We start from the raw sequence: 72,089 nt of genomic DNA, 5'->3' as shown, positions 1-72,089 counted from the left end.
TATGTTCACTCAGAGATTACGAGACACGGGGGTGATGATAGAGACGTCCCTACATACTGTCGTGGCAACAGGTAAAAAGTATTTCTGGATAAGGGTGTCGTTAGCAGACTTGAGTGAACTCAGTCTGGAACCTCTCTGGATGATAAACGGAAGAGTCAGGCTCTACTCGAAACATCGGCGGGTCATGATTACAATCACTGACCAGTCACTCGAGCCATGCTTTCTAAACCCACAGTCTCAGCTGCTCCACTCTGAACCCAATAAGAAGTGGTATGACGAATTTATTACCCTGGCCAAGGAATGTATCACTTGTCATGCCGAGGAGGGGATGCACAGTGATAATACCAGTGATGATGTACATTCAAAGGACAGTCGACAGTGGCGAGCCTGCAAAGACTGCACTGCCGACAGCGTCCGAGTTGCACACAAGCGTAAGATGTGTAAAGTTAATCAATGCAACTCAATCATCACGGCATCAGAGAAAAAATGCAAACATGTGGAGGCAGAAACCGATGAGCAAGAAAAGGACCAAAGTGAAAGAAACGATACACCAAATGTTATATGCACAGACTTTAATAGTGGAATGCAAACCAGGCTGAAATTGAGACAGGGGCAACATGTCAAAAGGGGGGAACACAATATTCAAGAAAACAATGAGATATTGTCGTCGCTACAACACCAGCAAACGTATCAGCGTTCACAATAAAGACCAAGCTCAACCCCTGTCACATCGGTCGTCTGTCACCCGAGCACAGCCTCAGCAAATACCATATGCCTCGGGTATAGCGTCCCACGACGACACGTATGATATTGACGCTTATCCTGTTACACACACGGCCCTTGGTCATCAGACTGTATGTTGCAAATTTGAGTCGACCAACCCTTGTGTCTCTGAAGCAGTGTCGAAGGATGGTGACGAATCCGACTCAATGTGTGTTGGACTCCCATCTGTCGACACGTTGCCAATTGTGACACATACATCCTCGTCTGCGTCTCAACCCCTGGAGGCTCACCGTAATCTACATCCTCAGAGGTCAACGATTGAAGGTTTGCAGAGTCTAGGGTGTTTGCTGATGTAGTCAGGAGTCACCCCGTCTACACTACTTTCCGATGTCCCCTCACCCTTTCCGTCTTCACATTTCACATCGGAAGGCCTGAGACCGAGCTTGTTGGCCAACAGTAACCCATATGCGGTCGGGTGGAGAGAGTCACGAGTGAGCATGATGTCGTTGACTGTGAGTGAAGTGTCCAGTCTTCTCCCAGATAAGTTGTCTGCGAATGTCACCCCTGACGTGTTCAAGAGTGTCACAAACATAGAGTGAAGAACATGTACAGGTGACCCGGATTCTAACTCTCTCACCGTATCCCTGTTGTTGTACTGGATGGTATTATGTCTCCTGTTAAACTGGCTGAATCCGGATAACGTGCTCCTCCAGAAATTGGTCCATATACTCAAGGTCTCCTCTAGATGGGCTATGCTGACAGAAGAGGGGTAGTTGCAGACAAGTTTAACATCGGAACCAAGTTCTGTGATGGGCTCATCGTCTCTACTGTCGCCTTTGCTAATGATGTCTTCCAGTTGCCTTGTAGCCCTCTCTGCCATCTGCAGTAGCCTCCGATCCTTACAATCGCTCTTGAGTCGCTCTAAGGCCACGCTACGGTGTCTGGTCACCTCACCAAAAAACTGTTTTATCAGCAGAACCTCCTTACCTTCGGATATCATGGAAGACATCATTTTACTCAGGCTATGCGAGACGCTGGCCGACTTGTGCTCAGACACCGTAGTTCCGACCCCTGATCTCAGAAATATATCTGGTAGCTCGGTCATGTTCAGTCCAAACATATTGGGCTGATGGTCGCTAGCCAGAAAGCGGGACAAGTTGTCCACTAAAGGTTTACAAAATGCGTTCCCCGCGACTGACCCTCCCCCACGTTGCTGCTCTGCGCGGCATGAAAGCATTACATCAGCCAGATGTGTCAAAGAGGAGCGATCCACGCCTGTACTGGTGTATAGATGTCTACTCGTTGCCATGGTCAACCCCTGTGTGATCTTGTGAAAGAGAGTAGTCCAGCTCTTGACTGTCGGGTGAGCTCTTTTCGCCAATGATGACAGATTTGACCCCCCTGACCAGCAACCATCCCACATTGAGATTTGTCTGTAAAGGACCCCATCAACGGTGGCCGTGACAAGGTCTGTCTCCGTATCATAGAAGGCTAGACACGTCGCCGCTCTGCACTCGGGTATCAGTGGACACCGACCGTGTTCAAATGTCTTCATTATACCCCACAAAGCAATGGTTGCCATCTTTAGCTCTGTTTCCTTGATAGGGTCTTGTTTGAGCGTGATGTCGCGTTTGATCCAGTCACGTATGAGTCTGCAGACAACAGACAATTGTGTTGCAGGGACCGAATTTTTCATCAGCAGTTTCAACATGTCCGCAAGTTGTTCGAGTGGCACGTCCAACACTGAAGGTAGAGCCTGTTGGTGAGCCTCTCTTTCCTGCACGGCTTCAAACGCTGCATCGGGGGGGGTTAGACCATCCCTTACTATCCTGAAGCTAGAGTTTGACTGCTTGTGTCTAGCCCAGCTGACATTTTCACCTACAGTTGCGTGACCACGCTTCCACAGCTTATTGGACGTCTCAATTTTCTCAAGCGCAATGCTATTGACGTGACTACGGATGTGATTGTTGCGGAAAATCTACTGAGAAGACACGGTGAAGATTCAAGTTTATTAATGCACCACTACAATTGTTCCAAAGAGATGCATCAAGCGCTCGCTAAACTTGCTGGTACATCACACTGGATGCATGGCGATATACCATACAAGTTGGGTCGTAACTCTGTGCGGTACTCCCATGACATTGTCTAACTTGAAATTACACTAAGTTGACATTCACTATCTCAGCTACGGCGGTTGGTTTGCGATTTCATACATTTGTATCTATTAGAACTCCACAAGACTCGTCGAATTGTAATAAATATGGACCCGATTGGATTTCAGACCGTCAAGAATGGATACAGGTTGGATCCACTGGAGACTGTCACACGTTTGGTGAAATCCCCCAATTTCCTAAACTTTCCCAACAACACATTCGCTGAGTATATGACTACGAATATAATCAGAGCCTCGGCTGTCAACAGTTCAATTTCAGCCGATGTCACTGTCGAGATATCACAGGCTCAGATGGGGGTGGCCCTATTCAGGCAACAGAAAGAGACAAGTCGCCTACTCGCTGGCTTTGTCTACAAGATGCTGGTCCCGGACATAAAGGTCCCCAAGGACATGAAATTTCGCAGGAGGTACAAGATAACAGATCAACGGGAGGCTCAACAGGGCACCTATGATACGATCAGCAACGGAGTACAGACCAGAGAATACTGCCAAGTGTTTAAGCATGACTCTAGGGTCATCACCATGCAATTCGGGAGTCTCTTGGATGTTACTGTACCATCATTAGCCACGGAGTTGATAAGAAGAGAGTTTGACAGGGTCAGTACTTGTTGGGAGATAACTAGAAGCATTGCTGTGCTGAAATATTGCGCCGCTCAACCCACCCTGACAGACAGAGTCATGCAAAGGACCAGAACTTCCAGTCGTGCAGAGAAATTGGACTGTGTATTGGTGATGGCCGAACTCATGTGTGGTATGGTCAACATACAGCCTGACTCCTTCCTCTGTGCGCTGGAAAATTCTAGGAGGATACTAGGAAGTGATCAACCTGAGGTGGTGGGTGACACTTTGTTCCGCATTATCTCCCAGAGAAGTTCCCATGGTAATATATGGTCTCACATCGTAAGCGAAGACACCAGCATCACCCCTGAGTTCTCTGTGTATACTATTGACAATGAGAACGGTGGAAGCGGGCCAAATTACGATTTCAGCATGCGACAGGTCACCCAGCACGCTCTGGGTGACAAATCCTTATGTTTCATCAACGAATCATGTTTCAGGGATAAGTCAATCGACATGAAGGTGAACCACATTTGCGTTGGAGGAGGTCCCATCAATAAGATACCAATTGTGCAGGTGGACGGGGTGCAGATGGAACACGGTAGTGACAGGGACACTTCAACTGAACACAAGGCCTTTTGTAATTCTGAAGGATTCAAATGGGAGTACTTCACAGTGGGCTGTATGGCACCTGCCTTAAATCAGATCAACCCCTCCCATGTCCTATCCACCACAGATTCCGATGATATCAACTACAAACAGCTTGCCCAAAGATCCCCATCCGTCTCTTACCTTCACCAGTATGATGGAGCAGTCGTCCCTGTCAGTCTTCGCAGTCTACATCCAGTCGGTAACCCTAAAGAGCTGTTTAGTCGGGACCATAGGCTGCGACTACAAAACGACGTGAACGCGCTGATGAGAAATGAGTCGAACGCCGTTCCGGTGGAAGCACTGACGCGTCTTGGGCTCAGTGCAGACTGGTACAGTAAAATAAAGAACCCTGCATCCGTACTCGAGTTTGATACCCGTTACATGGTGGTACCTCGTCCTGTGAACGATGCTGGGCAAGAGGATGCAACGTCCTATCGTTGGGTTGTCAGGCCCAGGGTGGCCCTTTTCAACTCATCATCGATGAACAGCATCTCCGACGAAATTGCTCAGATCGGCAGCGAGTTGCTCACTCACTTTGGCGACACGGAGCATGCCAAACGAGTGGGAGAAAACTTGTTATTCCTCGACACAGCTCTCCATTATGAACATGGCATACATTCAATGCTTACAATGAGGAGTGAAATTCTCCAATCTGGCGAAATAGACACCTTGCCGGTGGAGTGGACTAAGGGGAGAGCGTATTGGTCATGGTTAGCCGATCCTATATGTGCAGGAAAACCGTGATATCACCCCTGAAGAACGTACTATATTGGTACAATTGGAGGGTCTGATGAACGGAATGATCGGACTGTATAAAAGTATAGTTGGTAACAGAAACAATTCTGTGATAGCCTCCATGCCTGCGTTTATCAATGTCACCAGTGATAACATCACGTCCTACGGCTACCCAACAGTATTCACCTTGGATGATGTGGACTACTGCAATATAATGTACTGGATAATCCTCCCAGTCCTAGGAGCTAGAGTCTACTGTTTTGACCATGCAATACAGAGACCTGTCTGCACTCCTATCTCATACAGAAACGGTGATGTCAATCTAACCAACGAGTTAAACTTAGACAATGTAAACAATCTGACGGTGACGCGTCTGATCGGAAAATGTGCTTTCTCCAAGGTGACCCCTCAGTCCGGGGTCGACGTCAGTGAAATGTTTGAGCCTACTGCATCGACACACAAGTTCTGCACTGACCCCGGTTTTAGTGATACATCTCTAATGACCTATATGTGGGCGATTAGACTGCGGGAGCTGGCGGGGATCAGTAACAACTTAGCCAAGGTTTTAATGGGGATGCATTACAGCACCCTATTGACGCACAGCGTCATACAGGATCATTATGACACAAAATACTACTCTGGTATGGCGTACCTACTTTTCAGAGGTGTACGTTTCACGGGATGTGGCATATCCCTCATGTCACAAAAGTCTGCTCTTTACACACTTGGTAACAATATTACCTGTGCTCCAACGGCCCACAATACTCATAACGTGAAAACCTTAAACCAATACTGTCAGTATACAGTGATGCCAGAGACCCTGGAATCTCCCGGGGTTTACATCCCCAACCTCTACATGAAAGACGTAAGAGGAGGGGATGTGCATATAAACAGAGACTCTCCTTTTGATATGGTGGTAGCAGATGCGTTCAACGGCTTCTGTCCAGAGTCTGACAGTGCGAGTGGATACCGCCGACCTTACATCTTCACGACTGGTCGTTCAGAAAGGCTCAACGGATCTGTTACGCAGGATCCTATGATGAGGGTCGAAGCGTACACCTGTATGCCAACTCTACTACACCCTTTCAGCTCTGTCCTCAGGATTAAAAACAAGCACGCCAACAGACACCGTCGAAACGAGGACAGTAATCATAAGCTCTTCTGTAACGCCCTACATATGGTAGAGTTTGAGAAGGGTGTACTTGATCCCATAGGAGATCCCTTCAAGGATACCGTGGAGAGAGTAAACGGGGATAAGCTTACCACAGACATAATGCAGCCGATTCTGGGAGTGTCATTCTGTGGTACTTACAGTATAGGACTGACATCTGACAAGAAGCTCATGTGCATTAGCGACAAAACCAGGGAATCCTTGGCTGATAGACTAGCACCCAGAATCAGCGGAACTGGAATATTTGCGTGCAACCCCATCCAGACTACCTCTCGATTAATCAACCCCATTTTTAACAGGATATTTGAGAGTACCCGTTACTCTCGTTTTCTCTAATAGCAAATGTTCATTCAATCTATGAGTAAACACCCGAAACGCATTTGATATTATTAAATCTTAGTCTATTCTGACAAGACAACCAGATGATGTTCATTATCAACTTTGCTGACAACGTATTACGAGGAGTCTGCATCCTGACAGATTTCATAGTCTCCTGTGGGGTGAACTTTTTCACTTCTCTTTACATGCATCCCTTGGAACGAGAGAATAACCTGACCCTATCCAGGAAGAAAGAAGAGGCTGAAGTGGACATATCGATTAATACCATTTCGCGATCGATAGCAAGTCTAGACGTTAACATAGCTATACTTAAAGAATCTATGAATAGAACAATCGGGGAAGAAAAGCAGTGTAATAAGTTTAAGAATGAACTGCTTTCCAGTCAGACACAGAGAGACGACCTTCGTTACCTATTGGGAGCGCTCAGGGGAAGGCTAGATGTGCAGATGTTGATTTGCACTGTAAAGACTCTTTCTGATAACGTGGGACTTCAGCTTGACGCCTCTGCCTACATCAACAAACAGGTGTTAAATCTGTCTCTTCAAAGAGACTTAGACGATTCTAGACAGCCTATTATTAAAGCGAGTGTAGCAGATGCTTACAGTCATTACAGTAGACCAAAACTTAGAACCGTGACAGATGTTGTATAAAATCGTTATACACAACACTCTGCTCTGTGGTTAGTTTACTGGAGCCTTGACTGTTCATGTGGCCCATTTCAATCACTGCCTTTTGTTAACTGTGTGCCTTTTGCTAGCTGTGTTTTGTATAACAGTGGAAATGTAGCCGTTTGTACAAACCTGTGTCTCTGTACTTTGTAGTTCGCTAAGTACAATCACTTATATTTGTGTACATATCATATAAACTACATACTGTTTCATTGAATCAACTTTACACTCGCTTTTGGTAGCTGTGTTACATATGTATAACAGGGGAAATGTACTTAGTGCCTTGTACAACCTGTGTCTCTGTAGTCCTTAGTGTATATGTGTGTGCTGATTATAAAAACAACATGATGTTCAATTGGGTCACTGTATTATAATAAACGACACAATTCACATGTACCAGGGTCTGTGTACTTGATGGCCTTTATTTTTTTTTGTATTTTGCAATCCGTGTTGACAAACGTAAAACAAGGCTGAATATCGTTTGTCACTTTAGTAACTCAGACCCACATTTAAGTATAACGGCTTGTTTTTAGTTGTTTCGGGTTTTGGAATAACCATATAACACAAATGGTATAATGAGCCATTTACGCGTTTGTTTGATTGGCCGTATTATACATAAGCCTACTGACACGAGTAAAAATAGAGAGGAGAGATGTGTAATGATTTTGAGGTGTTATTAGTTCCGAACACTAGATGGCTGTAAAGTGTTTTAAATAAGACCAGGTTTGTTTTTAATACACAAATCATTTCATTAGATTTTCTTCAACTGTTAAATAAAACCGAGAGTCCGAGATGTAAAATCATGAAATGTTATTATTAAAATGCAATACAGTGTTACAATACTGTAAGTTTTAACTTTTCTTTTTCTTAACAACTCATTAAACATTCAATGGAATTCAAATTAAGAGTTGCAACGAGGTCCAGCAATATTAAAATTCACCATATACATTGCTTAAAGACCCAATTTAAAATCAGGACCTGGATTACAATAACTGTTCAAAACATCATCTCGACAACAGGTAATAATAATATATTAAATATAATAATAAATATAGCTACAAGCAGCGATGCTGGTTCCTCCGCAAAATGGCAAAATATTATAAATGTACATTGCAGAAGATCAAGAGTTGGACAACAAGAGAGCAACACTACTTCATGTTTGGCAAACAACAATAGGTTGAATGGCGATTTGAACTGATGAGCATAAGGTTCCTAAACAGATAATCAAAAGGTTGACAGGCCAAAAGCTTTTGGGTACATTTGAACCTGTGACCGTACGCTTTGCAGAACAACATCCCATCCGATGGGGCCATCCAGTTACTGTAGAAAAAAAGGCGTTTCTCCTGTGCCACGCATTGTTAGATTCGGCCAAAGTTTAAACAGCTGTAAGTCAGTGATTTTTTTTTTTTACTTATCAAGGTAACGTTTTGCATGGTACTTCAGAACGATGTCATCGTGTTTAAATGGAATGTTCAGTCATACTTTTTATTCACTCCATTGGTATGATACATACTGTGGAACTTACAGTGATGGGATGATCTCTGACACTACTGTTGTTATGTTAGCCTGAATGAGCCATATTACAAAGTGACAATGTATTCATCCCTGTAAGTGACAGCTGATCATAACGATTGGACTCCCTATGTCGCTACACATCGCACATGTCTCACCGGATAGTCATGTAGACTTTTCACTCCTGAAGCGATGTGAGTTGCAACCATGGCTAATATCGCGTCAAGATGATAGTAGTGTGTCAACTCTACATACATGGGTCTGATAAAGCTACAGTCTGTAAGTCCTATCATGGTATCAACATCATCGAGGGTAGAGAATGTTACGTTGACGCTCTGTAAGGTTTCTTTCTCGTATTTTGTCAGGATCCTGTTCTTCATGAGGAGACAATCGTAAAACTTCTCCATTGTGCCAGTAGATAATATTTCACGGCGAGTTGACGAAAACTGTTCGGAGGACGGAGAGGTCGAGATGTACACTTCACTTATGTACGTGACTTGGGTGTGAAACCAGTCCAATGTACGTTTACATGTTAATAGACATAACATTTGATGTTGGTTGTAAGTGAATAAAATTAAATGTGATATGGTACAGTGTTCCATTGTACATTATTCACACTAACACAATCCTCTACGTCGAGAGACATAAGGACAATAAAAAAACGTCTAATACATAACTGTCCTAGACAACGTCTCTCCTAGAGGGTCTGACTGCCTTCTGTTGGTTATACTGACAGATGAGCTGTAACAACAAGACACTGAAGGTTATTTTGAAATGTATAACAACAGTAATATTATAAACCATGTTCTCCAGAGGTCAGCAAATTGTCAACTTGTAGAGCGTTCCAGTTCTAAGGTTGTTTCCTAACGTAGACTGTGAAGACTTTGGAGGTGGTGAGTTTGTTACATGAAGCTGGATTGTGAATTGTAAGAGTTGGCACCCCTGCTCATGTAGTCTCGTGTTGAGAGTGGCATGTTCACAACATCGGACGGTTCTCTCTGAACATCGATTGGGACTCTTTCATACTTTCCCTTTAGGACAGTGGAAGTCAACACCATGGTCACCACGTACATCATGTAGATTATGATATTGAACACGGCTATAGCACACTCCATATTATGCAATCTCTGAGCATCAGTGATCAAAGGTCGGTACAGTAGCTACAACCTTACGTTCTAGCAAAAGGATATGTTCATTGTAGCAACATAACAATCCTGAACATTTAATACAATGAAGCTCCAAAGACCAGCGATTGACTTCCGAAGCACGGAAAGTGGTGCACTTTATGCAAAGTCAACAACCGATCAGCGTTGGTATAAGGTCAAGGGTATCACCGAACCTCTGAATAGACTCAAGTGTTACAAAAAGTATTCGGTTGGTCACAACATGATAATCATGGATCTTTACACAAGACTTGTCAAGGACATTAATGCCAACCCAGATAGCCCAATTGAGTGGATTTCTGATTATCTAAGAAATCTGAACGTTCCAGAGTCGAAGGTTTTGAAATTCAAAGAAGCGCTGTTGCAACTCGTTAAGTCCAAATCCCTGACTCTGTACCACTCCGGACTCCTATTGGACAATAGTCGTATGTCGATCGGAATAGGTGGTGCGGTAGACAAGGACTGTAAGGACGTGTTCAATGGAAAAAAGACCATGTGTGATGTAGGCCCTGTGTCACGTCTCATACTCTCACAGCTGAAGGCTCTGCATCTTACTCCAATGTGTGCAGGCCTTAAGGTCGCCGGTGTACCTAGACCGGATATGTTCAGCAAACCTGGATCGTACACGTATCATAACAGCTGTACTAGGGGCTGTAAGTCGATTTGCGACACGGGGGGGTTGTACACAGAAGTGGACCTGGTGGCACATGATACTGTTAAGGATAATGTAGCGCTGTAGGAGGTCAAGACTAGGAACCGTGACATTCTAGACACTGTCACCTTGAGACGATACAACACTCAGCTGTGGCTGACATGGGTGATGTTTTCTCTCACTTACCCCAGCATGGCAGAGCGGTCAGCTGCCTACCTGGTGATAATCAGACCGGGGACCAACCAGGTTACTATAAGAAGTTGTTCAAGGCCAACGATTTCTGAGAATATCCGCAAGACGTTCCTGGTTAGACCCTACCGATTTGTGTTACAGAAACACACTTTTCAACCAGGAGAAAAGGATGAAAGTTGTTGAGAATTCGGATGACGTCGTATTGAAAATGCAGACTGTTACAAATCAAGATGAATAGTAATAATATACTCACATGTACTGTCCTAATGTTCCATGTGAAGAGGGGTAGTTGTGAGCATCCAACCCTGTATCAGTCATCCAACTGCGCTTACAATAAAGCACACTCACGGTTGGACGTTAGATACTCACATGTACTGTCCTAATGTCCCCCGTTGGGGCAGTTGTGAGCATCCAACCCTGCAATAGTCATCAAACTGTGCTTATTATAAAGCACACTCACGGGAGGACGTTAGATACTGACTAGACTCTTGTCTAAACAGACCGCATACCCAGTTTTTGCTAATTTCATTTTATCGGATAACATACATTTTCTAAAAGACGAAATGGGGTTGGGACACACTGCTATCCACGCAATGCTAGCTAACCCTCACCTACCACGATTTGAATTGGTCAACAAACCTTGTGAACAACAGACTTGGACTCTGATAGACCATCTCATGGTAATCCACAAAGTCAAAGCTGATGACTACATTGAGGGTGATTCACAGGCGTCGATTGGGAATATGGCCAGGAGGCTGGCATCTCATTACAAATGGGAAGATTCAGGCAGTCGGTGTGTAGTGCTTGTAAAGGACGGAGCAGCAGCTCAGAAGCCTGCTGTGAGAGAGACCAGACTGAACCGACCCTCTATGCCTCATATAGACTTCTGCCGGCGTAATCTGTGTGCCATTGAATACACCATGATGAAGCTGTTGGCTGACATGGGTATTCATACCCATGTCAGCTTGTTTTTCAAAACAAGCTGTTTCTAGTAACCGGGTCAAACGGAGACCCAGTCGAGGATGATATAATCGAGGGAAACTTGATAAATAACCTGGTGTCGTTTCACCAAAAGTACTTGGACTGCCAGGAGTGTAAGGACGAAAGCGTAGTTGTGACGACACCTGAAGATATGAAACATCTTGAGTGTGACACACCCGACGGTTGCCATACCGGCTCCATAGACAGACCTGCCGGATTAAAGGGTGTATTTGTGGCAACTTTTGCGAACCCTGAGAATGTAGAAGGTTCTACATTGAAGGACGCTTGTCTTCAATGTAAGAGTGTAGAAGCTGACATTGTTGTTGAGTTGGCGAACCTTCTGGAAGGTAGTGTGACAGTTTGTTCTGGAGACTCAGATGTTGTTGCAGTGCTGACGGCTTGTGGACGCGAGGGTATTACTATGAGACTAGAAAACAAGAGCTACCGCGAAGATCAAGACATGCACACTTCGACATTCGGGAATCTTGTGTTCGATATTCCTGACAACCGATCGTCCGATTTTCATTTAAGGAGATGGCTTCAACTGAAAATTGATTGATGTGCGACATCACAGCTGAGGATGAACATCTGCTGCAGACGGCTAGAAAGCAACATGACTCATTCAAGGTCTTTTTGGATAAACAGGTCAATGTAGACTTCAAAGAGATGGCAATTAGGTTGTTATACCTAAGCGGGATCAGAGGCTCTGTGTATTCTGCCTTCCTAGCTCAGTCAAATGTCTGGAATGTATTGGAGGATTTTGTAGTCACCGAAGGCTGTATCGGTAACAATACGCTTTGTCAAATATTGAAAAAACTAGACCTTACATCTGACGAGAGTGTGCTTTCAGGATATGATTCGAATAAACCTTCATCCCCTGGTAAGAAGAGGAAGATGTCATGTCTAGAGGAGAACGCTGCCACTGAGCTTAACCTAAGCAACAGCACAGAAACTGGGGTTGTCATCAACCAAAAAGACAATAATGTCATAAATAACTTCAAACGGTTAAGTACTGCCTACATGAAGGGGATGGTACCAAGGGGTAGTTATGGACGTTTTTTGAAGTTGAAACAAGCCGGACGGCATTTTTACATGCAAATAAAAGGAAATATAATACGAAATGAGACAGAACGAATGGAAAAAGTGTTTTTCATGGCACTATGTGGGACGGATTATAATATATTATATATAAATAACTATTCCGAGTTATAATATATATAACTATTCCGAGGGGGCTAGGGATTAAGAAATTGATGACCGGAGTGGTAACCAACTACAAGTGTTTTTCGTCATGGTGTAAAGAGATGAAGAGTCTTCTCTGGAATGTAAACGGTTGCTTTGGTCAGAACAGCAACGATTATCACAAAATTGGCCTGAAGCTGGCCGGTTTTACAACTGTCCCAGTGAAGACCCGATCTAGCCACTGGACTGCGGCGAAGTGTGAATTGATGGCCAAGACAACGAAGTACGTCTGTGAACTGTGGAACCTGAAGAGGCCGAGACCTGGATTTGGATATGGGTTCTCTGTGCGCGACGGCGTTGTAAAATTCTACAGCGAGGAGTCCTCACTTAGCGACTCCTGAAATTTAATGCGGGATGAGGAAGTGGCGGCATGACATAATAATGTTCACATTTCTATATGCAAGACTATGAAACACCGATTCTACAGAACTGTGATTTCTATAAAGTGTGTTGTGTATAATAAAGTTTATAACCACAACTGTCTGAGAAATTGTCATATACCACGTTTCCACACATCACTTTCAACTTGACATCCATCCTGTCTTGCCAACTCCCAAGGATACTCATTTAAAAATATACAATTATCGTCATTTTGAGGATGTTATTTATTACATCTTTCTAGATCATTGAATCACCTAGGACATCTGAGATGTAAATTCCATAAATTTTCATAAGCATCATGAGTGAAGAGTCTGGGTTTTTATAAATATAACTTTACCCCTGAAATGAATCTCAACCCCTGTAGTAATAAGGCAAGAGCAGCATAGTAGTTGTCACCCGCCGTGTTTATTACATTTACAATACACAGCTGTGAACAGTGAGGTTGTGAGGGATTCAAATGTATTACACAAAAAAAAGACATCTTGCATTAACATGCGGGGGAACACATGCATGTTAAAGGAAGACACTACCAAAGAGATGAAGCGTCTGGAGGGTGCTGAAATTGTAATGTCACTACACAGTTTCTCCAATAGTCTAATCATAGTACTGTTATCATCTTTGTATGTCATGAAATCGTCATATTCTTCGGGAAGTAGTTGTTCACGCTCCATCAGTATGTCCAACGCATCCATTATACATGTGATTCTACGGTTGTAAGCGAGTATCAGGGGCATTAAGAATATATCTTCGACATTTTCACCAAGTGCAACACGTACCCTTGTCTGACAATTTTACTGCGAGAGGGTCCTTCCTGACTGAAACAAACACACAACTAGAGAGGGTACAATTTCTGGGGAAATTGTAGGGTGTGCTTGCTTGCGTCGGTTGTACAAGGATTTTAATGCCATTTTTACAACTGATATTCCTGTATATTTTATATAAAAATGCATAGGGCCTACTTATTATGTATAACTATTACATAGATTTAAAAGCATCTTTTTTTTTGCTGCTCATTTACAACTCAAAATACGAGTGAAGTGTAGAATGAAATAGATGTCTTCTCATTTCCCCTGCAAGAGGCAGCCTCATCGTTGAATCAAAACGAATACATTTGGCAGACCGGTGTAAAAATTGACCTAACCGTCATTTTAAAATTTTCCCTTCTCATGATATTTTCAGGCATTTAGCCTACTCATTGCATTCATTCATTAATAAAGAACCCCCTTTGAAGATTATTCTACGACGTTACCCGGCAGTAGAAGATGGAATCGCGATTCAAACAGTACCATCTGCTAACTGAAAATATGCCCCCCAAAACGTAAATAAGCTTGACATTTATTTATTGGAAAATCGCTCATTCATAAAAAGCTCACTGGTAGCGATCATTGTCAGTAACAACGCAAAATGCGATATAGCCCTGTGTGGAGAAGCTGCCCCGGTAAATTGTACTACTACGGTACAGTACTAGACCACTGCTGTGTTCGTCTTGGTAGCGATTGCGTTGGTTGAATTGGATTTAACGTTCCGTTGTACGGTTTAAGATGAAATTAATTATTTTCATGAACAGATTGACAACGTTTAGGCTGTGGCAATGAAGTTCAGGTTAGTAGTTAGACTTTTGATTTAAGTAAGGGGAGTGCCGAACATGTTCTGTCGCCGTTTGACTTCCTAAACAGCTGTGTACTGTAGTGTAGATGTTTTTGTAGTGTGTCTCGCGTAAGTTACAGCGTTGCAGTGAGCTACACTGGTTTGAAACCACAGGTAATGGTCATTTCACCAACAAATAGTTTACTAATGTCAGAATAAATCCTACAACGAAAATGTATATGTGAGGAATGTTTATTTTAACGATTGAAAACAGATAACGCTACATCATAGACCACTGTAGTATGTGTTGCCCGGGCAACACAGGCTAATGTCATGATGCTAATACTTCAGTGAAATAGTAGACTGCTGTTTCCGAAAGTAGATGTACTTCCTTAACAATATCAGCTTATACTGTACATTACACATCACAATTGTGTGTCATATCACAAAGTAAAATGAGTAAATAGTGCAAAAAGTGCTTTTCAGCTCCTTAATAGCGTTTTCACTGCATTTACAATATTTGGCATTGTACTACTTCACATGACTTTACTTTGACTTAGATTTCAGCCTAAAACAGGTCACACTGACTCAAATCAACTGTAAATCATCTAATCCATACTCTACTGATCAGATTTAGCCATTAGATTCAGAGTTTTGAGACTTTCATTCTTGTATTGCTTTGAAGTGCTTTTCCGCTCAGGAATAGCATTTACAATGTTTAGCATTGTACTAGTTCACATGACTTTACTTTGACTTAGATTTCAGCCTAAAACAGGCCACACTGACTCAAATCAACAGTAAATCATCTAATCTATACTCTACTGACAAGATCTAGCCATTAGATTCCGAGTTTTGAGACTTTCATTCTTTATTGCTTAAAGTGCATTTCAGCTCTTGAATAGCGTTTTCAATGCATTTACAATGTTTGGCATTGTACTAGTTCACATGACATGACTTTGACTTAGATTTCAGCCTAAAACAGGTCACACTGACTCAAATAAACTGTAAATCATCTAATCCATAGTCTACTGACAAGATTTAGCCATTAGATTCCGAGTTTTGAGACTTTCATTCTTTTATTGCTTTAAAGTGCTTTTCAGCTCCTGAATAGCGTTTTCACTGCATTTACAATATTTGGCATTGTACTAATTCACATGACTTTACTTTGACTTAGATTTCAGCCTAAAACCGGTCACATTGACTCAAATTAAGTGTAAATCATCTAATCCATACTCTACTGACAAGATTTAGCCATTAGATTCCGAGTTTTGAGACTTTCATTCTTTATTGCTTTAAAGTGCTTTTCAGCTCAGGAATAGCATTTACAATGTTTGGCATTATACTAGTTCACATGACTTTACTTTGACTTAGATTTCAGCCTAAAACAGGTCAAACTGACTGAAATCAACTGTAAATCATCTAATCCATACTCTACTGACCAGATTTAGACATTCGATTCAGAGTTTTGAGACTTTCATTCTTTTATTGCTTTAATGTGCTTTTCAGCTCCTGAATAGCGTTTTCAATGCATTTACAATATTTGGCATTGTACTAGTTCACATGACTTTACTTTGACTTAGATTTCAGCCTAAAACAGGTCACTTTGACTCAAATCAAGTGTAAATCATCTAATCCATACTCTACTGACAAGATTTAGCCATTAGATTCAGAGTTTTGAGACTTTCATTCTTTTATTGCTTTGAAGTGCTTTTCAGCTCAGGAATAGCATTTACAATGTTTGGCATTGTACTAGTTCACATGACTTTACTTTGACTTAGATTTCAGCCTAAAACAGGCCACACTGACTCAAATCAACTGTAAATCATCTAATCCATGCTCTACTGACAAGATTTAGCCATTAGATTCCGAGTTTTGAGACTTTCATTCTGTATTGCTTAAAGTGCATTTCAGCTCTTGAATAGCGTTTTCAATGCATTTACAAAGTTTGGCATTGTACAGTTCACATGACATGACTTTGACTTAGATTTCAGCCTAAAACAGGTAACACCGACTCAAATAAACTGTAAATCATCTAATCCATACTCTACTGACAAGATTTAGCCATTAGATTCCGAGTTTTGAGACTTTCATTCTTTTATTGCTTTGAAGTGCTTTTCAGCTCAGGAATAGCATTTACAATGTTTGGCATTGTACTAGTTCACATGACTTTACTTTGACTTAGATTTCAGCCTAAAACAGGCCACACTGACTCAAATCAACTGTAAATCATCTAATCCATACTCTACTGACCAGATTTAGCCATTAGATTCAGAGTTTTGAGACTTTCATTCTTTTATTGCTTTGAAGTGCTTTTCAGATCAGGAATAGCATTTACAATGTTTGGCATTGTACTAGTTCACATGACTTTACTTTGACTTAGATTTCAGCCTAAAACAGGTCACACTGACTCAAATCAACTGTAAATCATCTAATCCATAGTCTACTGACAAGATTTAGCCATTAGATTCCGAGTTTTGAGACTTTCATTCTTTTATTGCTTTAAAGTGCATTTCAGCTCTTGAATAGCGTTTTCAATGCATTTACAATGTTTGGCATTGTACTAGTTCACATGACATGACTTTGACTTAGATTTCAGCCTAAAACAGGTAACACCGACTCAAATCAAGTGTAAATCATCTAATCGATACTCTACTGACAAGATTTAACCATTAGATTCCGAGTTTTGAGACTTTCATTCTTTATTGCTTTAAAGTGCTTTTCAGCTCCTGAATAGCGTTTTGAATGCATTTACAATATTTGGCATTGTACTAGTTCACATGACTTTACTTTGACTTAGATTTCAGCCTAAAACAGGTCACACTGACTCAAATCAAGTGTAAATCATCTAATCCATACTCTACTGACAAGATTTAACCATTAGATTCCGAGTTTTGAGACTTTCAATCTTTATTGCTTTAAAGTGCTTTTCAGCTCAGGAATAGCATTTACAATGTTTTGCATTGTACTAGTTCACATGACTTTACTTTGACTTAGATTTCAGCCTAAAACTTGTCACACTGACTCAAATCAAGTGTAAATCATCTAATCCATACTCTACTGACAAGATTTAACCATTAGATTCGGAGTTTTGAGACTTTCATTCTTTATTGCTTTAAAGTGCTTTTCAGCTCAGGAATAGCATTTACAATGTTTGGCATTGTACTAGTTCACATGACATGACTTTGACTTAGATTTCAGCCTAAAACAGGTCACACTGACTCAAATCAAGTGTAAATCATCTAATCCATACTCTACTGACAAGATTTAGCCATTAGATTCAGAGTTTTGAGACTTTCATTCTTTTATTGCTTTAAAGTGCATTTCAGCTCTTGAATAGCGTTTTCAATGCATTTACAATGTTTGGCATTGTACTAGTTGGACTTTGACTTAGATTTCAGCCTAAAACAGGTAACACCGACTCAAATAAACTGTAAATCATCTAATCCATACTCTACTGACCAGATTTAGCCATTCGATTCAGAGTTTTGAGACTTTCATTCTTTTATTGCTTTAATGTGCTTTTCAGCTCCTGAATAGCGTTTTCAATGCATTTACAATATTTGGCATTGTACTAGTTCACATGACTTTACTTTGTCTTAGATTTCAGCCTAAAACAGGTCACATTGACTCAAATCAAGTGTAAATAATCTAATCCATACTCTACTGACAAGATTTAACCATTAGATTCCGAGTTTTGAGACTTTCATTCTTTATTGCTTTAAAGTGCTTTTCAGCTCCTTAATAGCGTTTTCAATGCATTTACAATGTTTGGCATTGTACTAGTTCACATGACATGACTTTGACTTAGATTTCAGCCTAAAACAGGTAACACCGACTCAAATCAACTGTAAATCATCTAATCCATACTCTACTGACCAGATTTAGCCATATGATTCAGAGTTTTGAGACTTTAATTCTTTTATTGCTTTGAAGTGCTTTTCAGCTCAGGAATAGCATTTACAATGTTTGGCATTGTACTAGTTTACATGACTTTACGTTGACTTAGATTTCAGCCTAAAACAGGCCACACTGACTCAAATCAACTGTAAATCATCTAATCCATACTCTACTGGCCAGATTTAGCCATTAGATTCAGAGTTTTAAAACTTTCATTCTTTTATTGCTTTAAAGTGCTTTTCAGCTCCTGAATAGCGTTTTCAATGCATTTACAATATTTGGCATTGTACTAGTTCACATGACTATACTTTGACTTAGATTTCAGCCTAAAACAGGTCACCCTGACTCAAATCAAGTGTAAATCATCCAATCCATATTCTACTGACAAGATTTAACCATTAGATTCCGAGTTTTGAGACTTTCATTCTTTATTGCTTTAAAGTGCTTTTCAGCTCAGGAATAGATTTTACAATGTTTGGCATTGTACTAGTTTACATGACTTTACGTTGACTTAGATTTCAGCCTAAAACAGGCCACACTGACTCAAATCAACTGTAAATCATCTAATCCATACTCTACTGACAAGATTTAGCCATTAGATTCCGAGTTTTGAGACTTTCATTCTTTTTTTGCTTTAAAGTGCTTTTCAGCTCCTGAATAGCGTTTTCAATGCATTTACAATATTTGGCATTGTACTAGTTCACATGACTTTACTTTGACTTAGATTTCAGCCTAAAACAGGTCACACTGACTCAAATCAACTGTAAATCATCTAATCCATACTCTACTGACCATATTTAGCCATTCGATTCAGAGTTTTGAGACTTTCATTCTTTTATTGCTTTAATGTGCTTTTCAGCTCCTGAATAGCGTTTTCAATGCATTTACAATATTTGGCATTGTACTAGTTCACATGACTTTACTTTGTCTTAGATTTCAGCCTAAAACAGGTCACATTGACTCAAATCAAGTGTAAATCATCTAATCGATACTCTACTGACAAGATTTAACCATTAGATTCCGAGTTTTGAGACTTTCATTCTTTATTGCTTTAAAGTGCTTTTCAGCTCCTGAATAGCGTTTTCAATGCATTTACAATATTTGGCATTGTACTAGTTCACATGACTTTACTTTGACTTAGATTTCAGCCTAAAACAGGTCACACTGACTCAAATCAAGTGTAAATCATCTAATCCATACTCTACTGACAAGATTTAACGATTAGATTCTGAGTTTTGAGACTTTCAATCTTTATTGCTTTAAAGTGCTTTTCAGCTCAGGAATAGCATTTACAATGTTTGGCATTGTAATAGTTCACATGACTTTACTTTGACTTAGATTTCAGCCTAAAACTTGTCACACTGACTCAAATCAAGTGTAAATCATCTAATCCATACTCTACTGACAAAATTTAACCATTAGATTCCGAGTTTTGAGACTTTCATTCTTTATTGCTTTAAAGTGCTTTTCAGCTCAGGAATAGCATTTACAATGTTTGGCATTGTACTAGTTCACATGACATGACTTTGACTTAGATTTCAGCCTAAAACAGGTCACACTGACTCAAATAAACTGTAAATCATCTAAACCATAGTCTACTGACAAGATTTAGCCATTAGATTCAGAGTTTTGAGACTTTCATTTTGTATTGCTTTAAAGTGCTTTTCAGCTCCTGAATAGCGTTTTCGATGCATTTACAATGTTTGGCATTGTACTAGTTCACATGACTTTACTTTGACTTAGATTTCAGCCTAAAACAGGTCACACTGACGCAAATCAACTGTAAATCATCTAATCCATACTCTACTGACCAGATTTAGCCATTAGATTCAGATTTTTGAGACTTTCATCCTTTTATTGCTTTAAAGTGCTTTTCAGCTCCTGAATAGCGTTTTCAATGCATTTACAATGTTTGGCATTGTACTAATTCACATGACTTTACTTTGACTTAGATTTCAGCCTAAAACCGGTCACACTGAATAGAATCAACTGTAAATCATTTAATCCATACTCTACTGACAAGATTTAACCATTAGATTCCGAGTTTTGAGACTTTCATTCTTTATTGCTTTAAAGTGCTTTTCAGCTCCTGAATAGCGTTTTGAATGCATTTACAATATTTGGCATTGTACTAGTTCACATGACTTTACTTTGACTTAGATTTCAGCCTAAAACAGGTCACACTGACTCAAATCAAGTGTAAATCATCTAATCCATACTCTACTGACAAGATTTAACCATTAGATTCCGAGTTTTGAGACTTTCATTCTTTATTGCTTTAAAGTGCTTTTCAGCTCAGGAATAGCATTTACAATGTTTGGCATTGTACTAGTTCACATGACTTTACTTTGACTTAGATTTCAGCCTAAAACTTGTCACACTGACTCAAATCAAGTGTAAATCATCTAATCCATACCCTACTGACCAGATTTAGCCATTAGATTCCGAGTTTTGAGACTTTCATTCTTTATTGCTTTAAAGTGCTTTTCAGCTCAGGAATAGCATTTACAATGTTTGGCATTGTACTAGTTCACATGACATGACTTTGACTTAGATTTCAGCCTAAAACAGGTCACACTGACTCAAATAAACTGTAAATCATCTAATCCATACTCTACTGACAAGATTTAGCCATTAGATTCCGAGTTTTGAGACTTTCATTCTTTTATTGCTTTAAAGTGCTTTTCAGCTCCTGAATAGCGTTTTCAATGCATTTACAATATTTGGCATTGTACTAGTTCACATGACTTTACTTTGACTTAGATTTCAGCCTAAAACAGGTCACACTGACTCAAATCAACTGTAAATCATCTAATCCATACTCTACTGACCAGATTTAGCCATTAGATTCAGAGTTTTGAGACTTTCATTCTTTTATTGCTTTACAGTGCTTTTCAGCTCCTGAGTAGCGTTTTCAATGCATTTACAATATTTGGCATTAAACTAATTCACATGACTTTACTTTGACTTAGATTTCAGCCTAAAACCGGTCACATTGACTCAAATCAAGTGTAAATCATCTAATCCATAGTCTACTGACAAGATTTAGCCATTAGATTCAGAGTTTTGAGACTTTCATTTTGTATTGCTTTAAAGTGCTTTTCAGCTCCTGAATAGCGTTTTCAATGCATTTACATTATTTGGCATTGTACTAGTTCACATGACTTTACTTTGACTTAGATTTCAGCCTAAAACAGGTCACACTGACTCAAATCAACTGTAAATCATCTAATCCATACTCTACTGACCAGATTTAGCCATTAGATTCAGAGTTTTGAGACTTTCATTCTTTTATTGCTTTACAGTGCTTTTCAGTTCCTGAATAGCGTTTTCAATGCATTTACAATATTTGGCATTGTACTAATTCACATGACTTTACTTTGACTTAGATTTCAGCCTAAAACCGGTCACATTGACTCAAATCAAGTGTAAATCATCTAATCGATACTCTACTGACAAGATTTAACCATTAGATTCCGAGTTTTGAGACTTTCATTCTTTATTGCTTTAAAGTGCTTTTCAGCTCCTGAATAGCGTTTTCAATGCATTTACAATATTTGGCATTGTACTAGTTCACATGACTTTACTTTGACTTAGATTTCAGCCTAAAACAGGTCACACTGACTCAAATCAAGTGTAAATCATCTAATCCATACTCTACTGACAAGATTTAACCATTAGATTCTGAGTTTTGAGAATTTCAATCTTTATTGCTTTAAAGTGCTTTTCAGCTCAGGAATAGCATTTACAATGTTTGGCATTGTACTAGTTCACATGACTTTACTTTGACTTAGATTTCAGCCTAAAACAGGTCACACTGACTCAAATCAACTGTAAATCATCTAATCCATACTCTACTGACCAGATTTAGCCATTAGATTCAGAATTTTGAGACTTTCATTCTTTTATTGCTTTACAGTGCTTTTCAGCTCCTGAATAGCGTTTTCAATGCATTTACAATGTTTGGCATTGTACTAGTTCACATGACTTTACTTTGACTTAGATTTCAGCCTAAAACAGGTCACACTGACGCATATCAACTGGAAATCATCTAATCCATACTCTACTGACCAGATTTAGCCATTAGATTCAGAGTTTTGAGACTTTCATCCTTTTATTGCTTTAAAGTGCTTTTCAGCTCCTGAATAGCGTTTTCAATGCATTTACAATATTTGGCATTGTACTAGTTCACATGACTTTACTTTGACTTAGATTTCAGCCTAAAACAGGTCACACCGACTCAAATAAACTGTAAATCATCTAATCCATACTTTACTGACAAGATTTAGCCATTAGATTCAGAGTTTTGAGACTTTCATTCTTTTATTGCTTTGAAGTGCTTTTCAGCTCAGGAATAGCGTTTTCAATGCATTTACAATATTTGGCATTGTACTAGTTCACATGACATGACTTTGACTTAGATTTCAGCCTAAAACAGGTAACACCGACTCAAATCAAATGTAAATCATCTAATCCATAATCTACTGACAAGATTTAGCCATTAGATTCCGAGTTTTGAGACTTTCATTCTTTTATTGATTTAAAGTGCTTTTCAGCTCCTGAATAGCGTTTTCAATGCATTTACAATGTTTGGCATTGTACTAGTTCACATGACTTTACTTTGACTTAGATTTAGCCTAAAACAGGCCACATTGACTCAAATCAACTGTAAATCATCTAATCCATCCTCTACTGACCAGATTTAGCCATTAGATTCAGAGTTTTGAGACTTTCATTCTTGATTGCTTAAAGTGCATTTCAGCTCATGAATAGCATTTTCAATGCATTTACAATGTTTGGCATTGTACTAGTTCACATGACATGACTTTGACTTAGATTTCAGCCTAAAACAGGTAACACCGACTCAAATAAACTGTAAATCATCTAATCCATACTCTACTGACAAGATGTAGCCATTAGATTCCGAGTTTTGAGACTTTCATTCTTTTATTGCTTTGAAGTGCTTTTCAGCTCAGGAATAGCATTTACAATGTTTGGCATTGTACTAGTTCACATGACTTTACTTTGACTTAGATTTAAGCCTAAAACAGGCCACATTGACTCAAATCAACTGTAAATCATCTAATCCATACTCTACTGACAAGATTTAGCCATTAGATTCCGAGTTTTGAGACTTTCTTTCTTGATTGCTTAAAGTGCATTTCAGCTCTTGAATAGCGTTTTCAATGCATTTACAATATTTGGCATTGTACTAGTACACATGACTTTACTTTGACTTAGATTTCAGCCTAAAACAGGTCACACTGACTCAAATCAAGTGTAAATCATCTAATCCATACTCTACTGACAAGATTTAACCATTAGATTCTGAGTTTTGAGACTTTCAATCTTTATTGCTTTAAAGTGCTTTTCAGCTCAGGAATAGCATTTACAATGTTTGGCATTGTACTAGTTCACATGACTTTACTTTGACTTAGATTTCAGCCTAAAACAGGTCACACTGACTCAAATCAACTGTAAATCAACTAATCCATACTCTACTGACCAGATTTAGCCATTAGATTCCGAGTTTTGAGACTTTCATTCTTTTATTGCTTTAAAGTCCTTTTCAGCTCCTGAATAGCGTTTTCAATGCATTTACAATATTTGGCATTGTACTAGTTCACATGACTTTACTTTGACTTAGATTTCAGCCTAAAACAGGTCACACTGACTCAAATCAACTGTAAATCATCTAATCCATACTCTACTGACCAGATTTAGCCATTAGATTCAGAATTTTGAGACTTTCATTCTTTTATTGCTTTACAGTGCTTTTCAGCTCCTGAATAGCGTTTTCAATGCATTTACAATGTTTGGCATTGTACTAGTTCACATGACTTTACTTTGACTTAGATTTCAGCCTAAAACAGGTCACACTGACGCATATCAACTGTAAATCATCTAATCCATACTCTACTGACCAGATTTAGCCATTAGATTCAGAGTTTTGAGACTTTCATCCTTTTATTGCTTTAAAGTGCTTTTCAGCTCCTGAATAGCGTTTTCAATGCATTTACAATATTTGGCATTGTACTAGTTCACATGACTTTACTTTGACTTAGATTTAAGCCTAAAACAGGCCACATTGACTCAAATCAACTGTAAATCATCTAATCCATACTCTACTGACAAGATTTAGCCATTAGATTCCGAGTTTTGAGACTTTCATTCTTTATTGCTTTAAAGTGCTTTTCAGCTCAGGAATAGCATTTACAATGTTTGGCATTGTACTAGTTCACATGACATGACTTTGACTTAGATTTCAGCCTAAAACAGGTCACACTGACTCAAAAAAACTGTAAATCATCTAAACCATAGTCTACTGACAAGATTTAGCCATTAGATTCAGAGTTTTGAGACTTTCATTTTGTATTGCTTTAAAGTGCTTTTCAGCTCCTGAATAGCGTTTTCGATGCATTTACAATGTTTGGCATTGTACTAGTTCACATGACTTTACTTTGACTTAGATTTCAGCCTAAAACAGGTCACACTGACGCAAATCAACTGTAAATCATCTAATCCATACTCTACTGACCAGATTTAGCCATTAGATTCAGATTTTTGAGACTTTCATCCTTTTATTGCTTTAAAGTGCTTTTCAGCTCCTGAATAGCGTTTTCAATGCATTTACAATGTTTGGCATTGTACTAATTCACATGACTTTACTTTGACTTAGATTTCAGCCTAAAACCGGTCACACTGAATAGAATCAACTGTAAATCATTTAATCCATACTCTACTGACAAGATTTAACCATTAGATTCCGAGTTTTGAGACTTTCATTCTTTATTGCTTTAAAGTGCTTTTCAGCTCCTGAATAGCGTTTTGAATTCATTTACAATATTTGGCATTGTACTAGTTCACATGACTTTACTTTGACTTAGATTTCAGCCTAAAACAGGTCACACTGACTCAAATCAAGTGTAAATCATCTAATCCATACTCTACTGACAAGATTTAACCATTAGATTCCGAGTTTTGAGACTTTCATTCTTTATTGCTTTAAAGTGCTTTTCAGCTCAGGAATAGCATTTACAATGTTTGGCATTGTACTAGTTCACATGACTTTACTTTGACTTAGATTTCAGCCTAAAACTTGTCACACTGACTCAAATCAAGTGTAAATCATCTAATCCATACCCTACTGACCAGATTTAGCCATTAGATTCCGAGTTTTGAGACTTTCATTCTTTATTGCTTTAAAGTGCTTTTCAGCTCAGGAATAGCATTTACAATGTTTGGCATTGTACTAGTTCACATGACATGACTTTGACTTAGATTTCAGCCTAAAACAGGTCACACTGACTCAAAAAAACTGTAAATCATCTAAACCATAGTCTACTGACAAGATTTAGCCATTAGATTCAGAGTTTTGAGACTTTCATTTTGTATTGCTTTAAAGTGCTTTTCAGCTCCTGAATAGCGTTTTCGATGCATTTACAATGTTTGGCATTGTACTAGTTCACATGACTTTACTTTGACTTAGATTTCAGCCTAAAACAGGTCACACTGACGCAAATCAACTGTAAATCATCTAATCCATACTCTACTGACCAGATTTAGCCATTAGATTCAGATTTTTGAGACTTTCATCCTTTTATTGCTTTAAAGTGCTTTTCAGCTCCTGAATAGCGTTTTCAATGCATTTACAATGTTTGGCATTGTACTAATTCACATGACTTTACTTTGACTTAGATTTCAGCCTAAAACCGGTCACACTGAATAGAATCAACTGTAAATCATTTAATCCATACTCTACTGACAAGATTTAACCATTAGATTCCGAGTTTTGAGACTTTCATTCTTTATTGCTTTAAAGTGCTTTTCAGCTCCTGAATAGCGTTTTGAATTCATTTACAATATTTGGCATTGTACTAGTTCACATGACTTTACTTTGACTTAGATTTCAGCCTAAAACAGGTCACACTGACTCAAATCAAGTGTAAATCATCTAATCCATACTCTACTGACAAGATTTAACCATTAGATTCCGAGTTTTGAGACTTTCATTCTTTATTGCTTTAAAGTGCTTTTCAGCTCAGGAATAGCATTTACAATGTTTGGCATTGTACTAGTTCACATGACTTTACTTTGACTTAGATTTCAGCCTAAAACTTGTCACACTGACTCAAATCAAGTGTAAATCATCTAATCCATACCCTACTGACCAGATTTAGCCATTAGATTCCGAGTTTTGAGACTTTCATTCTTTATTGCTTTAAAGTGCTTTTCAGCTCAGGAATAGCATTTACAATGTTTGGCATTGTACTAGTTCACATGACATGACTTTGACTTAGATTTCAGCCTAAAACAGGTCACACTGACTCAAATAAACTGTAAATCATCTAATCCATACTCTACTGACAAGATTTAGCCATTAGATTCCGAGTTTTGAGACTTTCATTCTTTTATTGCTTTAAAGTGCTTTTCAGCTCCTGAATAGCGTTTTCAATGCATTTACAATATTTGGCATTGTACTAGTTCACATGACTTTACTTTGACTTAGATTTCAGCCTAAAACAGGTCACACTGACTCAAATCAACTGTAAATCATCTAATCCATACTCTACTGACCAGATTTAGCCATTAGATTCAGAGTTTTGAGACTTTCATTCTTTTATTGCTTTACAGTGCTTTTCAGCTCCTGAGTAGCGTTTTCAATGCATTTACAATATTTGGCATTAAACTAATTCACATGACTTTACTTTGACTTAGATTTCAGCCTAAAACCGGTCACATTGACTCAAATCAAGTGTAAATCATCTAATCCATAGTCTACTGACAAGATTTAGCCATTAGATTCAGAGTTTTGAGACTTTCATTTTGTATTGCTTTAAAGTGCTTTTCAGCTCCTGAATAGCGTTTTCAATGCATTTACATTATTTGGCATTGTACTAGTTCACATGACTTTACTTTGACTTAGATTTCAGCCTAAAACAGGTCACACTGACTCAAATCAACTGTAAATCATCTAATCCATACTCTACTGACCAGATTTAGCCATTAGATTCAGAGTTTTGAGACTTTCATTCTTTTATTGCTTTACAGTGCTTTTCAGTTCCTGAATAGCGTTTTCAATGCATTTACAATATTTGGCATTGTACTAATTCACATGACTTTACTTTGACTTAGATTTCAGCCTAAAACCGGTCACATTGACTCAAATCAAGTGTAAATCATCTAATCGATACTCTACTGACAAGATTTAACTATTAGATTCCGAGTTTTGAGACTTTCATTCTTTATTGCTTTAAAGTGCTTTTCAGCTCCTGAATAGCGTTTTCAATGCATTTACAATATTTGGCATTGTACTAGTTCACATGACTTTACTTTGACTTAGATTTCAGCCTAAAACAGGTCACACTGACTCAAATCAAGTGTAAATCATCTAATCCATACTCTACTGACAAGATTTAACCATTAGATTCTGAGTTTTGAGACTTTCAATCTTTATTGCTTTAAAGTGCTTTTCAGCTCAGGAATAGCATTTACAATGTTTGGCATTGTACTAGTTCACATGACTTTACTTTGACTTAGATTTCAGCCTAAAACAGGTCACACTGACTCAAATCAACTGTAAATCATCTAATCCATACTCTACTGACCAGATTTAGCCATTAGATTCAGAATTTTGAGACTTTCATTCTTTTATTGCTTTACAGTGCTTTTCAGCTCCTGAATAGCGTTTTCAATGCATTTACAATGTTTGGCATTGTACTAGTTCACATGACTTTACTTTGACTTAGATTTCAGCCTAAAACAGGTCACACCGACTCAAATAAACTGTAAATCATCTAATCCATACTTTACTGACAAGATTTAGCCATTAGATTCAGAGTTTTGAGACTTTCATTCTTTTATTGCTTTGAAGTGCTTTTCAGCTCAGGAATAGCGTTTTCAATGCATTTACAATATTTGGCATTGTACTAGTTCACATGACATGACTTTGACTTAGATTTCAGCCTAAAACAGGTAACACCGACTCAAATCAACTGTAAATCATCTAATCCATAATCTACTGACAAGATTTAGCCATTAGATTCCGAGTTTTGAGACTTTCATTCTTTTATTGCTTTAAAGTGCTTTTCAGCTCCTGAATAGCGTTTTCAATGCATTTACAATGTTTGGCATTGTACTAGTTCACATGACTTTACTTTGACTTAGATTTAGCCTAAAACAGGCCACATTGACTCAAATCAACTGTAAATCATCTAATCCATCCTCTACTGACCAGATTTAGCCATTAGATTCAGAGTTTTGAGACTTTCATTCTTGATTGCTTAAAGTGCATTTCAGCTCATGAATAGCATTTTCAATGCATTTACAATGTTTGGCATTGTACTAGTTCACATGACATGACTTTGACTTAGATTTCAGCCTAAAACAGGTAACACCGACTCAAATAAACTGTAAATCATCTAATCCATACTCTACTGACAAGATGTAGCCATTAGATTCCGAGTTTTGAGACTTTCATTCTTTTATTGCTTTGAAGTGCTTTTCAGCTCAGGAATAGCATTTACAATGTTTGGCATTGTACTAGTTCACATGACTTTACTTTGACTTAGATTTCAGCCTAAAACAGGCCACACTGACTCAAATCAACTGTAAATCATCTAATCCATACTCTACTGACAAGATTTAGCCATTAGATTCCGAGTTTTGAGACTTTCATTCTTTTATTGCTTTGAAGTGCTTTTCAGCTCAGGAATAGCATTTACAATGTTTGGCATTGTACTAGTTCACATGACTTTACTTTGACTTAGATTTCAGCCTAAAACAGGTCACATTGACTCAAATCAAGTGTAAATCATCTAATCCATAGTCTACTGACAAGATTAAGCCATTAGATTCCGAGTTTTAAGACTTTCATTCTTTGTTGCTTTAAAGTGCTTTTCAGCTCAGGAATAGCATTTACAATGTTTGGCATTGTACTAGTTCACATGACTTTACTTTGACTTAGATTTAAGCCTAAAACAGGCCACATTGACTCAAATCAACTGTAAATCATCTAATCCATACTCTACTGACAAGATTTAGCCATTAGATTCCGAGTTTTGAGACTTTCTTTCTTGATTGCTTAAAGTGCATTTCAGCTCTTGAATAGCGTTTTCAATGCATTTACAATATTTGGCATTGTACTAGTTCACATGACTTTACTTTGACTTAGATTTCAGCCTAAAACAGGTCACACTGACTCAAATCAACTGTAAATCATCTAATCCATACTCTACTGACCAGATTTAGCCATTAGATTCAGAATTTTGAGACTTTCATTCTTTTATTGCTTCACAGTGCTTTTCAGCTCCTGAATAGCGTTTTCAATGCATTTACAATGTTTGGCATTGTACTAGTTCACATGACTTTACTTTGACTTAGATTTCAGCCTAAAACAGGTCACACTGACGCATATCAACTGTAAATCATCTAATCCATACTCTACTGACCAGATTTAGCCATTAGATTCAGAGTTTTGAGACTTTCATCCTTTTATTGCTTTAAAGTGCTTTTCAGCTCCTGAATAGCGTTTTCAATGCATTTACAATATTTGGCATTGTACTAGTTCACATGACTTTACTTTGACTTAGATTTAAGCCTAAAACAGGCCACATTGACTCAAATCAACTGTAAATCATCTAATCCATACTCTACTGACAAGATTTAGCCATTAGATTCCGTGTTTTGAGACTTTCATTCTTGATTGCTTAAAGTGCATTTCAGCTCTTGAATAGCGTTTTCAATGCATTTACAATATTTGGCATTGTACTAGTTCACATGACTTTACTTTGACTTAGATTTCAGCCTAAAACAGGTAACACCGACTCAAATGAACTGTAAATCATCTGATCCATACTTTACTGACAAGATGTAGCCATTAGATTCCGAGTTTTGAGACTTTCATTCTTTTATTGCTTTAAAGTGCTTTTCAGCTCCTGAATAGCGTTTTCAATGCATTTACAATATTTGGCATTGTACTAGTTCACATGACTTTACTTTGACTTAGATTTCAGCCTAAAACAGGTCACACTGACTCAAATCAACTGTAAATCATCTAATCCATACTCTACTGATCAGATTTAGCCATTAGATTCAGAGTTTTGAGACTTTCATTCTTTATTGCTTTAAAGTGCTTTTCAGCTCAGGAATAGCATTTACAATGTTTGGCATTGTACTAGTTCACATGACTTTACTTTGACTTAGATTTCAGCCTAAAACAGGTCACACTGACTCAAATCAACTGTAAATCATCTAATCCATACTCTACTGGCCAGATTTAGCCATTAGATTCAGAGTTTCAAAACTTTCATTCTTTTATTGCTTTAAAGTGCTTTTCAGCTCCTGAATAGCGTTTTCAATGCATTTACAATATTTGGCATTGTACTAATTCACATGACTTTACTTTGACTTAGATTTCAGCCTAAAACAGGTCACATTGACTCAAATCAAGTGTAAATCATCTAATCCATAGTCTACTGACAAGATTAAGCCATTAGATTCAGAGTTTTAAGACTTTCATTCTTTATTGCTTTAAAGTGCTTTTCAGCTCAGGAATAGCATTTACAACGTTTGGCATCGTACTAGTTCACATGACTTTACTTTGACTTAGATTTCAGCCTAAAACAGGTAACACCGACTCAAATAAACTGTAAATCATCTAATCCATACTCTACTGACAAGATTTAGCCATTAGATTCCGAGTTTTAAGACTTTCATTCTTTTATTGCCTTGAAGTGCTTTTCAGCTCAGGAATAGCATTTACAATGTTTGGCATTGTACTAGTTCACATGACTTTACTTTGACTTAGATTTCAGCCTAAAACAGGCCACACTGACTCAAATCAACTGTAAATCATCTAATCCATACTCTACTGACAAGATTTAGCCATTAGATTCCGAGTTTTGAGACTTTCATTCTTTTATTGCTTTGAAGTGCTTTTCAGCTCAGGAATAGCATTTACAATGTTTGGCATTGTACTAGTTCACATGACTTTACTTTGACTTAGATTTAAGCCTAAAACAGGCCACATTGACTCAAATCAACTGTAAATCATCTAATCCATACTATACTGACAAGATTTAGCCATTAGATTCCGAGTTTTGAGACTTTCTTTCTTGATTGCTTAAAGTGCATTTCAGCTCTTGAATAGCGTTTTCAATGCATTTACAATATTTGGCATTGTACTAGTTCACATGACTTTACTTTGACTTAGATTTCAGCCTAAAACAGGTCACACTGACTCAAATCAAGTGTAAATCATCTAATCCATACTCTACTGACAAGATTTAACCATTAGATTCTGAGTTTTGAGACTTTCAATCTTTATTGCTTTAAAGTGCTTTTCAGCTCAGGAATAGCATTTACAATGTTTTGCATTGTACTAGTTCACATGACTTTACTTTGACTTAGATTTCAGCCTAAAACTTGTCACACTGACTCAAATCAAGTGTAAATCATCTAATCCATACTCTACTGACCAGATTTAGCCATTAGATTCAGAGTTTTGAGACTTTCATTCTTTTATTGCTTTAAAGTGCTTTTCAGCTCCTGAATAGCGTTTTCAATGCATTTACAATATTTGGCATTGTACTAATTCACATGACGTTACTTTGACTTAAATTTCAGCCTAAAACAGGTCACATTGACTCAAATCAAGTGTAAATCATCTAATCCATAGTCTACTGACAAGATTAAGCCATTAGATTCCGAGTTTTAAGACTTTCATTCTTTGTTGCTTTACAGTGCTTTTCAGCTCAGGAATAGCATTTACAATGTTTGGCATTGTACTAGTTCACATGACTTTACTTTGACTTAGATTTCAGCCTAAAACAGGCCACACTGACTCAAATCAACTGTAAATCATCTAATCCATACTCTACTGACAAGATTTAGCCATTAGATTCCGAGTTTTAAGACTTTCATTCTTTTATTGCTTTGAAGTGCTTTTCAGCTAATAGCATTTACAATGTTTTGCATTGTACTAGTTCACATGACTTTATTTGACTTAGATTTCAGCCTAAAACGTGTCACACTGACTCAAATCAAGTGTAAATCATCTAATCCATACTCTACTGACAAGATTTAACCATTAGATTCGGAGTTTTGAGACTTTCATTCTTTATTGCTTTAAAGTGCTTTTCAGCTCAGGAATAGCATTTACAATGTTTGGCATTGTACTAGTTCACATGACATGACTTTGACTTAGATTTCAGCCTAAAACAGGTAACACCGACTCAAATAAACTGTAAATCATCTAATCCATACTCTACTGACCAGATTTAGCCATTCGATTCAGAGTTTTGAGACTTTCATTCTTTTATTGCTTTAATGTGCTTTTCAGCTCCTGAATAGCGTTTTCAATGCATTTACAATATTTGGCATTGTACTAGTTCACATGACTTTACTTTGTCTTAGATTTCAGCCTAAAACAGGTCACATTGACTCAAATCAAGTGTAAATCATCTAATCCATACTCTACTGACCAGATTTAGCCATTAGATTCAGAGTTTTGAGACTTTCATTCTTTTATTGCTTTAAAGTGCTTTTCAGCTCCTGAATAGCGTTTTCAATGCATTTACAATATTTGGCATTGTACTAATTCACATGACTTTACTTTGACTTAGATTTCAGCCTAAAACAGGTCACATTGACTCAAATCAAGTGTAAATCATCTAATCCATAGTCTACTGACAAGATTAAGCCATTAGATTCAGAGTTTTAAGACTTTCATTCTTTATTGCTTTAAAGTGCTTTTCAGCTCAGGAATAGCATTTACAATGTTTGGCATTGTACTAGTTCACATGACTTTACTTTGACTTAGATTTCAGCCTAAAACAGGCCACACTGACTCAAATCAACTGTAAATCATCTAATCCATACTCTACTGACAAGATTTAGCCATTAGATTCCGAGTTTTGAGACTTTCATTCTTTTATTGCTTTGAAGTGCTTTTCAGCTCAGGAATAGCATTTACAATGTTTGGCATTGTACTAGTTCACATGACTTTACTTTGACTTAGATTTAAGCCTAAAACAGGCCACATTGACTCAAATCAACTGTAAATCATCTAATCCATACTATACTGACAAGATTTAGCCATTAGATTCCGAGTTTTGAGACTTTCTTTCTTGATTGCTTAAAGTGCATTTCAGCTCTTGAATAGCGTTTTCAATGCATTTACAATATTTGGCATTGTACTAGTTCACATGACTTTACTTTGACTTAGATCTCAGCCTAAAACAGGTCACACTGACTCAAATCAAGTGTAAATCATCTAATCCATACTCTACTGACAAGATTTAACCATTAGATTCTGAGTTTTGAGACTTTCAATCTTTATTGCTTTAAAGTGCTTTTCAGCTCAGGAATAGCATTTACAATGTTTTGCATTGTACTAGTTCACATGACTTTACTTTGACTTAGATTTCAGCCTAAAACTTGTCACACTGACTCAAATCAAGTGTAAATCATCTAATCCATACTCTACTGACCAGATTTAGCCATTAGATTCAGAGTTTTGAGACTTTCATTCTTTTATTGCTTTAAAGTGCTTTTCAGCTCCTGAATAGCGTTTTCAATGCATTTACAATATTTGGCATTGTACTAATTCACATGACGTTACTTTGACTTAGATTTCAGCCTAAAACAGGTCACATTGACTCAAATCAAGTGTAAATCATCTAATCCATAGTCTACTGACAAGATTAAGCCATTAGATTCCGAGTTTTAAGACTTTCATTCTTTGTTGCTTTACAGTGCTTTTCAGCTCAGGAATAGCATTTACAATGTTTGGCATTGTACTAGTTCACATGACTTTACTTTGACTTAGATTTCAGCCTAAAACAGGCCACACTGACTCAAATCAACTGTAAATCATCTAATCCATACTCTACTGACAAGATTTAGCCATTAGATTCCGAGTTTTAAGACTTTCATTCTTTTATTGCTTTGAAGTGCTTTTCAGCTAATAGCATTTACAATGTTTTGCATTGTACTAGTTCACATGACTTTACTTTGACTTAGATTTCAGCCTAAAACGTGTCACACTGACTCAAATCAAGTGTAAATCATCTAATCCATACTCTACTGACAAGATTTAACCATTAGATTCGGAGTTTTGAGACTTTCATTCTTTATTGCTTTAAAGTGCTTTTCAGCTCAGGAATAGCATTTACAATGTTTGGCATTGTACTAGTTCACATGACATGACTTTGACTTAGATTTCAGCCTAAAACAGGTAACACCGACTCAAATAAACTGTAAATCATCTAATCCATACTCTACTGACCAGATTTAGCCATTCGATTCAGAGTTTTGAGACTTTCATTCTTTTATTGCTTTAATGTGCTTTTCAGCTCCTGAATAGCGTTTTCAATGCATTTACAATATTTGGCATTGTACTAGTTCACATGACTTTACTTTGTCTTAGATTTCAGCCTAAAACAGGTCACATTGACTCAAATCAAGTGTAAATCATCTAATCCATACTCTACTGACCAGATTTAGCCATTAGATTCAGAGTTTTGAGACTTTCATTCTTTTATTGCTTTAAAGTGCTTTTCAGCTCCTGAATAGCGTTTTCAATGCATTTACAATATTTGGCATTGTACTAATTCACATGACTTTACTTTGACTTAGATTTCAGCCTAAAACAGGTCACATTGACTCAAATCAAGTGTAAATCATCTAATCCATAGTCTACTGACAAGATTAAGCCATTAGATTCAGAGTTTTAAGACTTTCATTCTTTATTGCTTTAAAGTGCTTTTCAGCTCAGGAATAGCATTTACAATGTTTGGCATTGTACTAGTTCACATGACTTTACTTTGACTTAGATTTCAGCCTAAAACAGGCCACACTGACTCAAATCAACTGTAAATCATCTAATCCATACTCTACTGACAAGATTTAGCCATTAGATTCCGAGTTTTGAGACTTTCATTCTTTTATTGCTTTGAAGTGCTTTTCAGCTCAGGAATAGCATTTACAATGTTTGGCATTGTACTAGTTCACATGACTTTACTTTGACTTAGATTTAAGCCTAAAACAGGCCACATTGACTCAAATCAACTGTAAATCATCTAATCCATACTCTACTGACAAGATTTAGCCATTAGATTCCGAGTTTTGAGACTTTCATTCTTGATTGCTTTAAGTGCATTTCAGCTCTTGAATAGCGTTTTCAATGCATTTACAATATTTGGCATTGTACTAGTTCACATGACTTTACTTTGACTTAGATTTCAGCCTAAAACAGGTAACACCGACTCAAATAAACTATAAATCATCTAATCCATACTCTACTGACAAGATTTAGCCATTAGATTCCGAGTTTTGAGACTTTCATTCTTTTATTGCTTTGAAGTGCTTTTCAGCTCAGGAATAGCATTTACAATGTTTGGCATTGTACTAGTTCACATGACTTTACTTTGACTTAGATTTCAGCCTAAAACAGGTAACACCGACTCAAATAAACTGTAAATCATCTAATCCATACTTTACTGACAAGATGTAGCCATTAGATTCCGAGTTTTGAGACTTTCATTCTTTTATTGCTTTAAAGTGCTTTTCAGCTCCTGAATAGCGTTTTCAATGCATTTACAATATTTGGCATTGTACTAGTTCACATGACATGACTTTGACTTAGATTTCAGCCTAAAACAGGTAACACCGACTCAAATAAACTGTAAATCATCTAATCCATACTCTACTGACAAGATGTAGCCATTAGATTCCGAGTTTTGAGACTTTCATTCTTTTATTGCTTTAAAGTGCTTTTCAGCTCCTGAATAGCGTTTTCAATGCATTTACAATATTTGGCATTGTACTAGTTCACATGACTTTACTTTGACTTAGATTTCAGCCTAAAACAGGTCACACTGACTCAAATCAACTATAAATCATCTAATCCATCCTCTACTGACCAGATTTAGCCATTAGATTCAGAGTTTTGAGACTTTCATTCTTTATTGCTTTAAAGTGCTTTTCAGCTCAGGAATAGCATTTACAATGTTTGGCATTGTACTAGTTCACATGACTTTACTTTGACTTAGATTTAAGCCTAAAACAGGCCACATTGACTCAAATCAACTGTAAATCATCTAATCCATACTCTACTGACCAGATTTAGCCATTAGATTCAGAGTTTTGAGACTTTCATTCTTTTATTGCTTTAAAGTGCTTTTCAGCTCCTGAATAGCGTTTTCAATGCATTTACAATATTTGGCATTGTACTAATTCACATGACTTTACTTTGACTTAGATTTCAGCCTAAAACAGGTCACATTGACTCAAATCAAGTGTAAATCATCTAATCCATAGTCTACTGACAAGATTAAGCCATTAGATTCCGAGTTTTAAGACTTTCATTCTTTGTTGCTTTAAAGTGCTTTTCAGCTCAGGAATAGCATTTACAATGTTTGGCATTGTACTAGTTCACATGACTTTACTTTGACTTAGATTTCAGCCTAAAACAGGCCACACTGACTCAAATCAACTGTAAATCATCTAATCCATACTCTACTGACAAGATTTAGCCATTAGATTCCGAGTTTTAAGACTTTCATTCTTTTATTGCTTTGAAGTGCTTTTCAGCTAATAGCATTTACAATGTTTTGCATTGTACTAGTTCACATGACTTTACTTTGACTTAGATTTCAGCCTAAAACTTGTCACACTGACTCAAATCAAGTGTAAATCATCTAATCCATACTCTACTGACAAGATTTAGCCATTAGATTCCGAGTTTTGAGACTTTCATTCTTTTATTGCTTTGAAGTGCTTTTCAGCTCAGGAATAGCATTTACAATGTTTGGCATTGTACTAGTTCACATGACTTTACTTTGACTTAGATTTAAGCCTAAAACAGGCCACATTGACTCAAATCAACTGTAAATCATCTAATCCATACTCTACTGACAAGATTTAGCCATTTGATTCCGAGTTTTGAGACTTTCATTCTTGATTGCTTTAAGTGCATTTCAGCTCTTGAATAGCGTTTTCAATGCATTTACAATATTTGGCATTGTACTAGTTCACATGACTTTACTTTGACTTAGATTTCAGCCTAAAACAGGTAACACCGACTCAAATAAACTGTAAATCATCTGATCCATACTCTACTGACAAGATTTAGCCATTAGATTCCGAGTTTTGAGACTTTCATTCTTTTATTGCTTTGAAGTGCTTTTCAGCTCAGGAATAGCATTTACAACGTTTGGCATTGTACTAGTTCACATGACTTTACTTTGACTTAGATTTCAGCCTAAAACAGGTAACACCGACTCAAATAAACTGTTAATCATCTAATCCATACTTTACTGACAAGATGTAGCCATTAGATTCCGAGTTTTGAGACTTTCATTCTTTTATTGCTTTAAAGTGCTTTTCAGCTCCTGAATAGCGTTTTCAATGCATTTACAATATTTGGCATTGTACTAGTTCACATGACATGACTTTGACTTAGATTTCAGCCTAAAACAGGTAACACCGACTCAAATAAACTGTAAATCATCTAATCCATACTCTACTGACAAGATGTAGCCATTAGATTCCGAGTTTTGAGACTTTCATTCTTTTATTGCTTTAAAGTGCTTTTCAGCTCCTGAATAGCGTTTTCAATGCATTTACAATATTTGGCATTGTACTAGTTCACATGACTTTACTTTGACTTAGATTTCAGCCTAAAACAGGTCACACTGACTCAAATCAACTATAAATCATCTAATCCATCCTCTACTGACCAGATTTAGCCATTAGATTCAGAGTTTTGAGACTTTCATTCTTTATTGCTTTAAAGTGCTTTTCAGCTCAGGAATAGCATTTACAATGTTTGGCATTGTACTAGTTCACATGACTTTGACTTAGATTTAAGCCTAAAACAGGCCACATTGACTCAAATCAACTGTAAATCATCTAATCCATACTCTACTGACAAGATTTAGCCATTAGATTCCGAGTTTTGAGACTTTCATTCTTGATTGCTTAAAGTGCATTTCAGCTCATGAATAGCATTTTCAATTTATTTACAATGTTTGGCATTGTACTAGTTCACATGACATGACTTTGACTTAGATTTCAGCCTAAAACAGGTAACACCGACTCAAATCAAGTGTAAATCATCTAATCCATACTCTACTGACAAGATGTAGCCATTAGATTCCGAGTTTTGAGACTTTCATTCTTTTATTGCTTTAAAGTGCTTTTCAGCTCCTGAATAGCGTTTTCAATGTTTGGCATTGTACTAGTTCACATGACTTTACTTTGACTTAGATTTAAGCCTAAAACAGGCCACATTGACTCAAATCAACTGTAAATCATCTAATCCATACTCTACTGACAAGATTTAGCCATTATATTCCGAGTTTTGAGACTTTCATTCTTGATTGCTTAAAGTGCATTTCAGCTCTTGAATAGCATTTTCAATGCATTTACAACGTTTGGCATCGTACTAGTTCACATGACTTTACTTTGACTTAGATTTCAGCCTAAAACAGGTAACACCGACTCAAATAAACTGTAAATCATCTAATCCATACTCTACTGACAGGATTTAGCCATTAGATTCCGAGTTTTAAGACTTTCATTCTTTTATTGCTTTGAAGTGCTTTTCAGCTCAGGAATAGCATTTACAATGTTTGGCATTGTACTAGTTCACATGACTTTACTTTGACTTAGATTTCAGCCTAAAACAGGTCACACTGACTCAAATCAAGTGTAAATCATCTAATCCATACTCTACTGACAAGATGTAGCCATTAGATTCCGAGTTTTGAGACTTTCATTCTTTTATTGCTTTAAAGTGCTTTTCAGCTCCTGAATAGCGTTTTCAATGTTTGGCATTGTACTAGTTCACATGACTTTACTTTGACTTAGATTTAAGCCTAAAACAGGTCACACTGACTCAAAAAAACTGTAAATCATCTAATCCATACTCTACTGACAAGATTTAGCCATTAGATTCCGAGTTTTGAGACTTTCATTCTTTTATTGCTTTAAAGTGCTTTTCAGCTCCTGAATAGCGTTTTCAATGCATTTACAATATTTGGCATTGTACTAGTTCACATGACTTTACTTTGACTTATATTTCAGCCTAAAACAGGTCACACTGACTCAAATCAACTGTAAATCATCTAATCCATACTCTACTGACCAGATTTAGCCATTAGATTCGGAATTTTGAGACTTTCATTCTTTTATTGCTTTACAGTGCTTTTCAGCTCCTGAATAGCGTTTTCAATGCATTTACAATGTTTGGCATTGTACTAGTTCACATGACTTTACTTTGACTTAGATTTCAGCCTAAAACAGGTCACACTGACGCATATCAACTGTAAATCATCTAATCCATACTCTACTGATCAGATTTAGCCATTAGATTCAGAGTTTTGAGACTTTCATTCTTTATTGCTTTAAAGTGCTTTTCAGCTCAGGAATAGCATTTACAATGTTTGGCATTGTACTAGTTCACATGACTTTACTTTGACTTAGATTTCAGCCTAAAACAGGTCACACTGACTCAAATCAACTGTAAATCATCTAATCCATACTCTACTGGCCAGATTTAGCCATTAGATTCAGAGTTTCAAAACTTTCATTCTTTTATTGCTTTAAAGTGCTTTTCAGCTCCTGAATAGCGTTTTCAATGCATTTACAATATTTGGCATTGTACTAATTCACATGACTTTACTTTGACTTAGATTTCAGCCTAAAACAGGTCACATTGACTCAAATCAAGTGTAAATCATCTAATCCATAGTCTACTGACAAGATTAAGCCATTAGATTCAGAGTTTTAAGACTTTCATTCTTTATTGCTTTAAAGTGCTTTTCAGCTCAGGAATAGCATTTACAACGTTTGGCATCGTACTAGTTCACATGACTTTACTTTGACTTAGATTTCAGCCTAAAACAGGTAACACCGACTCAAATAAACTGTAAATCATCTAATCCATACTCTACTGACAAGATTTAGCCATTAGATTCCGAGTTTTAAGACTTTCATTCTTTTATTGCTTTGAAGTGCTTTTCAGCTCAGGAATAGCATTTACAATGTTTGGCATTGTACTAGTTCACATGACTTTACTTTGACTTAGATTTCAGCCTAAAACAGGTCACACTGACTCAAATCAAGTGTAAATCATCTAATCCATACTCTACTGACAAGATGTAGCCATTAGATTCCGAGTTTTGAGACTTTCATTCTTTTATTGCTTTAAAGTGCTTTTCAGCTCCTGAATAGCGTTTTCAATGTTTGGCATTGTACTAGTTCACATGACTTTACTTTGACTTAGATTTAAGCCTAAAACAGGTCACACTGACTCAAAAAAACTGTAAATCATCTAATCCATACTCTACTGACAAGATTTAGCCATTAGATTCCGAGTTTTGAGACTTTCATTCTTTTATTGCTTTAAAGTGCTTTTCAGCTCCTGAATAGCGTTTTCAATGCATTTACAATATTTGGCATTGTACTAGTTCACATGACTTTACTTTGACTTATATTTCAGCCTAAAACAGGTCACACTGACTCAAATCAACTGTAAATCATCTAATCCATACTCTACTGACCAGATTTAGCCATTAGATTCGGAATTTTGAGACTTTCATTCTTTTATTGCTTTACAGTGCTTTTCAGCTCCTGAATAGCGTTTTCAATGCATTTACAATGTTTGGCATTGTACTAGTTCACATGACTTTACTTTGACTTAGATTTCAGCCTAAAACAGGTCACACTGACGCATATCAACTGTAAATCATCTAATCCATACTCTACTGATCAGATTTAGCCATTAGATTCAGAGTTTTGAGACTTTCATTCTTTATTGCTTTAAAGTGCTTTTCAGCTCAGGAATAGCATTTACAATGTTTGGCGTTGTACTAGTTCACATGACTTTACTTTGACTTAGATTTCAGCCTAAAACAGGTCACACTGACTCAAATCAACTGTAAATCATCTAATCCATACTCTACTGGCCAGATTTAGCCATTAGATTCAGAGTTTCAAAACTTTCATTCTTTTATTGCTTTAAAGTGCTTTTCAGCTCCTGAATAGCGTTTTCAATGCATTTACAATATTTGGCATTGTACTAATTCACATGACTTTACTTTGACTTAGATTTCAGCCTAAAACAGGTCACATTGACTCAAATCAAGTGTAAATCATCTAATCCATAGTCTACTGACAAGATTAAGCCATTAGATTCAGAGTTTTAAGACTTTCATTCTTTATTGCTTTAAAGTGCTTTTCAGCTCAGGAATAGCATTTACAACGTTTGGCATCGTACTAGTTCACATGACTTTACTTTGACTTAGATTTCAGCCTAAAACAGGTAACACCGACTCAAATAAACTGTAAATCATCTAATCCATACTCTACTGACAAGATTTAGCCATTAGATTCCGAGTTTTAAGACTTTCATTCTTTTATTGCTTTGAAGTGCTTTTCAGCTCAGGAATAGCATTTACAATGTTTGGCATTGTACTAGTTCACATGACTTTACTTTGACTTAGATTTCAGCCTAAAACAGGTCACACTGACTCAAATCAAGTGTAAATCATCTAATCCATACTCTACTGACAAGATGTAGCCATTAGATTCCGAGTTTTGAGACTTTCATTCTTTTATTGCTTTAAAGTGCTTTTCAGCTCCTGAATAGCGTTTTCAATGTTTGGCATTGTACTAGTTCACATGACTTTACTTTGACTTAGATTTAAGCCTAAAACAGGTCACACTGACTCAAAAAAACTGTAAATCATCTAATCCATACTCTACTGACAAGATTTAGCCATTAGATTCCGAGTTTTGAGACTTTCATTCTTTTATTGCTTTAAAGTGCTTTTCAGCTCCTGAATAGCGTTTTCAATGCATTTACAATATTTGGCATTGTACTAGTTCACATGACTTTACTTTGACTTATATTTCAGCCTAAAACAGGTCACACTGACTCAAATCAACTGTAAATCATCTAATCCATACTCTACTGACCAGATTTAGCCATTAGATTCGGAATTTTGAGACTTTCATTCTTTTATTGCTTTACAGTGCTTTTCAGCTCCTGAATAGCGTTTTCAATGCATTTACAATGTTTGGCATTGTACTAGTTCACATGACTTTACTTTGACTTAGATTTCAGCCTAAAACAGGTCACACTGACGCATATCAACTGTAAATCATCTAATCCATACTCTACTGATCAGATTTAGCCATTAGATTCAGAGTTTTGAGACTTTCATTCTTTATTGCTTTAAAGTGCTTTTCAGCTCAGGAATAGCATTTACAATGTTTGGCGTTGTACTAGTTCACATGACTTTACTTTGACTTAGATTTCAGCCTAAAACAGGTCACACTGACTCAAATCAACTGTAAATCATCTAATCCATACTCTACTGGCCAGATTTAGCCATTAGATTCAGAGTTTCAAAACTTTCATTCTTTTATTGCTTTAAAGTGCTTTTCAGCTCCTGAATAGCGTTTTCAATGCATTTACAATATTTGGCATTGTACTAATTCACATGACTTTACTTTGACTTAGATTTCAGCCTAAAACAGGTCACATTGACTCAAATCAAGTGTAAATCATCTAATCCATAGTCTACTGACAAGATTTAGCCATTAGATTCAGAGTTTTGAGACTTTCATTCTTTATTGCTTTAAAGTGCTTTTCAGCTCAGGAATAGCATTTACAACGTTTGGCATCGTACTAGTTCACATGACTTTACTTTGACTTAGATTTCAGCCTAAAACAGGTCACACTGACTCAAATCAACTGTAAATCATCTAATCCATACTCTACTGACAAGATTTAGCCATTAGATTCCGAGTTTTAAGACTTTCATTCTTTTATTGCTTTGAAGTGCTTTTCAGCTCAGGAATAGCATTTACAATGTTTGGCATTGTACTAGTTCACATGACTTTACTTTGACTTAGATTTCAGCCTAAAACAGGCCACACTGACTCAAATCAACTGTAAGTCATCTAATCCATACTCTACTGACAAGATTTAGCCATTAGATTCCGAGTTTTGAGACTTTCATTCTTTTATTGCTTTGAAGTGCTTTTCAGCTCAGGAATAGCATTTACAATGTTTGGCATTGTACTAGTTCACATGACTTTACTTTGACTTAGATTTCAGCCTAAAACAGGTCACACTGACGCATATCAACTGTAAATCATCTAATCCATACTCTACTGACCAGATTTAGCCATTAGATTCAGAGTTTTGAGACTTTCATTCTTTTATTGCTTTACAGTGCTTTTCAGCTCCTGAGTAGCGTTTTCAATGCATTTACAATATTTGGCATTGTACTAGTTCACATGACTTTACTTTGACTTAGATTTCAGCCTAAAACAGGTCACACTGACTCAAATCAACTGTAAATCATCTAATCCATACTCTACTGATCAGATTTAGCCATTAGATTCAGAGTTTTGAGACTTTCATTCTTTATTGCTTTAAAGTGCTTTTCAGCTCAGGAATAGCATTTACAATGTTTGGCATTGTACTAGTTCACATGACTTTACTTTGACTTAGATTTCAGCCTAAAACAGGCCACATTGACTCAAATCAACTGTAAATCATCTAATCCATACTCTACTGACAAGATTTAGCCATTAGATTCCGAGTTTTGAGACTTTCATTCTTGATTGCTTTAAGTGCATTTCAGCTCTTGAATAGCGTTTTCAATGCATTTACAATATTTGGCATTGTACTAGTTCACATGACTTTACTTTGACTTAGATTTCAGCCTAAAACAGGTAACACCGACTCAAATAAACTGTAAATCATCTAATCCATACTCTACTGACAAGATTTAGCCATTAGATTCCGAGTTTTGAGACTTTCATTCTTTTATTGCTTTGAAGTGCTTTTCAGCTCAGGAATAGCATTTACAATGTTTGGCATTGTACTAGTTCACATGACTTTACTTTGACTTAGATTTCAGCCTAAAACAGGTAACACCGACTCAAATAAACTGTAAATCATCTAATCCATACTTTACTGACAAGATGTAGCCATTAGATTCCGAGTTTTGAGACTTTCATTCTTGATTGCTTAAAGTGCATTTCAGCTCATGAATAGCATTTTCAATGCATTTACAATGTTTGGCATTGTACTAGTTCACATGACATGACTTTGACTTAGATTTCAGCCTAAAACAGGTAACACCGACTCAAATAAACTGTAAATCATCTAATCCATACTCTACTGACAAGATGTAGCCATTAGATTCCGAGTTTTGAGACTTTCATTCTTTTATTGCTTTAAAGTGCTTTTCAGCTCCTGAATAGCGTTTTCAATGCATTTACAATATTTGGCATTGTACTAGTTCACATGACATTACTTTGACTTAGATTTCAGCCTAAAACAGGTCACACTGACTCAAATCAACTGTAAATCATCTAATCCATACTCTACTGATCAGATTTAGCCATTAGATTCAGAGTTTTGAGACTTTCATTCTTTATTGCTTTAAAGTGCTTTTCAGCTCAGGAATAGCATTTACAATGTTTGGCATTGTACTAGTTCACATGACTTTACTTTGACTTAGATTTCAGCCTAAAACAGGTCACACTGACTCAAATCAACTGTAAATCATCTAATCCATACTCTACTGGCCAGATTTAGCCATTAGATTCAGAGTTTCAAAACTTTCATTCTTTTATTGCTTTAAAGTGCTTTTCAGCTCCTGAATAGCGTTTTCAATGCATTTACAATATTTGGCATTGTACTAATTCACATGACTTTACTTTGACTTAGATTTCAGCCTAAAACAGGTCACATTGACTCAAATCAAGTGTAAATCATCTAATCCATAGTCTACTGACAAGATTAAGCCATTAGATTCAGAGTTTTAAGACTTTCATTCTTTATTGCTTTAAAGTGCTTTTCAGCTCAGGAATAGCATTTACAACGTTTGGCATCGTACTAGTTCACATGACTTTACTTTGACTTAGATTTCAGCCTAAAACAGGTAACACCGACTCAAATAAACTGTAAATCATCTAATCCATACTCTACTGACAAGATTTAGCCATTAGATTCCGAGTTTTAAGACTTTCATTCTTTTATTGCTTTGAAGTGCTTTTCAGCTCAGGAATAGCATTTACAATGTTTGGCATTGTACTAGTTCACATGACTTTACTTTGACTTAGATTTCAGCCTAAAACAGGTCACACTGACTCAAATCAAGTGTAAATCATCTAATCCATACTCTACTGACAAGATGTAGCCATTAGATCCAGAGTTTTGAGACTTTCATTCTTTTATTGCTTTAAAGTGCTTTTCAGCTCCTGAATAGCGTTTTCAATGTTTGGCATTGTACTAGTTCACATGACTTTACTTTGACTTAGATTTAAGCCTAAAACAGGTCACACTGACTCAAAAAAACTGTAAATCATCTAATCCATACTCTACTGACAAGATTTAGCCATTAGATTCCGAGTTTTGAGACTTTCATTCTTTTATTGCTTTAAAGTGCTTTTCAGCTCCTGAATAGCGTTTTCAATGCATTTACAATATTTGGCATTGTACTAGTTCACATGACTTTACTTTGACTTATATTTCAGCCTAAAACAGGTCACACTGACTCAAATCAACTGTAAATCATCTAATCCATACTCTACTGACCAGATTTAGCCATTAGATTCAGAATTTTGAGACTTTCATTCTTTTATTGCTTTACAGTGCTTTTCAGCTCCTGAATAGCGTTTTCAATGCATTTACAATGTTTGGCATTGTACTAGTTCACATGACTTTACTTTGACTTAGATTTCAGCCTAAAACAGGTCACACTGACGCATATCAACTGTAAATCATCTAATCCATACTCTACTGATCAGATTTAGCCATTAGATTCAGAGTTTTGAGACTTTCATTCTTTATTGCTTTAAAGTGCTTTTCAGCTCAGGAATAGCATTTACAATGTTTGGCATTGTACTAGTTCACATGACTTTACTTTGACTTAGATTTCAGCCTAAAACAGGTCACACTGACTCAAATCAACTGTAAATCATCTAATCCATACTCTACTGGCCAGATTTAGCCATTAGATTCAGAGTTTCAAAACTTTCATTCTTTTATTGCTTTAAAGTGCTTTTCAGCTCCTGAATAGCGTTTTCAATGCATTTACAATATTTGGCATTGTACTAGTTCACATGACTTTACTTTGACTTAGATTTCAGCCTAAAACAGGTCACACTGACTCAAATCAACTGTAAATCATCTAATCCATACTCTACTGGCCAGATTTAGCCATTAGATTCAGAGTTTCAAAACTTTCATTCTTTTATTGCTTTAAAGTGCTTTTCAGCTCCTGAATAGCGTTTTCAATGCATTTACAATATTTGGCATTGTACTAATTCACATGACTTTACTTTGACTTAGATTTCAGCCTAAAACAGGTCACACTGACTCAAATCAACTGTAAATCATCTAATCCATACTCTACTGATCAGATTTAGCCATTAGATTCAGAGTTTTGAGACTTTCATTCTTTATTGCTTTAAAGTGCTTTTCAGCTCAGGAATAGCATTTACAATGTTTGGCATTGTACTAGTTCACATGACTTTACTTTGACTTAGATTTAAGCCTAAAACAGGCCACATTGACTCAAATCAACTGTAAATCATCTAATCCATACTCTACTGACAAGATTTAGCCATTAGATTCCGAGTTTTGAGACTTTCATTCTTGATTGCTTTAAGTGCATTTCAGCTCTTGAATAGCGTTTTCAATGCATTTACAATATTTGGCATTGTACTAGTTCACATGACTTTACTTTGACTTAGATTTCAGCCTAAAACAGGTAACACCGACTCAAATAAACTGTAAATCATCTAATCCATACTCTACTGACAAGATTTAGCCATTAGATTCCGAGTTTTGAGACTTTCATTCTTTTATTGCTTTGAAGTGCTTTTCAGCTCAGGAATAGCATTTACAATGTTTGGCATTGTACTAGTTCACATGACTTTACTTTGACTTAGATTTCAGCCTAAAACAGGTAACACCGACTCAAATAAACTGTAAATCATCTAATCCATACTTTACTGACAAGATGTAGCCATTAGATTCCGAGTTTTGAGACTTTCATTCTTTTATTGCTTTAAAGTGCTTTTCAGCTCCTGAATAGCGTTTTCAATGCATTTACAATATTTGGCATTGTACTAGTTCACATGACATGACTTTGACTTAGATTTCAGCCTAAAACAGGTAACACCGACTCAAATAAACTGTAAATCATCTAATCCATACTCTACTGACAAGATGTAGCCATTAGATTCCGAGTTTTGAGACTTTCATTCTTTTATTGCTTTAAAGTGCTTTTCAGCTCCTGAATAGCGTTTTCAATGCATTTACAATATTTGGCATTGTACTAGTTCACATGACTTTACTTTGACTTAGATTTCAGCCTAAAACAGGTCACACTGACTCAAATCAACTATAAATCATCTAATCCATCCTCTACTGACCAGATTTAGCCATTAGATTCAGAGTTTTGAGACTTTCATTCTTTATTGCTTTAAAGTGCTTTTCAGCTCAGGAATAGCATTTACAATGTTTGGCATTGTACTAGTTCACATGACTTTACTTTGACTTAGATTTAAGCCTAAAACAGGCCACATTGACATAAATCAACTGTAAATCATCTAATCCATACTCTACTGACAAGATTTAGCCATTAGATTCCGAGTTTTGAGACTTTCATTCTTGATTGCTTAAAGTGCATTTCAGCTCATGAATAGCATTTTCAATGCATTTACAATGTTTGGCATTGTACTAGTTCACATGACATGACTTTGACTTAGATTTCAGCCTAAAACAGGTAACACCGACTCAAATCAAGTGTAAATCATCTAATCCATACTCTACTGACAAGATGTAGCCATTAGATTCCGAGTTTTGAGACTTTCATTCTTTTATTGCTTTAAAGTGCTTTTCAGCTCCTGAATAGCGTTTTCAATGTTTGGCATTGTACTAGTTCACATGACTTTACTTTGACTTAGATTTAAGCCTAAAACAGGCCACATTGACTCAAATCAACTGTAAATCATCTAATCCATACTCTACTGACAAGATTTAGCCATTATATTCCGAGTTTTGAGACTTTCATTCTTGATTGCTTAAAGTGCATTTCAGCTCTTGAATAGCATTTTCAATGCATTTACAATGTTTGGCATTGTACTAGTTCACATGACAGGACTTTGACTTAGATTTCAGCCTAAAACAGGTAACACCGACTCAAATAAACTGTAAATCATCTAATCCATACTCTACTGACAAGATTTAGCCATTAGATTCCGAGTTTTAAGACTTTCATTCTTTTATTGTTTTGAAGTGCTTTTCAGCTCAGGAATAGCATTTACAATGTTTGGCATTGTACTAGTTCACATGACTTTACTTTGACTTAGATTTCAGCCTAAAACAGGCCACACTGACTCAAATCAACTGTAAATCATCTAATCCATACTCTACTGACAAGATTTAGCCATTAGATTCCGAGTTTTGAGACTTTCATTCTTTTATTGCTTTGAAGTGCTTTTCAGCTCAGGAATAGCATTTACAATGTTTGGCATTGTACTAGTTCACATGACTTTACTTTGACTTAGATTTAAGCCTAAAACAGGTAACACCGACTCAAATGAACTGTAAATCATCTGATCCATACTTTACTGACAAGATGTAGCCATTAGATTCCGAGTTTTGAGACTTTCATTCTTTTATTGCTTTAAAGTGCTTTTCAGCTCCTGAATAGCGTTTTCAATGCATTTACAATATTTGGCATTGTACTAGTTCACATGACTTTACTTTGACTTAGATTTCAGCCTAAAACAGGTCACACTGACTCAAATCAACTGTAAATCATCTAATCCATACTCTACTGATCAGATTTAGCCATTAGATTCAGAGTTTTGAGACTTTCATTCTTTATTGCTTTAAAGTGCTTTTCAGCTCAGGAATAGCATTTACAATGTTTGGCATTGTACTAGTTCACATGACTTTACTTTGACTTAGATTTCAGCCTAAAACAGGTCACACTGACTCAAATCAACTGTAAATCATCTAATCCATACTCTACTGGCCAGATTTAGCCATTAGATTCAGAGTTTCAAAACTTTCTTTTATTGCTTTAAAGTGCTTTTCAGCTCCTGAATAGCGTTTTCAATGCATTTACAATATTTGGCATTGTACTAATTCACATGACTTTACTTTGACTTAGATTTCAGCCTAAAACAGGTCACATTGACTCAAATCAAGTGTAAATCATCTAATCCATAGTCTACTGACAAGATTAAGCCATTAGATTCAGAGTTTTAAGACTTTCATTCTTTATTGCTTTAAAGTGCTTTTCAGCTCAGGAATAGCATTTACAACGTTTGGCATCGTACTAGTTCACATGACTTTACTTTGACTTAGATTTCAGCCTAAAACAGGTAACACCGACTCAAATAAACTGTAAATCATCTAATCCATACTCTACTGACAAGATTTAGCCATTAGATTCCGAGTTTTAAGACTTTCATTCTTTTATTGCTTTGAAGTGCTTTTCAGCTCAGGAATAGCATTTACAATGTTTGGCATTGTACTAGTTCACATGACTTTACTTTGACTTAGATTTCAGCCTAAAACAGGTCACACTGACTCAAATCAAGTGTAAATCATCTAATCCATACTCTACTGACAAGATGTAGCCATTAGATTCCGAGTTTTGAGACTTTCATTCTTTTATTGCTTTAAAGTGCTTTTCAGCTCCTGAATAGCGTTTTCAATGTTTGGCATTGTACTAGTTCACATGACTTTACTTTGACTTAGATTTAAGCCTAAAACAGGTCACACTGACTCAAAAAAACTGTAAATCATCTAATCCATACTCTACTGACAAGATTTAGCCATTAGATTCCGAGTTTTGAGACTTTCATTCTTGATTGCTTAAAGTGCATTTCAGCTCATGAATAGCATTTTCAATGCATTTACAATGTTTGGCATTGTACTAGTTCACATGACATGACTTTGACTTAGATTTCAGCCTAAAACAGGTAACACCGACTCAAATCAAGTGTAAATCATCTAATCCATACTCTACTGACAAGATGTAGCCATTAGATTCCGAGTTTTGAGACTTTCATTCTTTTATTGCTTTAAAGTGCTTTTCAGCTCCTGAATAGCGTTTTCAATGTTTGGCATTGTACTAGTTCACATGACTTTACTTTGACTTAGATTTAAGCCTAAAACAGGCCACATTGACTCAAATCAACTGTAAATCATCTAATCCATACTCTACTGACAAGATTTAGCCATTATATTCCGAGTTTTGAGACTTTCATTCTTGATTGCTTAAAGTGCATTTCAGCTCTTGAATAGCATTTTCAATGCATTTACAATGTTTGGCATTGTACTAGTTCACATGACAGGACTTTGACTTAGATTTCAGCCTAAAACAGGTAACACCGACTCAAATAAACTGTAAATCATCTAATCCATACTCTACTGACAAGATTTAGCCATTAGATTCCGAGTTTTAAGACTTTCATTCTTTTATTGTTTTGAAGTGCTTTTCAGCTCAGGAATAGCATTTACAATGTTTGGCATTGTACTAGTTCACATGACTTTACTTTGACTTAGATTTCAGCCTAAAACAGGCCACACTGACTCAAATCAACTGTAAATCATCTAATCCATACTCTACTGACAAGATTTAGCCATTAGATTCCGAGTTTTGAGACTTTCATTCTTTTATTGCTTTGAAGTGCTTTTCAGCTCAGGAATAGCATTTACAATGTTTGGCATTGTACTAGTTCACATGACTTTACTTTGACTTAGATTTAAGCCTAAAACAGGTAACACCGACTCAAATGAACTGTAAATCATCTGATCCATACTTTACTGACAAGATGTAGCCATTAGATTCCGAGTTTTGAGACTTTCATTCTTTTATTGCTTTAAAGTGCTTTTCAGCTCCTGAATAGCGTTTTCAATGCATTTACAATATTTGGCATTGTACTAGTTCACATGACTTTACTTTGACTTAGATTTCAGCCTAAAACAGGTCACACTGACTCAAATCAACTGTAAATCATCTAATCCATACTCTACTGATCAGATTTAGCCATTAGATTCAGAGTTTTGAGACTTTCATTCTTTATTGCTTTAAAGTGCTTTTCAGCTCAGGAATAGCATTACAAAGTTTGGCATTGTACTAGTTCACATGACTTTACTTTGACTTAGATTTCAGCCTAAAACAGGTCACACTGACTCAAATCAACTGTAAATCATCTAATCCATACTCTACTGGCCAGATTTAGCCATTAGATTCAGAGTTTCAAAACTTTCTTTTATTGCTTTAAAGTGCTTTTCAGCTCCTGAATAGCGTTTTCAATGCATTTACAATATTTGGCATTGTACTAATTCACATGACTTTACTTTGACTTAGATTTCAGCCTAAAACAGGTCACATTGACTCAAATCAAGTGTAAATCATCTAATCCATAGTCTACTGACAAGATTAAGCCATTAGATTCAGAGTTTTAAGACTTTCATTCTTTATTGCTTTAAAGTGCTTTTCAGCTCAGGAATAGCATTTACAACGTTTGGCATCGTACTAGTTCACATGACTTTACTTTGACTTAGATTTCAGCCTAAAACAGGTAACACCGACTCAAATAAACTGTAAATCATCTAATCCATACTCTACTGACAAGATTTAGCCATTAGATTCCGAGTTTTAAGACTTTCATTCTTTTATTGCTTTGAAGGGCTTTTCAGCTCAGGAATAGCATTTACAATGTTTGGCATTGTACTAGTTCACATGACTTTACTTTGACTTAGATTTCAGCCTAAAACAGGTCACACTGACTCAAATCAAGTGTAAATCATCTAATCCATACTCTACTGACAAGATGTAGCCATTAGATTCCGAGTTTTGAGACTTTCATTCTTTTATTGCTTTAAAGTGCTTTTCAGCTCCTGAATAGCGTTTTCAATGTTTGGCATTGTACTAGTTCACATGACTTTACTTTGACTTAGATTTAAGCCTAAAACAGGTCACACTGACTCAAAAAAACTGTAAATCATCTAATCCATACTCTACTGACAAGATTTAGCCATTAGATTCCGAGTTTTGAGACTTTCATTCTTGATTGCTTAAAGTGCATTTCAGCTCATGAATAGCATTTTCAATGCATTTACAATGTTTGGCATTGTACTAGTTCACATGACATGACTTTGACTTAGATTTCAGCCTAAAACAGGTAACACCGACTCAAATCAAGTGTAAATCATCTAATCCATACTCTACTGACAAGATGTAGCCATTAGATTCCGAGTTTTGAGACTTTCATTCTTTTATTGCTTTAAAGTGCTTTTCAGCTCCTGAATAGCGTTTTCAATGTTTGGCATTGTACTAGTTCACATGACTTTACTTTGACTTAGATTTAAGCCTAAAACAGGCCACATTGACTCAAATCAACTGTAAATCATCTAATCCATACTCTACTGACAAGATTTAGCCATTATATTCCGAGTTTTGAGACTTTCATTCTTGATTGCTTAAAGTGCATTTCAGCTCTTGAATAGCATTTTCAATGCATTTACAATGTTTGGCATTGTACTAGTTCACATGACAGGACTTTGACTTAGATTTCAGCCTAAAACAGGTAACACCGACTCAAATAAACTGTAAATCATCTAATCCATACTCTACTGACAAGATTTAGCCATTAGATTCCGAGTTTTAAGACTTTCATTCTTTATTGTTTTGAAGTGCTTTTCAGCTCAGGAATAGCATTTACAATGTTTGGCATTGTACTAGTTCACATGACTTTACTTTGACTTAGATTTCAGCCTAAAACAGGCCACACTGACTCAAATCAACTGTAAATCATCTAATCCATACTCTACTGACAAGATTTAGCCATTAGATTCCGAGTTTTGAGACTTTCATTCTTTTATTGCTTTGAAGTGCTTTTCAGCTCAGGAATAGCATTTACAATGTTTGGCATTGTACTAGTTCACATGACTTTACTTTGACTTAGATTTAAGCCTAAAACAGGTAACACCGACTCAAATGAACTGTAAATCATCTGATCCATACTTTACTGACAAGATGTAGCCATTAGATTCCGAGTTTTGAGACTTTCATTCTTTTATTGCTTTAAAGTGCTTTTCAGCTCCTGAATAGCGTTTTCAATGCATTTACAATATTTGGCATTGTACTAGTTCACATGACTTTACTTTGACTTAGATTTCAGCCTAAAACAGGTCACACTGACTCAAATCAACTGTAAATCATCTAATCCATACTCTACTGATCAGATTTAGCCATTAGATTCAGAGTTTTGAGACTTTCATTCTTTATTGCTTTAAAGTGCTTTTCAGCTCAGGAATAGCATTTACAATGTTTGGCATTGTACTAGTTCACATGACTTTACTTTGACTTAGATTTCAGCCTAAAACAGGTCACACTGACTCAAATCAACTGTAAATCATCTAATCCATACTCTACTGGCCAGATTTAGCCATTAGATTCAGAGTTTCAAAACTTTCTTTTATTGCTTTAAAGTGCTTTTCAGCTCCTGAATAGCGTTTTCAATGCATTTACAATATTTGGCATTGTACTAATTCACATGACTTTACTTTGACTTAGATTTCAGCCTAAAACAGGTCACATTGACTCAAATCAAGTGTAAATCATCTAATCCATAGTCTACTGACAAGATTAAGCCATTAGATTCAGAGTTTTAAGACTTTCATTCTTTATTGCTTTAAAGTGCTTTTCAGCTCAGGAATAGCATTTACAACGTTTGGCATCGTACTAGTTCACATGACTTTACTTTGACTTAGATTTCAGCCTAAAACAGGTAACACCGACTCAAATAAACTGTAAATCATCTAATCCATACTCTACTGACAAGATTTAGCCATTAGATTCCGAGTTTTAAGACTTTCATTCTTTTATTGCTTTGAAGGGCTTTTCAGCTCAGGAATAGCATTTACAATGTTTGGCATTGTACTAGTTCACATGACTTTACTTTGACTTAGATTTCAGCCTAAAACAGGTCACACTGACTCAAATCAAGTGTAAATCATCTAATCCATACTCTACTGACAAGATGTAGCCATTAGATTCCGAGTTTTGAGACTTTCAATCTTTTATTGCTTTAAAGTGCTTTTCAGCTCCTGAATAGCGTTTTCAATGTTTGGCATTGTACTAGTTCACATGACTTTACTTTGACTTAGATTTAAGCCTAAAACAGGTCACACTGACTCAAAAAAACTGTAAATCATCTAATCCATACTCTACTGACAAGATTTAGCCATTAGATTCCGAGTTTTGAGACTTTCATTCTTGATTGCTTAAAGTGCATTTCAGCTCATGAATAGCATTTTCAATGCATTTACAATGTTTGGCATTGTACTAGTTCACATGACATGACTTTGACTTAGATTTCAGCCTAAAACAGGTAACACCGACTCAAATCAAGTGTAAATCATCTAATCCATACTCTACTGACAAGATGTAGCCATTAGATTCCGAGTTTTGAGACTTTCATTCTTTTATTGCTTTAAAGTGCTTTTCAGCTCATGAATAGCGTTTTCAATGTTTGGCATTGTACTAGTTCACATGACTTTACTTTGACTTAGATTTAAGCCTAAAACCGGCCACATTGACTCAAATCAACTGTAAATCATCTAATCCATACTCTACTGACAAGATTTAGCCATTATATTCCGAGTTTTGAGACTTTCATTCTTGATTGCTTAAAGTGCATTTCAGCTCTTGAATAGCATTTTCAATGCATTTACAATGTTTGGCATTGTACTAGTTCACATGACAGGACTTTGACTTAGATTTCAGCCTAAAACAGGTAACACCGACTCAAATAAACTGTAAATCATCTAATCCATACTCTACTGACAAGATTTAGCCATTAGATTCCGAGTTTTAAGACTTTCATTCTTTTATTGTTTTGAAGTGCTTTTCAGCTCAGGAATAGCATTTACAATGTTTGGCAGTGTACTAGTTCACATGACTTTACTTTGACTTAGATTTCAGCCTAAAACAGGCCACACTGACTCAAATCAACTGTAAATCATCTAATCCATACTCTACTGACAAGATTTAGCCATTAGATTCCGAGTTTTGAGACTTTCATTCTTTTATTGCTTTGAAGTGCTTTTCAGCTCAGGAATAGCATTTACAATGTTTGGCATTGTACTAGTTCACATGACTTTACTTTGACTTAGATTTAAGCCTAAAACAGGTAACACCGACTCAAATGAACTGTAAATCATCTGATCCATACTTTACTGACAAGATGTAGCCATTAGATTCCGAGTTTTGAGACTTTCATTCTTTTATTGCTTTAAAGTGCTTTTCAGCTCCTGAATAGCGTTTTCAATGCATTTACAATATTTGGCATTGTACTAGTTCACATGACTTTACTTTGACTTAGATTTCAGCCTAAAACAGGTCACACTGACTCAAATCAACTGTAAATCATCTAATCCATACTCTACTGATCAGATTTAGCCATTAGATTCAGAGTTTTGAGACTTTCATTCTTTATTGCTTTAAAGTGCTTTTCAGCTCAGGAATAGCATTTACAATGTTTGGCATTGTACTAGTTCACATGACTTTACTTTGACTTAGATTTCAGCCTAAAACAGGTCACACTGACTCAAATCAACTGTAAATCATCTAATCCATACTCTACTGGCCAGATTTAGCCATTAGATTCAGAGTTTCAAAACTTTCTTTTATTGCTTTAAAGTGCTTTTCAGCTCCTGAATAGCGTTTTCAATGCATTTACAATATTTGGCATTGTACTAATTCACATGACTTTACTTTGACTTAGATTTCAGCCTAAAACAGGTCACATTGACTCAAATCAAGTGTAAATCATCTAATCCATAGTCTACTGACAAGATTAAGCCATTAGATTCAGAGTTTTAAGACTTTCATTCTTTATTGCTTTAAAGTGCTTTTCAGCTCAGGAATAGCATTTACAATGTTTGGCATTGTACTAGTTCACATGACTTTACTTTGACTTAGATTTAAGCCTAAAACAGGTAACACCGACTCAAATGAACTGTAAATCATCTGATCCATACTTTACTGACAAGATGTAGCCATTAGATTCCGAGTTTTGAGACTTTCATTCTTTTATTGCTTTAAAGTGCTTTTCAGCTCCTGAATAGCGTTTTCAATGCATTTACAATATTTGGCATTGTACTAGTTCACATGACTTTACTTTGACTTAGATTTCAGCCTAAAACAGGTCACACTGACTCAAATCAACTGTAAATCATCTAATCCATACTCTACTGATCAGATTAAGCCATTAGATTCAGAGTTTTAAGACTTTCATTCTTTATTGCTTTAAAGTGCTTTTCAGCTCAGGAATAGCATTTACAACGTTTGGCATCGTACTAGTTCACATGACTTTACTTTGACTTAGATTTCAGCCTAAAACAGGTAACACCGACTCAAATAAACTGTAAATCATCTAATCCATACTCTACTGACAAGATTTAGCCATTAGATTCCGAGTTTTAAGACTTTCATTCTTTTATTGCTTTGAAGTGCTTTTCAGCTCAGGAATAGCATTTACAATGTTTGGCATTGTACTAGTTCACATGACTTTACTTTGACTTAGATTTCAGCCTAAAACAGGTCACACTGACTCAAATCAACTGTAAATCATCTAATCCATACTCTACTGACAAGATTTAGCCATTAGATTCCGAGTTTTGAGACTTTCATTCTTGATTGCTTTAAAGTGCTTTTCAGCTCCTGAATAGCGTTTTCAATGCATTTACAATATTTGGCATTGTACTAATTCACATGACATGACTTTGACTTAGATTTCAGCCTAAAACAGGTAACACCGACTCAAATCAAGTGTAAATCATCTAATCCATACTCTACTGACAAGATGTAGCCATTAGATTCCGAGTTTTGAGACTTTCATTCTTTTATTGCTTTAAAGTGCTTTTCAGCTCCTGAATAGCGTTTTCAATGTTTGGCATTGTACTAGTTCACATGACTTTACTTTGACTTAGATTTAAGCCTAAAACAGGCCACATTGACTCAAATCAACTGTAAATCATCTAATCCATACTCTACTGACAAGATTTAGCCATTATATTCCGAGTTTTGAGACTTTCATTCTTGATTGCTTAAAGTGCATTTCAGCTCTTGAATAGCATTTTCAATGCATTTACAATGTTTGGCATTGTACTAGTTCACATGACAGGACTTTGACTTAGATTTCAGCCTAAAACAGGTAACACCGACTCAAATAAACTGTAAATCATCTAATCCATACTCTACTGACAAGATTTAGCCATTAGATTCCGAGTTTTAAGACTTTCATTCTTTTATTGTTTTGAAGTGCTTTTCAGCTCAGGAATAGCATTTACAATGTTTGGCATTGTACTAGTTCACATGACTTTACTTTGACTTAGATTTCAGCCTAAAACAGGCCACACTGACTCAAATCAACTGTAAATCATCTAATCCATACTCTACTGACAAGATTTAGCCATTAGATTCCGAGTTTTGAGACTTTCATTCTTTTATTGCTTTGAAGTGCTTTTCAGCTCAGGAATAGCATTTACAATGTTTGGCATTGTACTAGTTCACATGACTTTACTTTGACTTAGATTTAAGCCTAAAACAGGTAACACCGACTCAAATGAACTGTAAATCATCTGATCCATACTTTACTGACAAGATGTAGCCATTAGATTCCGAGTTTTGAGACTTTCATTCTTTTATTGCTTTAAAGTGCTTTTCAGCTCCTGAATAGCGTTTTCAATGCATTTACAATATTTGGCATTGTACTAGTTCACATGACTTTACTTTGACTTAGATTTCAGCCTAAAACAGGTCACACTGACTCAAATCAACTGTAAATCATCTAATCCATACTCTACTGATCAGATTTAGCCATTAGATTCAGAGTTTTGAGACTTTCATTCTTTATTGCTTTAAAGTGCTTTTCAGCTCAGGAATAGCATTTACAATGTTTGGCATTGTACTAGTTCACATGACTTTACTTTGACTTAGATTTCAGCCTAAAACAGGTCACACTGACTCAAATCAACTGTAAATCATCTAATCCATACTCTACTGGCCAGATTTAGCCATTAGATTCAGAGTTTCAAAACTTTCTTTTATTGCTTTAAAGTGCTTTTCAGCTCCTGAATAGCGTTTTCAATGCATTTACAATATTTGGCATTGTACTAATTCACATGACTTTACTTTGACTTAGATTTCAGCCTAAAACAGGTCACATTGACTCAAATCAAGTGTAAATCATCTAATCCATAGTCTACTGACAAGATTAAGCCATTAGATTCAGAGTTTTAAGACTTTCATTCTTTATTGCTTTAAAGTGCTTTTCAGCTCAGGAATAGCATTTACAATGTTTGGCATTGTACTAGTTCACATGACTTTACTTTGACTTATATTTAAGCCTAAAACAGGTAACACCGACTCAAATGAACTGTAAATCATCTGATCCATACTTTACTGACAAGATGTAGCCATTAGATTCCGAGTTTTGAGACTTTCATTCTTTTATTGCTTTAAAGTGCTTTTCAGCTCCTGAATAGCGTTTTCAATGCATTTACAATATTTGGCATTGTACTAGTTCACATGACTTTACTTTGACTTAGATTTCAGCCTAAAACAGGTCACACTGACTCAAATCAACTGTAAATCATCTAATCCATACTCTACTGATCAGATTTAGCCATTAGATTCAGAGTTTTGAGACTTTCATTCTTTATTGCTTTAAAGTGCTTTTCAGCTCAGGAATAGCATTTACAATGTTTGGCATTGTACTAGTTCACATGACTTTACTTTGACTTAGATTTCAGCCTAAAACAGGTCACACTGACTCAAATCAACTGTAAATCATCTAATCCATACTCTACTGGCCAGATTTAGCCATTAGATTCAGAGTTTCAAAACTTTCTTTTATTGCTTTAAAGTGCTTTTCAGCTCCTGAATAGCGTTTTCAATGCATTTACAATATTTGGCATTGTACTAATTCACATGACTTTACTTTGACTTAGATTTCAGCCTAAAACAGGTCACATTGACTCAAATCAAGTGTAAATCATCTAATCCATAGTCTACTGACAAGATTAAGCCATTAGATTCAGAGTTTTAAGACTTTCATTCTTTATTGCTTTAAAGTGCTTTTCAGCTCAGGAATAGCATTTACAACGTTTGGCATCGTACTAGTTCACATGACTTTACTTTGACTTAGATTTCAGCCTAAAACAGGTAACACCGACTCAAATAAACTGTAAATCATCTAATCCATACTCTACTGACAAGATTTAGCCATTAGATTCCGAGTTTTAAGACTTTCATTCTTTTATTGCTTTGAAGTGCTTTTCAGCTCAGGAATAGCATTTACAATGTTTGGCATTGTACTAGTTCACATGACTTTACTTTGACTTAGATTTCAGCCTAAAACAGGTCACACTGACTCAAATCAAGTGTAAATCATCTAATCCATACTCTACTGACAAGATGTAGCCATTAGATTCCGAGTTTTGAGACTTTCATTCTTTTATTGCTTTAAAGTGCTTTTCAGCTCCTGAATAGCGTTTTCAATGTTTGGCATTGTACTAGTTCACATGACTTTACTTTGACTTAGATTTAAGCCTAAAACAGGTCACACTGACTCAAAAAAACTGTAAATCATCTAATCCATACTCTACTGACAAGATTTAGCCATTAGATTCCGAGTTTTGAGACTTTCATTCTTGATTGCTTAAAGTGCATTTCAGCTCATGAATAGCATTTTCAATGCATTTACAATGTTTGGCATTGTACTAGTTCACATGACATGACTTTGACTTAGATTTCAGCCTAAAACAGGTAACACCGACTCAAATCAAGTGTAAATCATCTAATCCATACTCTACTGACAAGATGTAGCCATTAGATTCCGAGTTTTGAGACTTTCATTCTTTTATTGCTTTAAAGTGCTTTTCAGCTCCTGAATAGCGTTTTCAATGTTTGGCATTGTACTAGTTCACATGACTTTACTTTGACTTAGATTTAAGCCTAAAACAGGTCACACTGACTCAAAAAAACTGTAAATCATCTAATCCATACTCTACTGACAAGATTTAGCCATTAGATTCCGAGTTTTGAGACTTTCATTCTTGATTGCTTAAAGTGCATTTCAGCTCATGAATAGCATTTTCAATGCATTTACAATGTTTGGCATTGTACTAGTTCACATGACTTTACTTTGACTTAGATTTCAGCCTAAAACAGGCCACACTGACTCAAATCAACTGTAAATCATCTAATCCATACTCTACTGACAAGATTTAGCCATTAGATTCCGAGTTTTGAGACTTTCATTCTTTTATTGCTTTGAAGTGCTTTTCAGCTCAGGAATAGCATTTACAATGTTTGGCATTGTACTAGTTCACATGACTTTACTTTGACTTAGATTTCAGCCTAAAACAGGTAACACCGACTCAAATAAACTGTAAATCATCTAATCCATACTCTACTGACAAGATTTAGCCATTAGATTCCGAGTTTTAAGACTTTCATTCTTTTATTGCTTTGAAGTGCTTTTCAGCTCAGGAATAGCATTTACAATGTTTGGCATTGTACTAGTTCACATGACTTTACTTTGACTTAGATTTCAGCCTAAAACAGGTCACACTGACTCAAATCAAGTGTAAATCATCTAATCCATACTCTACTGACAAGATATAGCCATTAGATTCCGAGTTTTGAGACTTTCATTCTTTTATTGCTTTAAAGTGCTTTTCAGCTCCTGAATAGCGTTTTCAATGTTTGGCATTGTACTAGTTCACATGACTTTACTTTGACTTAGATTTAAGCCTAAAACAGGTCACACTGACTCAAATCAACTGTAAATCATCTAATCCATACTCTACTGACAAGATTTAGCCATTAGATTCCGAGTTTTAAGACTTTCATTCTTTTATTGCTTTGAAGTGCTTTTCAGCTCAGGAATAGCATTTACAATGTTTGGCATTGTACTAGTTCACATGACTTTACTTTGACTTAGATTTCAGCCTAAAACAGGCCACACTGACTCAAATCAACTGTAAATCATCTAATCCATACTCTACTGACAAGATTTAGCCATTAGATTCCGAGTTTTGAGACTTTCATTCTTTTATTGCTTTGAAGTGCTTTTCAGCTCAGGAATAGCATTTACAATGTTTGGCATTGTACTAGTTCACATGACTTTACTTTGACTTAGATTTCAGCCTAAAACAGGTAACACCGACTCAAATAAACTGTAAATCATCTAATCCATACTTTACTGACAAGATGTAGCCATTAGATTCCGAGTTTTGAGACTTTCATTCTTTATTGCTTTAAAGTGCTTTTCAGCTCAGGAATAGCATTTACAATGTTTGGCATTGTACTAGTTCACATGACTTTACTTTGACTTAGATTTCAGCCTAAAACAGGTCACACTGACTCAAATCAACTGTAAACCATCTAATCCATACTCTACTGACAAGATTTAGCCATTAGATTCCGAGTTTTGAGACTTTCATTCTTGATTGCTTTAAGTGCATTTCAGCTCTTGAATAGCGTTTTCAATGCATTTACAATATTTGGCATTGTACTAGTTCACATGACTTTACTTTGACTTAGATTTCAGCCTAAAACAGGTAACACCGACTCAAATAAACTGTAAATCATCTAATCCATACTCTACTGACAAGATTTAGCCATTAGATTCCGAGTTTTGAGACTTTCATTCTTTTATTGCTTTGAAGTGCTTTTCAGCTCAGGAATAGCATTTACAATGTTTGGCATTGTACTAGTTCACATGACTTTACTTTGACTTAGATTTCAGCCTAAAACAGGTAACACCGACTCAAATAAACTGTAAATCATCTAATCCATACTTTACTGACAAGATGTAGCCATTAGATTCCGAGTTTTGAGACTTTCATTCTTTATTGCTTTAAAGTGCTTTTCAGCTCAGGAATAGCATTTACAATGTTTGGCATTGTACTAGTTCACATGACTTTACTTTGACTTAGATTTCAGCCTAAAACAGGTCACACTGACTCAAATCAACTGTAAATCATCTAATCCATACTCTACTGACAAGATTTAGCCATTAGATTCCGAGTTTTGAGACTTTCATTCTTGATTGCTTTAAGTGCATTTCAGCTCTTGAATAGCGTTTTCAATGCATTTACAATATTTGGCATTGTACTAGTTCACATGACTTTACTTTGACTTAGATTTCAGCCTAAAACAGGTAACACCGACTCAAATAAACTGTAAATCATCTAATCCATACTCTACTGACAAGATTTAGCCATTAGATTCCGAGTTTTGAGACTTTCATTCTTTTATTGCTTTGAAGTGCTTTTCAGCTCAGGAATAGCATTTACAATGTTTGGCATTGTACTAGTTCACATGACTTTACTTTGACTTAGATTTCAGCCTAAAACAGGTAACACCGACTCAAATAAACTGTAAATCATCTAATCCATACTTTACTGACAAGATGTAGCCATTAGATTCCGAGTTTTGAGACTTTCATTCTTTTATTGCTTTAAAGTGCTTTTCAGCTCCTGAATAGCGTTTTCAATGCATTTACAATATTTGGCATTGTACTAGTTCACATGACATGACTTTGACTTAGATTTCAGCCTAAAACAGGTAACACCGACTCAAATCAAGTGTAAATCATCTAATCCATACTCTACTGACAAGATGTAGCCATTAGATTCCGAGTTTTGAGACTTTCATTCTTTTATTGCTTTAAAGTGCTTTTCAGCTCCTGAATAGCGTTTTCAATGTTTGGCATTGTACTAGTTCACATGACTTTACTTTGACTTAGATTTAAGCCTAAAACAGGCCACATTGACTCAAATCAACTGTAAATCATCTAATCCATACTCTACTGACAAGATTTAGCCATTATATTCCGAGTTTTGAGACTTTCATTCTTGATTGCTTAAAGTGCATTTCAGCTCTTGAATAGCATTTTCAATGCATTTACAATGTTTGGCATTGTACTAGTTCACATGACAGGACTTTGACTTAGATTTCAGCCTAAAACAGGTAACACCGACTCAAATAAACTGTAAATCATCTAATCCATACTCTACTGACAAGATTTAGCCATTAGATTCCGAGTTTTAAGACTTTCATTCTTTTATTGTTTTGAAGTGCTTTTCAGCTCAGGAATAGCATTTACAATGTTTGGCATTGTACTAGTTCACATGACTTTACTTTGACTTAGATTTCAGCCTAAAACAGGCCACACTGACTCAAATCAACTGTAAATCATCTAATCCATACTCTACTGACAAGATTTAGCCATTAGATTCCGAGTTTTGAGACTTTCATTCTTTTATTGCTTTGAAGTGCTTTTCAGCTCAGGAATAGCATTTACAATGTTTGGCATTGTACTAGTTCACATGACTTTACTTTGACTTAGATTTAAGCCTAAAACAGGTAACACCGACTCAAATGAACTGTAAATCATCTGATCCATACTTTACTGACAAGATGTAGCCATTAGATTCCGAGTTTTGAGACTTTCATTCTTTTATTGCTTTAAAGTGCTTTTCAGCTCCTGAATAGCGTTTTCAATGCATTTACAATATTTGGCATTGTACTAGTTCACATGACTTTACTTTGACTTAGATTTCAGCCTAAAACAGGTCACACTGACTCAAATCAACTGTAAACCATCTAATCCATACTCTACTGATCAGATTTAGCCTTTAGATTCAGAGTTTTGAGACTTTCATTCTTTATTGCTTTAAAGTGCTTTTCAGCTCAGGAATAGCATTTACAATGTTTGGCATTGTACTAGTTCACATGACTTTACTTTGACTTAGATTTCAGCCTAAAACAGGTCACACTGACTCAAATCAACTGTAAATCATCTAATCCATACTCTACTGGCCATATTTAGCCATTAGATTCAGAGTTTCAAAACTTTCATTCTTTTATTGCTTTAAAGTGCTTTTCAGCTCCTGAATAGCGTTTTCAATGCATTTACAATATTTGGCATTGTACTAATTCACATGACTTTACTTTGACTTAGATTTCAGCCTAAAACAGGTCACATTGACTCAAATCAAGTGTAAATCATCTAATCCATAGTCTACTGACAAGATTAAGCCATTAGATTCAGAGTTTTAAGACTTTCATTCTTTATTGCTTTAAAGTGCTTTTCAGCTCAGGAATAGCATTTACAACGTTTGGCATCGTACTAGTTCACATGACTTTACTTTGACTTAGATTTCAGCCTAAAACAGGTAACACCGACTCAAATAAACTGTAAATCATCTAATCCATACTCTACTGACAAGATTTAGCCATTAGATTCCGAGTTTTAAGACTTTCATTCTTTTATTGCTTTGAAGTGCTTTTCAGCTCAGGAATAGCATTTACAATGTTTGGCATTGTACTAGTTCACATGACTTTACTTTGACTTAGATTTCAGCCTAAAACAGGCCACACTGACTCAAATCAACTGTAAATCATCTAATCCATACTCTACTGACAAGATTTAGCCATTAGATTCCGAGTTTTGAGACTTTCATTCTTTTATTGCTTTGAAGTGCTTTTCAGCTCAGGAATAGCATTTACAATGTTTGGCATTGTACTAGTTCACATGACTTTACTTTGACTTAGATTTAAGCCTAAAACAGGCCACATTGACTCAAATCAACTGTAAATCATCTAATCCATACTCTACTGACAAGATTTAGCCATTAGATTCCGAGTTTTGAGACTTTCTTTCTTGATTGCTTAAAGTGCATTTCAGCTCTTGAATAGCGTTTTCAATGCATTTACAATATTTGGCATTGTACTAGTTCACATGACTTTACTTTGACTTAGATTTCAGCCTAAAACAGGTCACACTGACTCAAATCAAGTGTAAATCATCTAATCCATACTCTACTGACAAGATGTAGCCATTAGATTCCGAGTTTTGAGACTTTCATTCTTTTATTGCTTTAAAGTGCTTTTCAGCTCCTGAATAGCGTTTTCAATGCATTTACAATATTTGGCATTGTACTAGTTCACATGACTTTACTTTGACTTAGATTTCAGCCTAAAACAGGTCACACTGACTCAAATCAACTATAAATCATCTAATCCATCCTCTACTGACCAGATTTAGCCATTAGATTCAGAGTTTTGAGACTTTCATTCTTTATTGCTTTAAAGTGCTTTTCAGCTCAGGAATAGCATTTACAATGTTTGGCATTGTACTAGTTCACATGACTTTACTTTGACTTAGATTTAAGCCTAAAACAGGCCACATTGACTCAAATCAACTGTAAATCATCTAATCCATACTCTACTGACAAGATTTAGCCATTAGATTCCGAGTTTTGAGACTTTCATTCTTGATTGCTTAAAGTGCATTTCAGCTCATGAATAGCATTTTCAATGCATTTACAATGTTTGGCATTGTACTAGTTCACATGACATGACTTTGACTTAGATTTCAGCCTAAAACAGGTAACACCGACTCAAATCAAGTGTAAATCATCTAATCCATACTCTACTGACAAGATGTAGCCATTAGATTCCGAGTTTTGAGACTTTCATTCTTTTATTGCTTTAAAGTGCTTTTCAGCTCCTGAATAGCGTTTTCAATGTTTGGCATTGTACTAGTTCACATGACTTTACTTTGACTTAGATTTAAGCCTAAAACAGGCCACATTGACTCAAATCAACTGTAAATCATCTAATCCATACTCTACTGACAAGATTTAGCCATTATATTCCGAGTTTTGAGACTTTCATTCTTGATTGCTTAAAGTGCATTTCAGCTCTTGAATAGCATTTTCAATGCATTTACAATGTTTGGCATTGTACTAGTTCACATGACAGGACTTTGACTTAGATTTCAGCCTAAAACAGGTAACACCGACTCAAATAAACTGTAAATCATCTAATCCATACTCTACTGACAAGATTTAGCCATTAGATTCCGAGTTTTAAGACTTTCATTCTTTTATTGTTTTGAAGTGCTTTTCAGCTCAGGAATAGCATTTACAATGTTTGGCATTGTACTAGTTCACATGACTTTACTTTGACTTAGATTTCAGCCTAAAACAGGCCACACTGACTCAAATCAACTGTAAATCATCTAATCCATACTCTACTGACAAGATTTAGCCATTAGATTCCGAGTTTTGAGACTTTCATTCTTTTATTGCTTTGAAGTGCTTTTCAGCTCAGGAATAGCATTTACAATGTTTGGCATTGTACTAGTTCACATGACTTTACTTTGACTTAGATTTCAGCCTAAAACAGGTCACACTGACTCAAATCAACTGTAAATCATCTAATCCATACTCTACTGGCCAGATTTAGCCATTAGATTCAGAGTTTCAAAACTTTCATTCTTTTATTGCTTTAAAGTGCTTTTCAGCTCCTGAATAGCGTTTTCAATGCATTTACAATATTTGGCATTGTACTAATTCACATGACTTTACTTTGACTTAGATTTCAGCCTAAAACAGGTCACATTGACTCAAATCAAGTGTAAATCATCTAATCCATAGTCTACTGACAAGATTAAGCCATTAGATTCAGAGTTTTAAGACTTTCATTCTTTATTGCTTTAAAGTGCTTTTCAGCTCAGGAATAGCATTTACAACGTTTGGCATCGTACTAGTTCACATGACTTTACTTTGACTTAGATTTCAGCCTAAAACAGGTAACACCGACTCAAATAAACTGTAAATCATCTAATCCATACTCTACTGACAAGATTTAGCCATTAGATTCCGAGTTTTAAGACTTTCATTCTTTTATTGCTTTGAAGTGCTTTTCAGCTCAGGAATAGCATTTACAATGTTTGGCATTGTACTAGTTCACATGACTTTACTTTGACTTAGATTTCAGCCTAAAACAGGCCACACTGACTCAAATCAACTGTAAATCATCTAATCCATACTCTACTGACAAGATTTAGCCATTAGATTCCGAGTTTTGAGACTTTCATTCTTTTATTGCTTTGAAGTGCTTTTCAGCTCAGGAATAGCATTTACAATGTTTGGCATTGTACTAGTTCACATGACTTTACTTTGACTTAGATTTCAGCCTAAAACAGGTCACACTGACTCAAATCAACTGTAAATCATCTAATCCATACTCTACTGGCCATATTTAGCCATTAGATTCAGAGTTTCAAAACTTTCATTCTTTTATTGCTTTGAAGTGCTTTTCAGCTCAGGAATAGCATTTACAATGTTTGGCATTGTACTAGTTCACATGACTTTACTTTGACTTAGATTTAAGCCTAAAACAGGCCACATTGACTCAAATCAACTGTAAATCATCTAATCCATACTCTACTGACAAGATTTAGCCATTAGATTCCGAGTTTTGAGACTTTCTTTCTTGATTGCTTAAAGTGCATTTCAGCTCTTGAATAGCGTTTTCAATGCATTTACAATATTTGGCATTGTACTAGTTCACATGACTTTACTTTGACTTAGATTTCAGCCTAAAACAGGTCACACTGACTCAAATCAAGTGTAAATCATCTAATCCATACTCTACTGACAAGATGTAGCCATTAGATTCCGAGTTTTGAGACTTTCATTCTTTTATTGCTTTAAAGTGCTTTTCAGCTCCTGAATAGCGTTTTCAATGTTTGGCATTGTACTAGTTCACATGACTTTACTTTGACTTAGATTTAAGCCTAAAACAGGTCACACTGACTCAAAAAAACTGTAAATCATCTAATCCATACTCTACTGACAAGATTTAGCCATTAGATTCCGAGTTTTGAGACTTTCATTCTTTTATTGCTTTAAAGTGCTTTTCAGCTCCTGAATAGCGTTTTCAATGCATTTACAATATTTGGCATTGTACTAGTTCACATGACTTTACTTTGACTTATATTTCAGCCTAAAACAGGTCACACTGACTCAAATCAACTGTAAATCATCTAATCCATACTCTACTGACCAGATTTAGCCATTAGATTCAGAATTTTGAGACTTTCATTCTTTTATTGCTTTACAGTGCTTTTCAGCTCCTGAATAGCGTTTTCAATGCATTTACAATGTTTGGCATTGTACTAGTTCACATGACTTTACTTTGACTTAGATTTCAGCCTAAAACAGGTCACACTGACGCATATCAACTGTAAATCATCTAATCCATACTCTACTGATCAGATTTAGCCATTAGATTCAGAGTTTTGAGACTTTCATTCTTTATTGCTTTAAAGTGCTTTTCAGCTCAGGAATAGCATTTACAATGTTTGGCATTGTACTAGTTCACATGACTTTACTTTGACTTAGATTTCAGCCTAAAACAGGTCACACTGACTCAAATCAACTGTAAATCATCTAATCCATACTCTACTGGCCAGATTTAGCCATTAGATTCAGAGTTTCAAAACTTTCATTCTTTTATTGCTTTAAAGTGCTTTTCAGCTCCTGAATAGCGTTTTCAATGCATTTACAATATTTGGCATTGTACTAATTCACATGACTTTACTTTGACTTAGATTTCAGCCTAAAACAGGTCACATTGACTCAAATCAAGTGTAAATCATCTAATCCATAGTCTACTGACAAGATTTAGCCATTAGATTCAGAGTTTTGAGACTTTCATTCTTTATTGCTTTAAAGTGCTTTTCAGCTCAGGAATAGCATTTACAACGTTTGGCATCGTACTAGTTCACATGACTTTACTTTGACTTAGATTTCAGCCTAAAACAGGTCACACTGACTCAAATCAACTGTAAATCATCTAATCCATACTCTACTGACAAGATTTAGCCATTAGATTCCGAGTTTTAAGACTTTCATTCTTTTATTGCTTTGAAGTGCTTTTCAGCTCAGGAATAGCATTTACAATGTTTGGCATTGTACTAGTTCACATGACTTTACTTTGACTTAGATTTCAGCCTAAAACAGGCCACACTGACTCAAATCAACTGTAAATCATCTAATCCATACTCTACTGACAAGATTTAGCCATTAGATTCCGAGTTTTGAGACTTTCATTCTTTTATTGCTTTGAAGTGCTTTTCAGCTCAGGAATAGCATTTACAATGTTTGGCATTGTACTAGTTCACATGACTTTACTTTGACTTAGATTTCAGCCTAAAACAGGTCACACTGACGCATATCAACTGTAAATCATCTAATCCATACTCTACTGATCAGATTTAGCCATTAGATTCAGAGTTTTGAGACTTTCATTCTTTATTGCTTTAAAGTGCTTTTCAGCTCAGGAATAGCATTTACAATGTTTGGCATTGTACTAGTTCACATGACTTTACTTTGACTTAGATTTCAGCCTAAAACAGGTCACACTGACTCAAATCAACTGTAAATCATCTAATCCATACTCTACTGGCCAGATTTAGCCATTAGATTCAGAGTTTCAAAACTTACATTCTTTTATTGCTTTAAAGTGCTTTTCAGCTCCTGAATAGCGTTTTCAATGCATTTACAATATTTGGCATTGTACTAATTCACATGACTTTACTTTGACTTAGATTTCAGCCTAAAACAGGTCACATTGACTCAAATCAACTGTAAATCATCTAATCCATACTCTACTGACCAGATTTAGCCATTAGATTCAGAGTTTTGAGACTTTCATTCTTTTATTGCTTTACAGTGCTTTTCAGCTCCTGAGTAGCGTTTTCAATGCATTTACAATATTTGGCATTAAACTAATTCACATGACTTTACTTTGACTTACATTTCAGCCTAAAACCGGTCACATTGACTCAAATCAAGTGTAAATCATCTAATCCATAGTCTACTGACAAGATTTAGCCATTAGATTCAGAGTTTTGAGACTTTCATTTTGTATTGCTTTAAAGTGCTTTTCAGCTCCTGAATATTGTTTTCAATGCATTTACATTATTTGGCATTGTACTAGTTCACATGACTTTACTTTGACTTAGATTTCAGCCTAAAACAGGTCACACTGAGTCAAATCAACTGTAAATCATCTAATCCATACTCTACTGACCAGATTTAGCCATTAGATTCAGAGTTTTGAGACTTTCATTCTTTTATTGCTTTACAGTGCTTTTCAGTTCCTGAATAGCGTTTTCAATGCATTTACAATATTTGGCATTGTACTAATTCACATGACTTTACTTTGACTTAGATTTCAGCCTAAAACCGGTCACATTGACTCAAATCAAGTGTAAATCATCTAATCGATACTCTACTGACAAGATTTAACCATTAGATTCAGAGTTTTGAGACTTTCATTCTTTATTGCTTTAAAGTGCTTTTCAGCTCCTGAATAGCGTTTTCAATGCATTTACAATATTTGGCATTGTACTAGTTCACATGACTTTACTTTGACTTAGATTTCAGCCTAAAACAGGTCACACTGACTCAAATCAAGTGTAAATCATCTAATCCATACTCTACTGACAAGATTTAACCATTAGATTCTGAGTTTTGAGACTTTCAATCTTTATTGCTTTAAAGTGCTTTTCAGCTCAGGAATAGCATTTACAATGTTTGGCATTGTACTAGTTCACATGACTTTACTTTGACTTAGATTTCAGCCTAAAACAGGTCACACTGACTCAAATCAACTGTAAATCATCTAATCCATACTCTACTGACCAGATTTAGCCATTAGATTCAGAATTTTGAGACTTTCATTCTTTTATTGCTTTACAGTGCTTTTCAGCTCCTGAATAGCGTTTTCAATGCATTTACAATGTTTGGCATTGTACTAGTTCACATGACTTTACTTTGACTTAGATTTCAGCCTAAAACAGGTCACACTGACGCATATCAACTGGAAATCATCTAATCCATACTCTACTGACCAGATTTAGCCATTAGATTCAGAGTTTTGAGACTTTCATCCTTTTATTGCTTTAAAGTGCTTTTCAGCTCCTGAATAGCGTTTTCAATGCATTTACAATATTTGGCATTGTACTAGTTCACATGACTTTACTTTGACTTAGATTTCAGCCTAAAACAGGTCACACTGACTCAAATCAACTGTAAATCATCTAATCCATACTCTACTGACAAGATTTAGCCATTAGATTCCGAGTTTTGAGACTTTCATTCTTTTATTGCTTTGAAGTGCTTTTCAGCTCAGGAATAGCGTTTTCAATGCATTTACAATATTTGGCATTGTACTAGTTCACATGACTTTACTTTGACTAGGATTTCAGCCTAAAACAGGTCACACTGACTCAAATCAACTGTAAATCATCTAATCCATAATCTACTGACAAGATTTAGCCATTAGATTCCGAGTTTTGAGACTTTCATTCTTTTATTGCTTTGAAGTGCTTTTCAGCTCAGGAATAGCGTTTTCAATGCATTTACAATGTTTGGCATTGTACTAGTTCACATGACTTTACTTTGACTTAGATTTAGCCTAAAACAGGCCACATTGACTCAAATCAACTGTAAATCATC

The sequence above is a fragment of the Osmerus eperlanus genome, chromosome 18, assembly GCF_963692335.1.
Source record: "Osmerus eperlanus chromosome 18, fOsmEpe2.1, whole genome shotgun sequence".
NCBI lineage: Eukaryota > Metazoa > Chordata > Actinopteri > Osmeriformes > Osmeridae > Osmerus > Osmerus eperlanus.
This window is presented reverse-complemented; position numbering follows the sequence as displayed.